The following is a 67394-nucleotide window of genomic DNA, read 5'->3' on the forward strand; positions in this document are numbered from 1 at the left end:
CAATTCAAGAGCAATTTTTAGAAGGACTCGAGATCTCTACAATCGGGTACAGAGATCATCTCTGTAACCGTGTTATCTCGCCGTTCATTCAAATTTGAGATGTGTGTGTGTGCCTCGATATCTGTGTGTGTACTCCGAGATATGTGTGTGTGCGTCGAGATACGAAATGGGTGTGTGTGTGGTACAGAGATTGATCTCTGTACCCGGTTATAGAGGAACCGCTCTATTTTTAGAAATAGAGGAAAGTGTGGAGATAAATATAAGGGTTATAAATTTTTACTATTTTAAAAATTCCGTGTCCAGTTACATTACAGTGATTTTGTTCCTCTTTTGAATGGTCATTTTTTTGCCAATTTTGCCCCTCACTTCTATCATAAATTTAAGTATTTTCCAGCACAAATAATTGAAATATTTATGAGATGGTTGGGGCAAAACTGTAACTACAATTTTTTTTCATTGATTTGTTGTTTAGTGAGTGGAGAGTGGCTCTACGCCTTTACCTAGAAATGACGTGGCGGAGGCCACGTGCATAAAGACTAGTGGAAATTAAAGGGTTAGAGTTAATGAGTTCTGATGAATAAATTCCGTTGAAAGAAGTTAAAAGATGGATTGGGCCTCTAGATAAACAATGCTCTATTGGGTTTGATAAGATGAACAAATGGCCTTTGGATGAACAATGCTCTACTGGGCTTAATATTGGGCTATACAAATATGAGGCCCCTCTTATGGTGAGGCCCTCACCAACTGCCTCATTGGCCTATAGGGTGAGCGGCCCTAGGCTGTAGACTTGCATGTTGTCCAAAGCCTGCAGTCCATTTGATTCACCTCTGCTAGTCCTCTAGATACCTAGTATGTGATCCATGTTACATTTCGCATTTTTGTATGGTTTTGCATAAATTGATACCTTGTCTGTATTCTTTTTAGATCCATGTAGAGCCGCTGCATCAAAAATAACGATCAAGAATCAAAAAAATAAAAAATGTATTTGACGTTTTTTTTAGTCAATTAAATTGTTACTTTTCTACAAATAAAGTGTCAAAAATAAATAGGAATGAGGTGTACCTTACTATAGTGTGGGGAGGTATTACTAAATAATGAAATAGAAAGGACGTGTTTGCAATTATGAAGGGAGGTGTTACTAAATAATGAAATAAGAAAGAAGTGCTTACAATTATGTGGGGAGATTTTACTAAATAATGAAATACGAAGGAGATGTTTCCAATTATGTGGGGAAGTATTACTAAATAGTGAAAAACTGGACATAAAATACAGTACTATTTGACTAGTTAGATTGGATTCTGGAAAGTCCAGCAATAATCTAACATCATACAGAAGAAGATGCAAACATAACATAAATTGCACTAACAGAATGACAAGTTAGTATGATGCAATTAAGGTTCGAAATACTTAGAAAAGTCTGCCATTTTTCTCTTTGTTATTATTTCACGCCTTAGTTAATTAAGACAACTACAACTAATACATTTTATTGGGTTCCATATTGGAAGTTTAGCTTTCAGACCTTGTTCGATTTGTCAAATTCAGTAAAATGTCAAGAATCAAATAGTCACTAATGCACACATGAACAATTGATTAAATTGAAGGTGCGTTTGTTTACTCACTTTGTTAAGGAGTAAACTGTGGAAAAGAAAGGAAACCCATGAATAAAGTGAACCATATTTGTTATGACCGCAAATACTAAAGAAAGGAAAAGAAAATGGAAATGAAATATGTTCATTCAAGATTTTACTTTTTCTCTTTTCTATTTTTTTTTTCTATTTTACGTTTGTTATTTTAAAAACTAAAGAAAAGAAAGAAAAACAATTCTTTTCTGTTCCTCTCAAATTTGTGGGTTGACCGTAGGAATCAATCTTTTAGAATACAAACACACCAAATTTATGAAAAAGATGGACCACCTCATATTTTTCTTTCCATTAGTTTTCACTAAAAGAAACGCAGCCTCAATATAACAACTATCTTGTACACTTTCCCTTCCCATTTTATATTATTTGTAGTAGCCAAATATCGTATATACCGATATTCGCCATTATTTCATTAATGTGTGATACAATATCGGCATAAGGCCCGATATATTCATTATAAATTTCAGGTACAAAGGAAAGAGACAAAGATAGACACATGGCAAAAAGCTATTGGATGGACATATGTAGAGCAACTATAAAAAGAGTGGAGACAAAAGAAATAAAGGAGGACCATATTCATTTCTCCCACTTGATTTTTTCTATTTCTCACATATAAACAGAGAGAGAAAGAGTGAACAGTGTAAACACCATTAATAAATAAGAAAGAGCTTTGTTAATTTTATTTTTCTCTTCTTGAATCTTATATTGGCGCCGTCTGTGCATCGAAGGCAAGAAAACTTTTCTTTTCTTCTTCTTCGATTTCGAATCTACATTCTTAATAAAGAAGAGATGGATTGGTCAATTGAGTTTTTTTTTTGCTTTCTACAATGAAAGTATCTTAAATCTATTTTTCTTTGATGGCTTGTTGAAGAAGATTATTTAGCATAATGATTGAATGGAGTTAAATACTGTGATGATAAATCTTGGTTAAAAAGCTTTTCAAATACTAGAAGTGAATATTGATGATGAATCTTAGTTAAGAAGCTTTTCAAATACTGGAAGTGAATATTAGGCCGATACTGATATTCAATATGGAGAACCGATGCTGAGGTCAAGATTGAGGATGCTTACTGACATCCACAGAACTATCAAGATAAGTTTTTTGGTTTTATTATTGATTTATTGTTATTTCTATTTATGAAAGAGAAATTGCTTATGGAATAATTAAATTTCAGATAATATAACATTTAGAAATTCAAATTTTCATCTTAATTTCTGATTCAGGATCAAAACCAATCATTAATGGACTGCTGAATATTGGAAAGTTCGATTACAATCACCAAGAAGGGACAGAGGATATGTGCAATTAGAGGAAGCAGGGGATCATGATACAATTAAAATACTTGGGGGCGAAATATTTGATGAAGACCGACACTGGTACACGCTTCATTCGTATAGAAAATTTCGATACAGATACGGCGATACCCATATCCAAATACTCAATGCCCACAACCGATACCCGATACCCGATACTGATGCTGGAGGCGACATGAGAAAAGTCGATACCGAGACCAGAAAATCTCGATACCCAACCTCAACCTCAGCCTAGCTTTGATACACAATTTCGATACCAAGACACCAACCCCCACCCAAGTTCGATACCGAGATCAATACCAAATTTTCGATATCGAGACCAACCAACCCAACAGAACGTAGTCAACAGCCCATTTTCAATATCGATACCAATCAATTCTAACAACTGAAGTTTGATATCAAGCACCCATTCCCACTTTTGAGACCAATACAGCTAAAAACCTGGGACGACATAAAAAATTCAGACGATACCGATACTGGGGGCGACTTGCCATGGTTGATGTTCAGAAAGACCAAGAAGGATGCCGATACTGATATCAACAGCAGTCCAAAGATGGGATCAATGTTGTAGCAACCTCTTTATTTCATAACCAATATCGAGATAAGTTTCTTCAACTCCTTAAATTCAGTTTCATTTAAACAACCCCAAACTATTTTCTACAAATTGCAATTCCATTCTATCAATTGATTTATGAGGTTTCTTGGTACATGATGTTTAAGGGGTGGGGTTAACACGTTTTTGAAATTTTTGTGATATCGGATGGACTGCGATGGTTGGTTTGAAGAAATAAGATACAGATAAATATTTGGTGAATTTGATGAAAGCCGATACATTTGGTTTTAGTGAATTGGGGTTTTCTGTTAATTTTAGAGTTTGACATCTAAGGTTGACTTCATATGTTTCTTGGAGAAAGAAAAGATAAGAATTTATTTGAGAATTTGAGAAATTTGATTGATTTTTAAAAGGGAAGAAGTAAGAGATGGTTTCGATACTGGATATGAAGTCAAGGCTTAAGGCCGATATAGAGATGGGCTCACATGGGTGCTATGATGACGAGGAATGTTTGGATTGGATAATAATGGGTATGTCGGAACTCGGAAGTTTGAGATTAAAGAGGATAGCCGATATAAAGGGAATCTGTTATATAATCGAAATTTCGATACTGGGTGTCGAAATTGATCACTTGGAGTCAAAATCTCATGTTCGATATAGTTTCACTTGGATTTGGACATGGGCTGAGATATTGATGGTGGAATTATTTGGGATGATATCGCTACAGTCGATATTTGATAGCTGGATATAAAATCAGCCCTTGGGTGCACTAGCTTGGATGCCGATACTGATTTAAGTCACTCGGAGACAAAAATTTATTGTCGATATAAGATTTCATTGATGATTTAAGGTTCGGAAAATACCGATATAAACATATCACTTGGGGATTTGGATCAGTTGGATTTGGATGAAGAGTTCAATAAAATTTATTTTATCCAAAGTTTCATTTATCAAATCTTATTTCAAATTCAAAAATTTTTATTGTCAAAATTCTTTTTTGGATTCATAATTTTCTTTTACCAAAATCAAATTTTATTCCAAATTCAAAAAAATAAAAAATAAAAAATAAAAAATAAAATAAAATTATATATATATATATAAAATCCTATTTTGGATTCAAAAATTCAAAAATCTTATTTCGAAAAAAGTTGTAGAGAATCCTTGTGAGTGCTCTACGCATCATCTCTTATGTTTTTCGGGAGCGGTGTATGACCAAAGGCAAAATCCTAGCTAAAGTTCAATAAATTTTGAGTTACGGAGAATCCTTGTGAGTGCTCTACGCATCGTCTCTTATGTTTTTCGAGAGCGATGTATGGCCAAAGGCAAAATCCTAACTCAAAAATCATATTTTGGAATTTTAAAAGATTAATTGCAAAAAAATGCTATCTCGAATTTCAAAAAATTTTCATCTCATATTTCAAAAAATTAATTGCAAAAATTGTCATATCGGATTTCGAAAAATTATTTACGAAAATGTCATCTCAAATTTTGAAAAATTGGTTATAAAGATTTCCATCTCGGATGAATAGTATATCGAATCTACACTATCGATGAACAGTGTTGGGATGCACACTATCGGATAAAAGAATAATATATATGAAAAATGCGGATGTATAGTATTGGATGAATAGTGTATTGGGAAAAAAAAAAAAACACACACACACACACTTTATATTGTTTCTCGAAATCTTCAAATTTTTTTGAAAATTTCAAAAGGGGCGATGTGGTAGCCAAATATCGTATATAACGATATTCGCCATTATTTCATTAATTTCTTATACAATATCAGCATAAGAGTCGATATATTCATTACAAATTTCAGGTACAAAAGAAAAAAGACAAAGATAGACACATGACAAAAAGCTATTGGATGGACATATGTGGAACAACTATAAAAGGAGTGGAGACAAAAGAAATAAAGGAGGACCATATTCATTTCTCCCACTTGACTTTTTCTATTTCTCACATGCAAACAGAGAGAGAAAGAGTGAACAGTGTAAACACCATTAATAAATAATAAAGAGCTTTGTTAATTTTATCTTTTTCTTCTTGAATCTTACATTATTGACGACCAACGTGTAACAAAATAATATGTTCCTCCATGCTGCAGCATCTTTCCAGATGAAAGTATGAAACTATTGTTGTTTGCTATTCTACGAATACTATTTTGTGCACTAGTGTCTGCCACTAATAAGCATAGTTCGGGATTTCGGAATTCTCAGAGTTCCGATAAATCCAAAAACCGAAATCCATTAAATTTCGATCCTATTACATTTGGAATTTCGAATTCTTTCAAAATTTCGGATATTTCAACTCTATATTTGGAATTCTGGTTTTTTTGGAAAACCGAAATTCCGGAGTTTGGTTCGTAATCACAAACTATGCTAATAAGACATGATATTGATTATGTGGATCTGGAACTTGGCTGCAGATAACGCATGAAAAGCAACTGGAGTTCTGAGGATGGTTACAAAATCGTTTGGGCCAAAGCTTGAGCCCAACTTTAGAATTCTGTTGCAGATCTGGCCATAATTAACCGCTTCCAGCCCTAGCTCAAACCTAGCTCTCATAATTTAGATGCTAATTCGTGATGTTTAAGGCGAAAACTTGGCTTGACCAAATAAAATTGGTTCAAAATCAGTTTATAAGCAGCAGGGTACTAAATACCAAGTAATTATTTATAGTCTATAAAAAAAAAAAAAAAAGTACTAAGGCTGAGTCCAATGGTCAGCTACCCTTTATCCCTATTCCTCAATAGCACAGTGGTATGAGGATAGAGAGTAGATTTGGTCAAAGCAATGGTTTGAACCATCCTACGCCAGTTCAACTGACGCGGTTTGAAAATTAAAAAAAAAAAAAAACCATTCCACGCCACTTCAACCAGCGCAGAATGAAAACCCACATTTTGTAAAAGATGAAACTGCCCCTGCGCCCTTTAACCGAAATTTTTGTTCTTCCTCAGCTAATAGGATACATCCGTAATAAAATAGAAGTAGTGGGGGTAGTGTAGTAATTCACTGTTCTCATAATTACAATGTTATCTGGTGGGGACACTTTGCAAACCACTCCACTTCAAATGGCGCGGTTTGAAATTGCATATTGCATTCCACGCCACTTGAAGTGCGCCGTTTGAGTTTTACAAACCACTCCACTTCAAGTGGCGTGGAATGCACTCTCTATTCCTCCATTTCACTCTCTATATATGTGGAGTAAAATAGAGATGGGGGCAATGACCACCGCCACTCCCTCCGGTTTTGAAGGAATGGGGCCATTGCACCCAGCCTAAATACTACGAGTATATGAAAAATGGATCCAAAAAGACTAAAAACAACCTTTTATGAGGCAGTGGATTCAATTTCCTCTTCCCTAGGAATCCTTATTTTGCTTGAGGAGATCCAGTTATTTGAGTATGGTTACAATGTTTTCATTCATTTGGACTCCCTAATCCCCAATACGCGGAGGGGGACTGAGGGAGGAAGTGGAAATTCGGGTGGTGTTCGAGTGTGAAATAAGGGGGCAGACATTATCACATCACCCCAAACAATAAACCTCCAAACAACGCCAGTCTCAGGCCAGATAAAAATACTCTTTGTCTTGTCTTTCTCATAAACATTCTTATCATCATCAGCCTCAGCGGAAACAGATACACCAGCTAAAAACATTCTTCTTATCTTTCTTCTCCGTTTCACAAAAGTTTTTGGCAGCGACTAGTTTGTGTATTTAAATTGGAAGCTCATAAAATAAGAAAGATTAAGTATCCACTTCGAAACATGAAGCCCGGCCCAATGGAACAGGTTCTTTTTACAGCTTCAAGGCTTCTGCCTTCGATGCACCCAAAAGGAGTATTAAAGTCGAGTTCCTATTCTTGAATGCATAGGACTTAGCCAGAACTTTGCAATTGAAAAATCAAACAAAAACGCACAATTCTACTGACATCTCAATCTCAAGCAAGACAATTTATTTGGAGTAGAATGTGCTATTGCATGTGATATTCTTCACTTAGTTTGCATTCAAACGTCTAACCATGTGGCAAGTGTTTGTTCTTGCTCTCACTGTAGGGGAGTAATATCCTTAGTAAAGAATATTGCATACGCGCGAAGCATAAGCGAACTCAGGACATCGACCTCCAAGACCGATTTGTGAGCAGCTCCTTTCATGTAGGTGGTACGCTTAAGCTCGTTCAAGGATATTTCAAGACGAATAAACGACTGGAGACAGAACGCTTCATATAAAAGCACCACCAGGTGTAATCATTACCAAAATCTTACTTGTACTTTCCACTACCGGAAAATAGGGACTACTGCGCCAACTTCCAATCAGCACTCAACTCCTACTAAAACCAACCCAACACACTTACATAATCTCCACCCTACATGTGTACACGAGGGTACACGTGCCTCAAAGATCAACACTTTCTTAGGCCTATAAATACCACCTACTTGAACTACGTGAGATCTCATTCTTCTCTCCCTTTAAAATCAAGAAAAAATACGTAGACAGCTCGCTCACTAGCGAACTCAGTCTCTCAAAAACCAAACCCATCCTCCTCTATTCCACTGCATGTAAAATAAAACCAAAACACACATTTACACTCACCTCCCATTTATGCAGTGCTATTTTCAATGATCCAATCATGTCTCTTTTTTTTTAGATAGTAGTGTTAGGATAAGGGAGTGCAACCCTCGGTGGACTATTGATTCCCAGTCAATGAAACTCAGATTATTTTTCTTGTACGTTCTCATCTGTTCCTCTCATTAGCAATCAAAAATGTCAAATTAAAGGTATCATTCCAGAGGATGTTCAGGTGTTCATAACAATTGTTTATATGAGTTAATTGCAAGACATGCCAAGGAGTCACATTCAATCAATAAGCAATGAAAGGTTAAGCAAGTTATTATAGAGTCTAAGTCAAAGAATGGGGCCAAAAATAACAGAATGCACACTGGGAAAAAGTCGCAAAAACACATGAAAACTTCAAAACATGGTAATCCACATGTACCACGTGAGATGAGGATCTTAAATCATCTCGATGTTAGGGGAAAACTTGGGTTCGAGTGCTCATCTCTACTTCTCTAGCATGTGCCGTCTCTTGATGTTTCTTCCATGTTTGGCTTAAAAAAGAAAAAATATATGTACTATACAAATTTGAAAATTCAAGACGATCCAATTATAATCGTGCTGAAGAAGGGTGTATTACTATCGTGTAAAAGTCTTAAACGAAATCTGTAAGAAGAAAGTAATTTTTTGACGCAAAGATAGCTACGAGCCTAAGACACATTCACAAACACACAAAAAATAAGCATATGAATGAACCACGTCGCCAACCCGAGCTGGAATGAAACATAACGGATTGGAACTATATACTATATTTATGGGAAATTAAAAGTCACCCCGTTCGGCAACTTTTTTTCGTTCGAATGGAAATCCAAAACCCCAAAACCAAAGGATCCTAAGTTTATAGGAGGGGAGATTTCCATATATTCAGGAAATTTAACTACTTGAAATCATAATATTTTCAATTCCAAATCCAATTGAAAACTTCCCGACACACCCATAGTGTTTTCCTCACAGGAATAGTGCTTTAGCCCATGCCCTAGGTGGAGATTTACAAAGTGCACTATTTTAAAGCATATACTATGGGTTATTTTGAGTTTATGATCTTCAAATTTGACCAAAATTATGAGTTTTGAGCTAAGCAGTTAATGTCAGGTTTGAGAGTTGATCGGTCAAGCATATGTGATTAATGAGATTATTGATAATTAATCGACTTTTTTAATCAGATATATATTAATATCGATATCAATATATTTATATCTTAATATTAAAGCTTCCACAAGGGGTATTTTTCGAGTTCTATTAAAATTCCACATCATCATTTCCTATTAAAACGGGAATTCATCCCCTATTAAAAAAATAAATTTTAGACACTTCTAATTAAAACGGGAATTATTTTCCTATTCAAAAAAATAAATTTTAGCACTTCTGATTAAAACAATAATCTTTTTCCTATTAAAACGGAATCACACTTTTAAATTAAATCAACTATTAAAACGGGATCCCTCTCCCAATTAAAAAATAGGTTTTTAAAACTTAATTAAAATAATTTGTTGAGAGATTAAAATGAATTTTTAAGACTTGATTAAAACAATTTGTTATAAAATTAAAATTCCCACAAGGAGTATTTTTTTTAGCTCTATTAAAATTTCACGTCATCAATTCCTATTAAAACTTTTTTTTTTGTTAGGTAAGTTTAAATATATTAATAAAGATACAAATGGGAATTCCTCCTCAATTAGAAAAGAGAAATTCTAGCACTTCTGATTAAAACAATAATCCTTCTCCTATTAAAACATAATCACACTTTTAAATTAAATCAACTATTAAAACGGAATCACACTATTAAATTAAATCAACTGATTAAAATAATTTGTTGAGAGATTAAAATAGATTTTTAAGACTTGTTAAAAACAATTTGTTAGGAAATTAAAGCTCACACAATGAGTATTTTTTTAGCTCTCTTAAAATTTCACGTCATCAATTTCTATTAAAATGGAAAATCCTCTCCTATTGAAAAGAGAAATTCTAACACTTCTAATTAAAACGGAAATCACACTTCTAAATTAAAATCGAATCCCTCTCCCAATTAAAAATGGGTTTTTAAAACTCAATTAAAAAAAATTATTGAGAAATTAAAACGGGTTAGCAATGAAAACAATAATCATGAATTAGTTAATTAGAAAAATTATATATGTATGTTATGATTGTTGAGCAAGTTTTTAAAAATATCGGTGCGTATGCACGGGTCTACTTTCTAGTATTAATATTAAAGCTCCTACAAAGGGTATTTTTCTAACTCTCTTAAAATTCCGCGACATCAATTCCTATTAAAATGGGAATTCATCTCCTATTGAAAAAAAAAAATCCTAACATTTCTAAAAATATATATAACGGGAATCATTCTCATATTATAATGGAAATTTATCTCCTAGTGCAAAAAGAAAAATCTAACACTTCTAATTACAACGGGAATCACACTTCTAAATTAAAACAAGATCCCTCATCTAATTAAAAAACGAGTTTTTAAAACTTAATTAAAACAATTTGTTGAGAAATTAAAATGAGTTTTTAAAATTTGATTAAAACAATTTATTAGGAAATTAAAACGGATTACCGATGAAAACATGAATCACAATTTGTTATATATATATATATATATATATATAGTTATGATTGTTGAGCAAATTTTTAAAATAGTCGGTGCGTATGCACGATTTAATATTAAAGCTCTCACAAGGGGTATTTTTATAATTATCTTAAAATTCCACATCATCAACTCCTATTAAAACGGGAATTCCATATCATCAATTCATATTGAAAAAATAAATTCAAACACTTCTAATTAAAACGGGAATCATTCTCCTATTAAAAATGGTAATCACACTTCTAAATTAAAATGGAATCTTTTCCATAATTAAAAAACGGGTTTTGAAAACTTAATTTAAATAATTTGTTGAGAAATTAAAATGGATTTTTAAGACTTGATTAAAACAATTTATTAGGAAATTAAAACGGGTTAGCGACGAAAACAGAAATCCCAATTTGTTAGAAAATTTCTATATGTAGTTATGACTATTGAGCAAATTTTTAAAATGGTCGGTGCATATACAGTACGGGTCTACTTTCTAGTCCTAATATTAAAACTCTCATAAGGGGTATTTTTATAGCTCTCTTAAAATTCAGCGTCATCAACTCTTATTAAAGCGGAAATTCCAATTCATATTGAAAAGATAAATTCTAGCACTTCTAATTAAAATGAGAAACTTTCTCCTATTATAATGAGAATTATTTCCCTATTGAAAAAAAATCTAGCACTTCTAATTAAAACGGGATCCCTCCCCTAATTTAAAAACGGATTTTTAAAACTTAATTAAAACAATTTGTTGAGAAATTAAAATAAATTTTTAAGATCTTAATTAAAACAATTTGTTAGAAAATTAAAATATGTTAGCGACGAAAACAAGAATCACGATTTGTTATATATATAGTCATTCTCTAAAAAATAGCTACTTAAGTTAACTTAAAATAAGTACGTAAGTAAAATTTCATCTATAAAATGAATTCAAAGCTAATGTTTTGTAGTTTTGAAGCACTCACCATAAAAGATCATCCCCACAAAATTTTAGGTAATTTGGAAACCTCTAACATAGATAAAAATTGTTGTTATCTTTACAAATGAAATCTAATGGTCTAGAAATGTCGAGTTTTTACAATAATTGTTTGTTAATGTTTGAGGTTTCCAAATGAGCTGAAATTTTATGGAGATGATATTTATAGTGAGTATATCATATCTACAAAACATTAGGGTTGACATCATTGTATAGGTGAAGTTTTAACTACGTATTTATTTTAAGTCAACTTAAGTAGTTACTTTTTAGAGAGAGAGAGAGAGAGAGAGAGAGAGTTATATATATAAAACGTATCAAGATATATAATAGGATAATCATACAAAAAGAAATTATAAAGGTTATTCGAGATACAACAAACAATATCAAAGTATCAATAAAAGTTTTTTTTTTTTTTAATAAAAAAAGGAGAGAGAGAGAGAGAGAATGTGTTAGAGAACCAATTCAAGAATTAATACATTTAACCTACGCTTGCCTTATTTTATTATTATTATGGTTTAAAAGTCTAATTGTTGATTTTATGTATTTGTATTTTCTTTTGGGAGAGGCCTAATATTTTCATTTTCAATGTTTTTTTTTTCTTTCGGTGAGAAATTGGGCATCTTTTTCGATTAATAGGTCAGTTTGGTGATAAATTGGACCAAAAAATAAATAAAGCAATATTCACCAATTAATCTCGATATTTATAGCTTAGGTTATAATATGACTAAACTACTAATGTACAAAGTCTATGACATGATTTTGAGTTTAAAAAACAACCATGAGAGCATTCCCAATACAAGCACCTTTGAGAGGAAATAACAACTTGCCACTCTTATGAGTAAAAAATAATGGCCCAATGCAAGAGTGACAATGTGGGTAGTGGTATCAAATGGGTTGGGCCGGGCTGGCCCAACCCTCAAATATTGAAGCCCTCATATTTTGAGGGCTAGGTCGGGTCGGGCCAATGGTTAAATCTCGAAGCCTTTACCCACCCCTCAACCCTCTCGAGAGGGCTTGAAGGGCCGGGCTTGAGAGCCAACGTGAGGGCCGGATACTATATTATACATTTGATATATAAAATAAATTTAGAAACATTAGTTAAAAATGATAAAATCAAATGCACTACTAAAAAAACTTATTAAAGTTGTATTAATCAATTAAGATTAGTTAAATTCATTTCATAAAATATTATAATAAAATTATAAGGTTGGCAAACTTAATAGATAAACGTTATTTTAAGTGATTTTTAGCATATTAATGCTAAAATGAAATATATTATAAAAAAAGTTATTAAAATATATGTAATAAATGTTGAGGGCCTAATAAGGGCCGGGCTTAAGGGAGGGCTTAAATTTCAAAGTCTAGGCCTTTACCCTCCCTTCAAAGGTTTGAGGGCTGGGTAGGCCCAGCCCACAAATGTGTGAGGGCCTCATTTTAAAGGTTTTTTCGCCCATGGGTCATGGGCTGGGCGGGCTATGGGTTTGAGGGCCATTTTGACACCCCTAAATGTGGGTAGTTTTTTGCTAAGTTACAATGAGAGTAGCATTTGCTACTGAGATAGTTGTTGACTTGTGATTTTTGTTTTTTTTTTTTTTTTTTTTTTTTTCCTTCAGATTAGATGTTTCATTTAGTCCTGTGATTTTTTTCGTTTTCGTCCAGCATGTTTTTTTTCGATATTTTTTTAATTTTTACATTCAAACATAATAAAACATTCCATCCAAATTTTAAAATCATATTTATATTGAGCAAATCCTAATAGCTTCTCACCAAGAAAATAACTACGAGGGGAAATAATCCTATCTAACCCACCGGCGTATATGTAGAGATAACAAATTGTTGCTTGCACTAAGAATGATCTGAAAATTGAATAAGATCAATGCTCATAAATCAGTTTATGAAAAACATTAACAAGTCAATATTAAAATATCAAAAGCAACCACACACACTTCAATGTAAAGATACCAACCCCATCTATCTTTCTAGCTCAGTCTCCATTCTCCCTTTCTTCATTTCTCCAACAATGGTGCTATTTCCCCTCCACTCTTTTCCCCACATTTCATTTTCATTCTCACATTTCTCCTTTCCTTCACAGATCCTTCAACTTCTTCTCAACCCAACACCCAAAAGCAAGACTTCTACTTAAAACTCCCATTACTTCACACAACTCCATTCATTTCTCCATTAAAATCTCTCCATTCCGACACATCTCGTCTCTCCATTCTCTTTACCACCTTAACCAACAACCCCAAGTCATTAAAATCACCATTAGTCTCTGGTGCACCCATGGGTTCCGGACAGTACTTTGTCGACTTCAGTATCGGGACCCCACCTCAAAAACTCCTTCTCGTAGCTGATACTGGGTCTGATCTAGTATGGGTAAAGTGTTCAGCTTGTAAAGATTGCACCAAACACTTACCCGGGTCTTCTTTCTTCGCTCGTCATTCATCTACATTTTCACCATTTCATTGCTATGATCGACAGTGTCGACTCGTTCCACACTCGGAACGAGTATGTAACTCGACAAGGTTACATAGTTCATGTAGATATGAGTATACGTATGGTGATGAGTCGAAAACGAGTGGGTTCTTTTCGAAGGAGACAACAACGTTGAATACGAGTTCGGGTCATGAAGCGAAGTTGAGGAACTTGGAATTTGGATGTGGGTTTCGGGTATCCGGTCCAAGTGTTTCGGGTTCAAGTTTTAATGGTGCTAATGGTGTTATGGGTTTGGGTCGTGGACCTATCTCCTTCTCTACCCAATTAGGTAAACGTTTTGGTAATAAGTTTTCTTATTGTTTAATGGATTATACTCTTTCTCCACCACCAACTAGTTTTTTAATGATCGGTGAAGCCCATGATTCTGAGTCTAAGTCCATTAGGTCCAAGCCCAAAATGAGCTTCACTCCATTGCAAACTAACCCTATTTCTCCAACGTTTTATTACATTGGAATTAAATCTGTTCTAATTAATGGCGTAAATTTACGGATTGACCCTTCTGTTTGGGTATTTAGCGAAGACGGTAGTGGCGGTACCGTTATCGATTCAGGTACCACTTTAAGTTTTTTGGCCGAACCGGCATACCTTCAAATATTAACGGCATTTAAACGGCGAGTTAAGTATCCAATAGTTGATGACCCCAGTTTGAGTTTCGAGTTGTGTGTTAATGTGTCCGATTCGGTTAACCCGAGTCTACCCAGATTGAGTTTTAAACTCGTGGGTAACTCGGTGTTTTCTCCGCCTTCCGCTAATTACTTCATCGATGTTGCGGATGGCATCAAGTGTTTGGCATTGCAATCCGTTAGCTCTGAATCGGGTTTTTCGGTCATAGGCAATTTGATGCAGCAAGGATTTTTGTTTGAGTTTGATAGAGATAAATCGCGACTTGGTTTCACTCGGCATGGTTGTGGTATATCTTGAGAAAGGATTCAACACTGACTGGCAGAGTTAAGAATACCGATTCATTGAGTGAGATCACCCGATTTGATAGTGAGAGAGGGGTGAGAAGGACTTTTTGCCCTTGACACCAAATAACATTCTCTTATCTATGTCAAGCAAAAAACACACTCCGTGACCTTGATCCGACCCCTTGTGGGGTAAAATGAGATTTTGTAATAATATTGTTTGTCTTTTTATGAAATGGTATATAATGTATTTTCATTTTTTGTGCTAAATTCAATTATTTTCTCTGTAGGGCATCTTAAATTGTAAAAGAGAAACAATGTTGGGTGTTTTTCCGCTAATCACGTTTCCCTTTGGAAGTGTGTTGGACTGTTGGTCATAGTCTCATAGATAGATTGCATTAACGCCATTTCTTTAGAGAGTCTAAAATTTAAATCGAATGCACACTGATTCACTAAAGTCGTTCTTACTTCTGAGTAAATGCAGATTCAGTTGTACTGAATACACGAGTTTTTGACACTATCTAAAGGTTGTTCCACCTACCAATGGCAAAGGACATTTTGGGAAATTATCAATACCAACTGCTCCATTACCATCCATAAAATGAAGAGTACCTAGTGCACCCATAGTTCGTGATTCCGAACGAAATTTTGGAATTCCGTTCGAAATCTCAATTTTTCAAAAATTGAATTCTAAATATAGAGTTGAAATATTTAAAATTTCAAAAACATTTGAAATTTCAAATGTAATAGGGGTCGAAATCTAATGAATTTTGGTTTTTAGATTTGTCGGAATTCCAAAATTTTTGAAATTCCGAACTATGAGTGCACCAATTAGAGAATCTCTAAATAGTAGTGGAGGCATTAAGTGTCATGTTTGAGGCTAGATTTGAGGCAAACAATTGTCAAACAATTACCAATTCTAGGTGGAGAGCAAAACACAATCGCAAATTCTTTGTAGGACTTACACCCGTGACATTAACATTGTTTGCGGGATGTTCCTAATGTGTCGTCCTAAAATGAGTTGACCATGTGTTTTTTTGTGTGCATTTGGGAGAAAAGACTTCGGTCCTCAGCATTTAAGACCGAGGTCTGTCCTAAGCGGCTTCGGACCACATCCGCATCTGCAAAACGAAACAACAAATTTGCCTCTACAAATGTGGCTAAACACTTGATAATACCTATATATTTGCTTTCACCTAGAGATGTTTTTTGCTGAAATTCTGAATGGTAGAGGCAAATTGACAATGAATGCCTCCGCCTAGAGATGCTCTTAGGCACTTAGTAGTTTGGTGCAACTCTTTCCCATAAAACGAATTGCAAAGATCAGTTATCTTTAATTCAATCCAATTGCAAAACTTGATTAGCTAATCAAATTTTCGCATTATTGCGGTATCGACTAGGCGACTACTGAGTATTGAGTAACAACAAAGCCGCAATCCAGTGCATAAAGATGCATGACCCATGGAGTGAACGGAGTTATGGTTTGCCTACAGTAAATGTTAAGAAAGGAACATGTTTTTCCTGAGAACGAAAGCCGTCATCGCAGATGGGAAGTATGCAGAGACAGCTATAACGATGCTACAAGTGTCAGATATCACTTAATATGGATCACATGATCACCAAGTCTTTCTCATTGTGGTGTTTCCTTTAATAATGGAAAGAGAGTCTCCATGCCCTCAGTTAGCAGTCATTAAAGGCCAAAAGACAGCTATCTGTGTTGTTTGCTCAAGTATGGGGACCAACAAAAAGGGCCAAAGAATCATCAATTCTGAAATCCAACTATCCAAGATGAAATCTATTTCTTTTGGTACTGGATTCACCAATCTTGATGCAAAATCTGTTTCCATTTCTCCACTCTAATCCAGTAATCCACTATAAATATTTTTGTCTATCAACACTAATCATGGCCATTGTACAGTTAATCCACATTCTATCCACTAATTTAGGCCACAGAGCATCAGCATAGTGTCATAGTTGTCATCAGAGTACCAATGAGGCAATGAAGGGGCAGCGTGGTGGGTCATTACCGCTTGATCTCACTGTTCCTATATGGTTTTTGGGATCTTATGACTCAGCGCACTTATCACCAAGAGTACCGTATATGCCGTGTGTTGCTTACCTCTTGTTTTTTTGTTGTTGCTGGAATGCTGCTTACCTCTTGCCGTGCCTGGTTCATTCAAACGGATTGGCTTAAGCCAACAAAGAGTACTCTGTGCCCAACTTGACCATAAATTGAACCTAAAACCGGGGGCCACATTAGTACTTCTACAAAAATGAGTTCAATTACTTCAATCCACTTGGTATGTTCAACAATCCATTTGGTGCACCATGTACTCTAAACAATGAAATAGTCTAAACGTCCAATTTTGGGCCAAAACAACTCTAGAGGACACCACTTTTTTTAGTAACTCATGCGGACAAATTTCAGCATTAAATAACCCATCCTCGAACCCATAATTTCAATTTTAGTAATTCTCAAGGACAAAATAAGTAGGCTCGATATTTTTATTTTTTTAAATGCCAATTTTACCTTTCCGTGTTATTGTAGATATAAAACATATAAATTTTTATTGTTTTTTTTAAATACTAGTTTAATCCCTCTGTGTTATATTTATAAAGCAGTGAAATTTAGTGATTGTTCATACCCAAATAGGTGAACATACCTCACACACTATATTGATGTTTGAACAATGATTGTTCATACCCCAAATATGTATGAACAATGATTGTTCATACTTTAGTAAGTGTTTTTAATAATCATACACTATGTTGAGATATGAACAATGTTGATGTATAAACAATGATTGTTCAATTCATACCCCAAATAGGTATGAACAGTGATTGTTCATATTCCAATAGATGTCTTTACTGATTATACATTATTTGAGATATGAGCACTGATTGTTAATACTCCAATAAGTGTCATTATTGATTATACAATATGTTGAGGTATGAGCACTGATTGTTCATACTATTGGGCTAGTTGTTTGATCTACCTGATTTTTGTAAGTGATTAAAAAACAAAAATGGAGTTTAGAGCGACTTTTTCGTCCGATTTATCTTTACTCTAAATACTCTAGTAGGTGTCAGTCTACTAGATCATTTGTCACTACTTTGTAAAACTGGCGCCCAAATGGAAATAAACCTTTGGAATGAACTTGGACATTTGGAGACCAATTCTCATAAATCAAGAGTGACATTGCAAAAAATGATTGGAAGCAGCAGATGAACGAATTGTAAAAGAGTATTAAAAGCAGCACAAGCTGTTTTAGCTCACACTTTACTCTTATCATTCACACTTCTCCTCCTTCTCAAACTTGATCATGATCATCACCGCTTCACTTACTCATGGTGATCAGTCATTCTTTTCATTTCTCTAGCTGTAATCTTTCTGAGTAATCATGGCTAGTTTTTTCATTGCTGTACTGTTTACTTTATTTGGGATTTTGATACAATGTATGATTATGTGTGGCCATTGTTAAATTGATTTTTGACATTTTGCAAAACGTTGATAATTTAATGGTATTGAACATCTAGCATTTCTTTCACAGCTACTGTTGGTTGGTAAGAAATAGAATTATATCAAAAGAGAAATAAAAAGAAAAATAAAGATAAAAAAAACATATAGGTGAAAATCCTTTCAAGGTGAAAGGGATTTTTTTTTTCATCCAAGGATTTGAAATGATACAAACGACCAGTTCTAGAAGAGGGATTACTTCATTCATGAAATAGGATGTATGTGCTGTAATAGTAATTCAACAATCAATAAATGGTGGAAGTTTAGTAAGTGCATGATTATATAATTTTATAAGCTAAGCTTCAAATGCCACCTTGATGTATATGAAAAGAAGGAAAGAAAAGCCACTTTTATGCTAGAGCTTTGAATGCTCTTTCTTAAGAGCACTGGAGGTCAAATGGGAGATGTATTTGAGTTATGCGTTATGCCTAGTAAGCATGATTAATCCAGCTTAAAGAAATGGTTATATTCCAAAAAAATTATGTTTCCTAGGATATATATACGAAATATTATTGTGTAAATTCTGATATTCTTTTATTTGATTTGGCCTTACCCATATGCAGGACGGTATTTATCCCACTCTGGCTATTTCATGCAACTGTTGCACGAGGCAGATTCTCTTTAATGGCTCCATCGTTACCTCATGATCGCAATGTAAAGTAGATTGCCTCTTTTGTCCGGGAGACTCTCTCTCTCTCTCCCCAATTATCTATTGATGCTTTGGTTAATTTTACACTAACTAATTTTTCTTGTGCAGTGGGCACCTTGTCATGCCATCTCCGCAATGCCGTTGCTTGTTGCATTTGAATTATTACTTTGTATATATCTCGAGAGCACCAATGGTAGGTACACAAGAATAGCCATTACGCAATATATAGTTAAATTATTGGATAATTTTGTGGATACACACTTCCATAGGGTAACAACTGTGCATCAGAATTTATGAAAGAGAGACCTTGATTATGAACAGAAACTAGTACTTGGCATTGTTTTTTCTTTTCCGTGCCTGCATGTGCAACTAATTTTGTTCTTTAAACTTCATTTCTGTGCAATAAAGTTTCCGAAGTATTTTGTCTGGTTACAAAGGTTAGCTTGTTGTTGTGAAGGATCACTGCTAGCATCTTTAGCTCAACTTGATTTATTTCTTATTTTCATGCAGCTTATGGTTTCGCCGCTGTAAATCTGAAGATCGTATTTCTTCCATTGTTGGTATTGGAGATAATAATCCTCGTCGACAACTTCAGGTGAGTATTACTGCAAGAATTAGTTTAGCATGTTGTATATTTTTAACAGTTTAGAGTTGCAGATTTTTATGCTTTAAAGACAGAGTCACAGAGTGAATATAACTGCGGTTTGAACAATTGACATCTGGTCATTTTTTTAGAAAAAACTTGCACAAGGAGCATGTCCGTAGTGTCAGCTCTTTTTATGCTTCAGTCACTTATTAAATAATGTTTCATACTTATTCAGGATGTGTAGGGCTCTATTACCTGGAGATGAAGAAATCTCGAGTGATGAAGCAATATGGGAGACCCTTCCTGTATGGGTTGTTTAGTTAGCTGACCCTTTTGTTAGTTATTGGTTTTACAATTATCAAGTATTATTTCATGTATGTTCTGTTACTGATTAGTACAATGTAGTTTTTATTCAGAATGATTTTTTCTCTATTTCATAGATAAATTCATTACAGTTAGCGCATGGCTTCATGAACTTTACATTCTTATCCTCTTTAAGAAAATTTATAACAAAAACAAAGTAGGATCAGTCTAGGATCTGAACAGAAGTCGAAGTGCAGGAATTATCACCATATATACTTTTCTTTTCTTTTTTCATATGTTTTCATCAAAAACTTTATTCAAAAGGTATTGAAGAATAAATTGCTTGGAGGAAAAACCGGCAGATGTTCTCTTTAAGAATGATCACATTTTGGTTGTTCCTCCAGCAACTTGAGATATATATCATCAGCATCTTGTCGAATTGCTTTTCTAGGGTTTCATGAACACAAGAGTGACAAACTTACACTGTATAAGGTATGTGTACTAGTAACAACCTTTGGCAGTACGTCCTCTGAGCATTTCTAATATATGTTTGTAAAATCAACATGCAGGGAATAAGCCATCTTTGCAATTGGAGCATAAATAAATAGCCGCAGAGGCATACAAAAATTTGTTATTTGCCTATTTTAGCATTTACAATCTATTTTTGTCAGGGGCGAGCCAAGGCTCAAGGCCTTTGGTTTCTTAACTAACGGTTTGGTCGCCTTCAGCTGCAAGTCTTTGCGCTGCCTTTTACAACATAGCTTAATATTTTTCTTTTCATGATTCTTCTTGTATTGATATGAATTTAATACCTACAATATTTGTTATGCTTCTATTACGTTCCATATTCTGGTGCTAATAGTTAAAAACCAGACAATTAGTTCCCAAAGTATTGCTTATAAAACTGTTCTGAAACTTATAACGTTCTTGTTTTGTTTCTCCTTTGTCTTGTTCTTACTCTAGCACTTTTGGATTGCCATCTCCATGGTTTTCTCAGTAGCTGCAAGCCTGCAACAACGTTTACACTTTTAAAGCTATGCGGTAATGTTTCCGTTTCTCAAGGATCTAATTTCCATTATTTTGTACTTTAGATAATATTGGAGATGCATTTGGATGAATCACTGTTATACTTATTTATAATTCCTGAGAAATCAAAAGTAAGATCTCTTTCTTTATCAAAAAAGAAAGAAAGTAAGATCTCTTTCAAATTGAAGATTAGAATTTTCTAATTAACTCAACAAATAAGTTTAACTATTAAGCATAGCATAATATATAATTATCAAACGCTAGCTACTCATTCTGTGAAGAGTGTGTAGCTTGATACTGGTCAACTTATCAAATCAACCTGGTTCACAGATTCAACTTCATATAGTTGTAGGGATGCTGGATGGTGGTGAGCAGAGCTCCATTAAATCTCAGCCTTTCTCAGGTTGACCTCAACAATAGTATGTGGAGATGGAGATATCAAGTTCTGCAGGTTACGTCACTTTGAGCTGAAGCTCGATCACCAGCTCACCTTGGAGTCTTAACTCTTAAGCTGGCTAAGAGATCATGTCCCCAATAATCTTCCAGTTGGCTTGGGGGGCCTCTTATGAACTTACAATAACTATCTCAACCGAAATTATTGCATTTGCTTAGTGTTTACCTGGATACACAGCCAACTAGCGGAATTTTCTGATTACTTATGGACTTAACAAATCTGTACAGATTAAGAATGCCTTCGTCGTTGTCAATCTATTATACCTAACTATCTCTGTCGTACAAATTTTTTTGGTAGTCCTAGTCTTCTAATCACATGGTATGCCTTGTTCTCTATTGCATGTATGTAGAAACTCATATTAAGTGTCTGATTAAAATGAATTGAGTTGAATGCATTCTGTGAAATTGAGCGCTGTCAAAGTGAGATATTCATTTTATACTCTATCAAAATTTCCTTCATACGCACAATTCGGTATATTTCATAAAGGCCGGGTGAGATACGTCCATTTTGCAAGTTACCTTTGGTTTATGAAATGACAAACAAAAGGATTACAGGAAGCAATGAGATTCTCATGCAATTTTTTTGTCATCAAATCCTTCATGATTATGTGAAGTTAGTTCATTGCAGATTATTGATCTTTTGAAAAGCAGGGCTACTTAATTTAATTTGTTATTGCTATATTTTGAAATGCAGGGCAACTTAATTTGTAATTGCTTTTCTTTTAGTAGTTACATATTTCAAATATACATTTACTAGACTCTACTATTAGGATTTCTTTTTAGTTCTTATTTCGTTATGAAATTTCAGCAGAATAACTCCATATTCTACACTTTTAATTATTTTCTTTTCTCTCTTACATGAAAGAGTCAATTCCAAAAATTGGATATCAATGATGCAGGTGATGTAGGTTCTCTAAGTTGGTGGGATTTGTTTCTAAATTTTTGGGTAATGATTAATTTCCCTTTCTTTCTGTTTTCTTAGTAGTGGATATCTGATTACTCTCTTAATTATTGATCTATTCCTTTTTATTTTTATTTGTTAAATCCTTAAATTTTTATGGCAGGATTGCAGAATGATTTGCATTCCTTGTCTGCACAAAGTGGTGCAATCCATTGATTCATGGACAAGACTACTGTAGTGGAGCGAGTTTATCCTCCATGAGTATTAGATCCTCTGCTGGAATGGTAGTTCACTATTCTCTTCAAAGATGGATCCCAACCAGGATGGAATGTGTGTCCTGCAGAACATTGGTGGGCATATCATGAAAATTCCACTAATTGTGTTTCAAGACCTACTTTGTATGCATTTAGAGGTATTTTTGCAAAATTTTAGAATTCAGTTATACATTGATAAATTGTAGATTCTTGGCAATCTATTTTCAGTTCATAGTACTCGTCTTCACTCGTTTCATATTTAGGGAACACCCTCCAGTGTTAGACAGATCCCAATTCCTATTGTGTTCTGTCCACTTTTCCTACTGCAAGCTGCTGGAGTCTTGTTTGCTATCTCCAGATTGGTGGAGAAGACTGCTCTTTTAGTCGACAGTGGAGCTGTAGGAAGATATTTTACAATATCTTCAAGAGCTTATGATTGCTTTGGGTTCTTATGCCATTTTTCAAGGTACTGCTCTTGATATCCATCAGTTGAAGCTTCTTTAGATTAAACGTGTTTCAAACATTGCCCTCATATCTGTTTGAATTTCTATCACTTTTATCAGGCTCCTTGGCTGGTGGTCAATTGATGAAGGAAGTCATGAGGAACAGGCCTTACTATACAGCTGTGGGGATTTTGGGTGAGTTGTGATGCATTTCTCTGTTGACGGTTCTTATTATGTCCTTGGTACACGCTTAAGATTAATTGTTCTATGATTTTGGTTGGTACTCAGCCTTTCGCATTTTGTATGCATTCATTTCGTGGGTAGAGCCAGTTAAAGTATAAACTGTGAGAAACAAGGTGTTATTAATAATCCTATATTCTATTTTGAGCTGAATAGGCTCCTTGTTAGTTTCTAAAGCTAATACTGTACACAAAATCAAAAGAAGAAACACAGCCTGTCCTTGCAACTTTGGATATGCTCTTGAGATGTTTTAATTGTGAAATTATGATATGATGAATATTGATACTGCTGTTATGCATATCCTGGTTTTTATAGTCCGACGCACATAATTAACATTTACATAGCCATCATTTTTCCGATCTTTGTAATGCCGATCCCCAACGTTTGTACAGGTATATCACTTTCTGTGGGTACGCTCCTGATATGGTAAAGAAGCTGCCCAAAAGGGATCTTCTCGAGGAGGTATCCACATATTTTTCAAAAATTCTTATGCAGTGTGTTTGATTGATTCACTTCCTCACTGTTGGATAATTTGTTCAATTGTGCTGTTGTATATGTTTGGTAATTGATCTTTTATTCCACTCTGGTCCTGTTAATTATTTGGTAGCTGATTAAACATTTTTCACCATGCTAATTATTGTTACTTTAATCTCAGGTTTGGAAACTCCAAGCAGCTCTTGGTGAGCAATCGGCAATCACAAAATATACCCAAGAGGAGTATGAAAGACTTCAGAATGGAAATTTATCAACTCTTATATTTACTATTTAGTAGATTTACTTAATCCTTTGGAGGAAATGCGCGCTACACAAAATCTCATTATCATGTCTCAGATTTTCCCTCGTCAATCACTGTAGATTTTTTTTTCTGATCTTCACAAAATTCATGGGATGACTCACTTCTAAGTACCACTCCCTCATTTTTTATTTAATTTAATTTATTTTATTTTATGAAATCCTTGTAAACGGAAAAGAAGGCTAGGGTTTGCATGTCACTGTATCCTGAACATTCAAGTATTCAATAGCATTGGCAGAATGTATACTAAATTACGTGACCTATTTCGTATAACTGTATATAGCCTATATCTGAACTGAGTTACTAATGATTAAGGTGTCGGCTTAAGGGTCTGAATCATATGTTTGACTATCTTTATTTCACAATGTTATCGTCAATGCTAAATTGTTTGCCAGTAGCCGAGTACCATAATTAAACATTTGTAATTAACCATTCTTGATGCAATTTTCAGGAAAAGTTCTTATGTAGGATATGTTTTCTAGGGGAAATCAACGTGGTCCTCCTACCATGCAGGCATCATATCCTTTGCAGGTACTTCTGTATTGCGATCACTAAATAGAGTTGCATGTCCATAGTGCACGACCTCTTCCGAAGTTTCCTGGTTTTCACTATAAATTTTCTTGTTGTGGTGTTTCACAGTTCCTGCGCCGAGAAGTGTAAGAAATGCCCAATCTGTAGAGTATTGATTGAGGAGCGCATCACTGCATATATGATGTATACGTTCAGCCTTATTTGTACAGTGACCAGACGTCTTATTTATACAGTGACCAGATGGGGACTCAAGTTATAGATACAGAATTCAACAATAAAAAAAAGCATGCGAACTCATGGTGTACGTTTTTACTAAACTTCTTCCTTCCAGACTATTCTTGTTCTTTTTTTTTTGAATGATAGCTATGGGGTTAGGCAGACCCTTACTTGTATTCCTTAATCAAAATCTTACATAGATTGTTCCTCTTGTATCCTCCTCAATGATTTTAGACAATTGTTCATCTAGAGAGGGTATAAAATACAAAAGAGTCTCGAGAGAGTCTTTAACACACTTAGCTAATAAATCTGCAGCCCTGTTGGTCTCCCTATAGCAATGGTTGACACTACTATAATTGAGTTTCTTCCTTTTGCTCCCGATAGATAGTACAATGTTCTGACACTACTACTAAAACTGAGTTTCTTGTTCGTTAGTGCATAATAGATTGCTCAAATTAGGATGGATAACGAGCGTACATACTGCACAGATAGTGAAGCTTTCAACTCCCGCCAAAGTTTGGTGATATTTTGCAATACGTATCGATTTTCACAGATCAATATTAAAATGTCGTGTATTAGAATTTTCTGTGTTGAAATTTCATGAACATCAATTGATTCAATTTTTCCCGTTGTAAGCATTATAATATGCTCACACACCAGCACTATTTTGCGAAAAGTATGCAATTAAGCAGGAGTGCAGGACTGAAAATAAGGACTCTGAGGTTTATCTCACTCTTGGGTCTCTCTCTTGACAAGAGTCCACGACTCAAACCCAAGTCCCAACAGGTAATGCGTAGCCCGACCCTTGGTAGGTTCTCTATTGACGCCTTGACGGTGTTTCAGAAACCTAACATGTAACAACTGCTATTTAAACAAACCACCTCTTCCAAAAAAAAAAAAAAAAAAAAGGTGTTCAACGTTTTCGAGAGCGCATATTTCTTTGCAATGTTATCTTTACAACGCGGAAAAGCTTCGCGTAGGCTACAACGGTTGGTCTGTAAGAAGAACGAGTTTGATGATCTCCCATATGATGTTGTAGTGAACATACTTTCACGTCTGCCCATTACAACTCTCATTCGAATCAAGTACACTTGTAAACTATGGCGCAGTATTATGACTGATGATCCTTTGTTTCCCGAGTTGCAGTTTTCGCTTGGCGTCAAGAATCCTGGTCATGTATATGGAATTCGAGGTAATCTATGTTTTGTCGAAAAGCCAAAAGATACAACCGTTGGCATAAAACTCCATGATGTGTGGCCAACAAACAAAAACCAAAAATATTACTTGCAAAACGATTGTTACCTTTCTACATGTCGTAGTTTGATGTGTTATCTTACCATGAGAGATAAGTTTATTCACATATGCAATCCAATTACTCAGGATCACATTAAAGTACCCATTCCCGTAGACGGCTGGATCTCCCGTGAGGATATTTCTGGCTTCGGTTATGCTCCACAGAGCAAGAAATATAAATACGTACGGTTTCTACGCAGAAAACTAAACAACAGTTTGACTGCAATAGTTTTCACTTTGGGTGGTGAATCTTGGAGAGAGTTGGAGCATGTTCCATATCCTCCTCGTCTTGGGCCTGTTTACTGTAATGGAGTTTTATATTGGTCAGCGGGACTCAAAGCTGGACCGTATTTTGTTCTTTCCTTCGACCTTGAGACTGAAGAATTCCAAAAAAGGAGGGTTTTTCCTACTGGCACCACCTATGATAGAATTGCGGGGGTTAAATATCTCGTTGTACTCGGAGAGAATGTATCTTTGGTGCGAGATCTCCCACCAGATTATCTGGAAGTGTGGACACTGATGGATGAAAAGAATAACATTTGGGTCCAGAAATATCATCTTCCTAGAACTCCTAAGTTGAGCCGTACTGGTTTCAAGTTATCTGGGCTTTGGATGAACGGGGATCTATATGGGATGAGAACAATCAAGAAGAAAGATGGCACCATCGTGAAGAGACTTTATTCGTACAACGCAGAGTCTGAGAAATACACTGCCATTAAGCTTCCCTTCAGGAAGAACAGGAATGCAGAAAGCATTTTACCTTCCCTAGTCCTGAATCATGTTGGAAGTCTAATATCTCCATCGAAGATTGTCACAGCAGAAAGGAAGGAACCTTCTTTGTCAACAGGAAGTTTGTCAAGAGGGTATTTTTTCACATCCTTCCCATATGGAAAAAGAAAATAATTTAATCCAGAAGCCTCTCAACCAGGTCTCAACCGAGCTCATAATATGTTAGCTCCATAGTGAAAGTGTATTTCTCAAGGTTTTTAATTTTTCTAAGGGAAAAACTATGATCTATTTCTTGCTTGGTAAGGTGTGAATATATTGCTATGTTAAACATGTACATGTATTTATTTGTTCCCTATGGTTATACTAATTGTCTAAATTGATCGAAATAACCGCCCTGCCTGCTTTCTAGGCCCGGAAAACCAACATGTTCCTCATACCATTCTGGTAACATATATTTTGTACTACAATGTTTGAGTTGCATACTTGCATGTCCAAAGTGCACGACCTCTCTTCCAGCAGTTTCCTGCAGTTCAGTACAAATTTCTTGTTGTGGTGTTTTAGTGTTTCACAGCCCCTGCGCAGACAAGTGTAAGAAATTTTCAACCTGTTGAGAAGCGAATCACTGTATATGATACATAAGCTCTGCCTTAATTCTTCAGTTACTATCCTTATCAAGGGCCTCGACCTCACACAAAGAATTTGGTGTACGTTTTTACTAAATTCTTGCATTTCAAACCAATGCTATGTGCACAAAAGCTGGAAGAGGTCCTGTATAACAACGGTACCAAAAAAAGAGCACAATCGAGTTCAGCAAATATAGACATATGGTACCAAAAAAAGTTCAGCAATCCAAGCCTTGGTGTTCAAATCCCATCTAGCCTGGCTATAGTCAGATGGTTCATGGTTGATGAACACCCAAATTTTAAGACAACACAACACCAAATAGGCTTCAACTCATTTTAAAACAACACTAGCAGTAGGCAGCAAGGGTTTTGCTTGGAAAGGGACATTCAAAAACCCCAAAAAAATTCAAGGGTTTAAGAGCAGTAGCTGTTGAACAAGAAGAAGAGGAAAATGGGAGTTTGGAAAGTGATGATGAGTTCCATAAACATACTTAAATCTCTCAACACCCACTTCACCAGAGCCAAAGCAACAACACCACCAACAACAAGACTGGTATCAGCAATGGCCACAAGAAAAGCAACAGCACCAGCAGCAATGCTTCCTTTGTCGAATACCAAACACTCACCAAGCCCTCCTTTTCATCAGTTCGCCAGTTTTACAGTGGTAGCTGCTCTAATTTCGGAAACCTAGTCGGGTATGCTTCTTCTTATCTTAGAGTTTATCATTTGTCCAATTTGATATTGTCTCTTACAATATTGCTTAGCTCCAACGGTGGGTTTCTTATTTCAGTTCATTTATTACATTTCTTCTGTACTGAAATTTGGGCTTTAGAAATGAGTTAACGACGTACACTTTCTTCATTTCCCAGGATTTCTTTAACTGTTTGTAGCCAGGATTCTCCAAACGAACTTCCATGGTATAACAAACTCTTTTACCCTTATGTTTAATTGACCACATTGGTTTTGAGGCTTCTAGTTTTCATGTTTATGCTTAGTATTGGGAATTTTTTTTTTGCTGGATAAACTCGTTCGATTGTATTAAAAGGAAAAAAAGAACAAAAAAATGGTGTGAATGGATGGATTGTGACAAGTTCACATCTCACTCAGAATCAGCACTAGGTCTTTACAAAGATTCAAAAAAGTGCAAAGCACTATCTAAATCTATAGTAGGTACTCGCAGGATGCTCCCATCTTGTAATCCATGAAGGTCTACCAAGATATGTTCTTCCCATGTTGTCTGTAAGTGTGACTCCCTTTCTGGCAGCAGCATCAGCAGAGAAGTTTGCTTCTCTCCAAATTGAAGTGATGACAAACTTTTGTAGCATATTTTGGACATGTTTCCATCTGTGCATCAAGGCCCATGGCAGCTGTGACGATCCAAAAGCCTGGACTGTTGCTTCAGAGTCTGTTTCAACCCAAATGTCAGACCATCCCTTAGTGGCTGCCAGTTCAAGGGCTTCAATGATTGCCAAACACTCAGCCCAGTAACTCGTAGTCACTCCCACTGCCCTGCAGTAAGTTAAGAGAAAATCTCCGTTATGATCTCTGAAAGTAGATCCAATCCCGGCAAGTCCTAGATTACCCCTAGATGCCCCATCAGTGTTGACTTTGATGGTTGGAGCATTTGGTGCAACTCAGTTAACACTCTCTATTCGGGGAGCAGTTCTTAGTTTCCCTTGAATGCCCCAATCGCTGAGAATTTGAGTGTCTTCTGAGTACATGTCAATCGCTCAGTATTGGGAATTGGGCGTATTAAGCACTGCATTTTATTAAAATCTACAGAATGTTCTTGAAGTGTTAACAGTTTTTACCGTCCTCTTTATTCATGTCCCAGATTTCATACTTCAATGGTCGGAGTCAAAGGGGGTGAGATGGTCACACTGAGTGAAGAAGAAGAGAAGGAGATAGAGAAGATGGAAATTGAGAGAACAGTTCTCTATCCTGATAGTTTCGACATAGAGAGGATTCGAAATGCCTTTTGCTTGGTTTTTAGTTCTTCTATGAGTGCGGGAAAACAAGTAAATGCCATATACTACGGAGTCACACTTGTGCAACATGGAAAGGGAAAGACACCACAAGAAGCAGATTTGTTGAACAAGGAGGTTGCCTTCAAAGATGCGGTTCACAAAATTGCTTTTGAGTATGCAGGTCTGGAGTCCATTCATACGCGTTCTTTGGCAGAAGAACCATCCGCCAATTGGATTTCAGAAGATAGGATCAAACCTTCAGATGAAGAGGCATTAGATTTGGTGCTCTCGGTTAACATTGATGATAATGACATATCTGAAGAGGTATTGGCAAACATATGCCAGAAGGGCACTCGAAATGTTTTGTGGATTGTTACTACCAAAGCTGTAAAGGGTAATGTGCGAATCATTAGTCTTTGTGACTATAGTTTTTATGTACTGATTTTTCCTAGGCAGTTTTTCTGTAAAATGTGAAGAAGGGCCGGATTGATTTTCATGTTGGGGGTAATGCGTTTTCTGTTATTTTAATGTTTATTTTGGGGGGAATGTAGTTGGCGGCGGTTTACATGGGGTGTTGTATTACTTGTGGCTCAAACTTGGTAAACTTCATAATCTGTATACTGCTTAACCTTGTAACTAGTATAGAGCTGAAGTCGCTGCTAATAGGTTACTTTTGAACATCTCTTTAATGGTAGTGTCTTGAACAAGTGATTGCTTTACGGTATATTGTTTTGCATTAAAAATAATTTCTACATAGGCATGAAGTTATACTATTGGTTTTATTACTACTGTAGTGTCTACGAGCTCCATGTTGTGGACAGTTATAGATGCTGCCTTAGTTACTGGGTAGAACATTTACTTTGTCACCTTTATTGAACACCCATCTTATGTTAGTTATCATTTCTGTTATTTAAGGGGTCAGGGATGAGGATTGAGGAACGACACCCACGTACTCCTTAGTTATCATTGCCGAGGTTTATTATGCTTAATTTAGACTCGTGCATAATTTCTTCCAATATGCATGCGGACCAATGGGCCGAGTTTTTTTCAAATGTTATGCCTGTGGTTGACTTCCTCTATAGTTGTTCATGTATTTAGGAATTGAAAAGCCACAGAATCACCAGTGTGTAAACAATTGTGTGTAAGTGCAAAACTTGGTGTAATCATATCATATCTCTTGATTCTGGCATAGGAAGATATTTTCAGTCTCTTCAGGAGCTTATGATTGCTTGGAGTTTTAATACCATGGTTGTCCAGGCATTGAACATGTTGCAAACATTGCAGTCATATTTTTCACAATCAATGAAGTAAGACATAAGGATCAGGCTTTACTTTGCAGCTGTGCGGCTTTTGGGTGAGTTGCGATGCATCTCTCTGTTAATTGTCCTAAGATGGTGGTTGGTACTTAACCTTGTGCATTATGCATGCATTCATTTTCAAAGTAGAGTCAGTTAAAAGTTGAAACATAAATAGCATGTTATTACTTGATGTCAATTACAAGAGTTGAACAAGTATATCTTTAGTATGCAGCTGATGTTTTATTGTAATACTCAATCATTATTGTGATGATTGTTGATATCCCCGTTGAGCAGTATTTCCTTGCTCTTTTTCAGGCGAACATAATTAACATATTCATTCATTTCTGCTCTCTGATCTTTGTATTTACCACTGTACATGTATAGTCTATAACACTTTCTTTGGATATGCTCCTTTGATGGTTAGGGAATTGCCACAAAGTCAATCACTCGTGGTTCCTTAGTCTTTTTGTCAATGCTGAACTGGTTTCCATGCCAAGGGGATGTAAACAAACCGTTGTAATTAACCATTTCTCTATGCAATTTTCAAGAAAAGTTCTTTGTGTATACTTTGTAGGGGAAATAAATGTGGTCCTATGCAGGCATCATGTTCAATGCAGGTACTATCGCACGGTGATCCAGGACTATTCTTTCTTTTTAGTGGATAATGAAATTGTGCAAATTCAAATGGATAATTTGTTTTCAGATATTGTGAAAAATTGTCGGAGGAGGTTATGTTGCAGCAGCAGAGGCGATACATTTTGTTCTAGTTGAGCTCTTTAGTAGCTATGTCTTGTGTGTTTCCATCTACTTGTAAGGCTTGAGCCTGCTGGTTATCTGAACAGAGAACATATAGCAATGGTCGAAAACACAGGTGCTCTAGTAATGTCTCATACTCTCATGTAGAGATGTTTCTCTCATTTGGTGTACTTGGATGGATTAGAGCTCATAACTTGTTAGCTCTGTATTGGAATTGTATGCTCATCAAACTTGGAAGAGGCCCATCTAGCTCGGTGTTCAAAGCCCATCTAGCTCGGCTATTTCTAAGTCAGATGGTGTTCAAATCCCCTAAATATAAAAAATCTAGGTCGTAGGTAATAGTGGCTATTTCTAAGTCAGATGGTGGTACGGTTTTACAGAGTTTGAAGACACACGCATGGATATTTATAAGGCAACTGATAATATACAATTTTTAAAAAACAAGCAACACACTATCTGTTCGGCTAGGTGGAGATGAAATTTTACACCCCCCATTGGAGATGCCCTTACAGAGTCAGACACGCAAATTTCATATGACAACACCTCATTTTCTTTTAAGACAACAAACAACACACTGTGTTCGTCCTCAGCACATTGAGATCTCTCCACAGAGCAACAAAACAACAACCAGCAATAATGTATACTTATTTGTTCCTCAAACCCCCATCTTCTGGACTGGCGTTGGTGACAGTTCGTATGTATACTTCTCTGTTCATTGGTTACATAATTCTATATATTGAGCTTCAAGGGTTTCTTAAAACACCTCGGACAAAGACCAACTTCCACGGTATATATTCTTCCTCTTCCTCTTTGTTTATGTTATTTAAATAATGTTAGATTTTCAATAGTTTTTTACACTACACTTTCTTTACTTTGCAGATTTAGTACTTCACTGTACAAGTTAATAGGAGATTCTTTCGTCAGGCTTAGTGAAGAAGAAGAGAATGAGGAAAACAACAAGGAAGCTGAGAGAAAAGTTCTCTATCCTAATAGTTTCAACATAGAGTGTATTCGAGCATGGCCTTTCTGGTTTCTTAATGGTTATCCTAGGTATACTGGAAAAAGATTTGATACCCTATACTACGGAGTCAGTGTTGTGCGTCACTGCAAGGGAAACACATCAGAAGAAGAGGCAGATTTGTTGAACAAGGAGGATTCGCGGTTCGTAAAATTGTTTCAGAGTACACCACTCTGCAATCCATTCCTATGTGTCCTTTACCAGAAGAACAAACCATCAAATGGATTTTGGAAGGTAGAATCCAACCATCAGATGACAAGTCGTGGGATTTTCTCCTCTCGGTTAACATGGATGCTAATGATATATCTGAAGAGCTTCTGGAGAAAATAAGCCAGAAGGGTATTCTAAATCTCTACTGGCTTATTCTTAGCAAATCTGAATCGGTTAACATGCGACTCATTGATCTTTGTGAGTCTAAGTTCATCGCTATGGTTTTTCCTAGGTGGATGTATTGTAAGGAGTAGAGAGGGTTCGGAATTGATTCTCATGTTGGCTGTAATGTGTTTTGGGGTTATTAAAGTTCTATGTTGGGTTTGAAGTATCTTATGGGCGATGTGATTTTTTGGGTATAACAGAATTGTCTTATTAATTGCGCTCAGATTTGGTAAACTTCAGAATCTTTATTTTTGTTGCAGTCTTGAGCAAGTAGTGTCCATGATCTTCATGTTGTGGACAGTCCGTAATGATTGTTGTGTGTCTCAGTTACTGGATGGAATATATACATTGTCACCTCATTGGTAATTTCTAACCATTGTCTTTGAATGTCTAGTGGTATTTATTGAAATGACAGGGACAATGGTGTTCTCAAGCGCTTAATGAAGAATACTCTGTATGATGGCCAAAAGTAAGCAGGAGTCCATGCTTCGGGTTTGTAAATCTTTCAACTTGCTCTGGTCTGCATGTTACAAAAATATACTGGAAATCCAGTGTCTTGCAGTTATTTAAAGAGTCTATGACAATGGTGCTTTTGTTGTCCGCCAGTCGCCAAGGTGCAATTTCTAGTCGAAATTGTTGCGGGTAGTTGTCGAAGGTGGTGCCTAGGCGCCAGTTGAGAAGCCTAGATTCCACAACCTCGCCTCGCCTCTTGCCATTGACATCATAGATGATGCCCATGTAAATCCTTAATCCTGTCATTGGGTGGCATTTTTGTGCTTCTGTTTAGCTCATATTATGCATATGTTGGATATCCTCAAATTGTATTTTGTAACTGATTATATTTGACCAGACCTGCTCTGTATTTAGGAATTGTGAAACCACCTAGTCGGCAGTCTTGTGTAGACGATAGTGTATTATTTTGCCTAACCTCTGCCCTCTGATATAGGAAGATAATTTACAATCACCTCAAGATCTTATGATTGCTTTAAAGTTCTTATATTATGGGTTTAGGTACTCCCTCATCATTTCAATGAAAGGGAGCTTATTCAGGAATTAAACGCGTTACACACGTTGCAGTCATACTTGTTTGAATGTTGGGCTGCTTTGTGGGTATGGTCAATTGATGAAGTCATGAGGAACATGCTTTACTTTACTTTTAGGAATATCTACTTCGGCATAAATTTAAGGGTTAACTAGTATTACCCCCCTACTAGATGAGCCAATTAGGATTGCCCCCAATTAGGGTCTCCCCCCTGAGTACACACAAAAAAAAAGTCAATTTGGTTGACCGTGTTTTTTTTTTGTGTGTACTCAAGAGAGAGACCCTAATTTCTCCATCTAGTTGGGGAAAATCCTAATTGGCTCATCTAGTAGGGGGGTAATACTAGTTAACCCTAAATTTAAATTGTTGGTATTATTACTACTGTTGTCCCCTTGATATTCATGTTGTGGACAGTTCTGAATGTTAGTTACTGGATCTAACATCTACGTCATCAGTTGTTACCTCATTGGTCATTTCTAACCATTGGCTTTGAATGTATCAAAGCATCTTCTGAAGAATGGGGACTATGATGCTCTCAAGCTCTTAATGATGAATATTTCCTAAAATGACCAAACCTAACTAGGAGACCTTATGTCATGTTTGTAGATCTTTCTACTTGCTCTGTCTGCATGCACAGTATTGAGTTTGAGTCGCATATGGATCCACAAGGAGCATCTTGCTGTAGTTGTTATATCTATTGTTCAAGGGGTCCATGTGGGGCATCTAGCTGGAGTGAAACCGTCGTCACTTTGATGGCATCTCAATTTCGCTTAAGAAGACAATTCTCTCGATAAAAGCTTTGTTATTTCGGTGGTCTAAAGTCTTCAAAGAGTTTAGAGGATGTTTCTTTGAGTCTTTTGTAGTTAGAGGGATCGTCTTATGTTCTTAGACATGGGGTGAGGGTGCATGTCTTAGGGTTTTTTTTCTTATGATTGTTTAATTTCTTGTAAATATTTATATTTCGGTTTTCTATTGTAATGTAGGCCTTCTCAGCGTATTTTTCCTTTATTAATGAAATTTCACTTTACCGAGCAAAAAAAAAAACAAAAAAAATGGGGTTTCATGAGTATGTGTCTGGTGACATCATAGGTATGGTTGATTTCCTCAACTTTTCTTTGTTAAGTAATGTATTTGAGATCAAACATGCTATACTTTTAGGAATTTAGAAACCGCTGATTTACCAGTCCAGTGTTAATGAGAGTGTATAACTTAGCATCGCCTCTAGAATAGGAAGATATTATACAATCACCTTAAGAGCTTATGATTGCTTTGATCTCATATACCATGGTTAATTGGTTATCCAATAAATAAACATGTTGCAAACATTACAGTCATGTTTCTTTAAAGATCAGGCTTTACTTTACAGCTGTGTGGCTTTTGGGTGAGTTGTAATGCTTCTTTCTGTTGAGACTCTTATTTTTTTCATGGATACGAGCTTAAGATTGTCTAAGAAGATGGCAGATGGTGCTTAAACATGCGCATAGTGTATGCTTTCATTTGGTAAGTAGAGTCAGTTAGAGCATAACATAGAAAATAAGCTAGCTGTTACTATTTGACGATCTTTTGTTCAATAGGATAGTTGTCATAAGCTTATTGTTAGTGTCTAAGGCTTCTAGAAGTATAAGATTAAAGTGCAAAAGTAGAAGAACAACCTGTTACTGCAATGTGCTGCTTAGATGTTCAACTATGATACTTTGATCATTATTGTGATTATTATTGATATCACCGTCATGGAAAATATTAGTCAGTTGCACATAATTGACATTTTCTGTCATTTCTGTTATCTGATTATTGTACTGCTAGGCCTTGACATGTACTATACACTATTTTTGGGTATGCTCCGTTGATGGTGAAGAAACTGCCCAGAAAGTATCTTTTTGTGTAGGTATAGGTAATCATTTTATTGAATATTTTCTTAGTTGTTTTTGATGGATTCATTTTTACGCATTTGGTCATCCTCCCTCCCACCCCCACCCCCACCCTTTTAAAGCTCATCGTTTTGTGCCTATAGGCTATAGATCCTTTTCGTCTACCTGTTGCATGCATCCTTGTTTTTTTAAGCTCACTGTCAGCGTTCTTGTACTAGGTTACTTTCATTTCATAGTAGGTTTGGATGCAGCTCTTTGGTGCGGGATTGAAGTCACAAATTATGCGTAGCAGATATGAATTGAAACACTTGAGAAATGTAACTTTCACGTTTTAACACTGGTTATTTGTGGTATTGTGGTTTTTTAAGGACTTACCTAATAGACAAAATCCCATTTTCATGGTATGCTTTAAATTTTTTCCTTGTCAATAACTATCTATATGGTTCTATAGGTAGAGTAGTGCTATACGGACCTACTATTGCGACTCACTATTTGGATAGCGTTGGTTTGCATTGAAATACACACAAATACACGCGTACACATATCTCGATATAAATCAATGGTTATCATTAGTAGGTCGGTTAAATAGGTCAAATTAGTAGGTCTGCAAACATGTAAATTGTCATCCACACAATTTATACGTTTTTGCCTCTGTTCTTTTTGTCATATATGAAACCCTCAACGTGGAAAAGAAGTCACTTTCATGTCATTCTGTGTGGCTGTATGGTACTTCTGAATATCCTCAGCAGAAAGAATAATAAATCATATGGTTTTTGCTATATGACAGAGTCTAAATCTGAATACGCTGTTGTTAATTAAGGTATTGCCGTATCGTTTTATGCACTTCATAAAAGATTCGACTGTCATAATTGCGGAATTTGTCAATGCTAAATTGGTTTCTAGCCTACAGTACTGTGAATCAACAGTTTGTAGTTAACCATTTCTTTTGCAATTTTGAGGAGAATATCGTCTGTAGGATATGCTTTCTAGAGGAAGTAAACTTGATCCTCCTACCATCCAGGCACCATATAATCATGTATTATCCTGTGGCAATTGCTTGCCAAAGAGCAGACTGCGACAACCTCTTCTTGCAGTTTCCTGATTTTCATTTTAGATGTTCTTGTTCTGCAGCCCCTCTTCTTGGTGGACTGTTCTATAAAACTCTACAAAGTGTCAAATATGTGTAATTTCTGATGTGACCAGTGACTCAGTGAGCACTAAACGTGATTACTTTAGATGGTGTTAGTATAAAAGTTGGTTAATGAGCATGTACCTAACGGCATTCAATTTATTATCTAGCTATTCAAAGTGGTCTCGCAGTAAAACCTCCTAAGTTGATTATTTAACGAGTAAGAATGTAAGATTGTAACACTTCCAGTTTTGTATCAGCTGACAGAACTTGTAATAAGCGACTGCGTTTATTACGAAGGAGACCACTTCGTTTCAACATAGATGAGCAAACAGCTGTTCTCCCTCAATAAGCATAACTGAATTTCCTATTTATGTTAATACTTTTCTTTTTCTGTTTTTTCTCATTTGAACAGAATAAGTTATAGATATTGGTTCATAAAATGTTAGATATAAATTTTATTAATGATATGCTTTTAGGTATAAACAGTTGGATCCTTCTATGAGTGGAAGAGGTGCGGAACCTGTTTTTCGTGACAAAGAAGGTGAGAAATACTCTGCTCAGTATTTAATTTTTATGATTAGACTGGTTGTAAGTTGTAGCACATGCATCTGATTAATTATTGCTCCAGGAAAACGCATGTCGAAGGAGGAGGTCTTAAAGTTACAAAAAGGGGAAGAAAAGTCCAAGGTATTTTTAGACACAATCTGTCTTGCTTTTGTATCTTATGTTCAACTGTATGAAGTGATTGCCAGTTTTTGTTCACGGGGTTTTTGGTTGTGGTTTTACTTTGCTCCTTTTGATTACTCTCTTAAAATTGTGCTTTCTATTTTATAATAAACTTGTTATCTCAGCGTCTGTAGTATATTACACCAGTACTATCTACCGCACTAGCATGCGGCTCTGATTGTCGGTTCATATGGTAAAACATGCTTGGAATGCTAGGGTCAAAATACACGTGTCGGGGACGGAGTGTATCATGTGGCTCTTGGGGTTATAAGCTTGGTGGTAGGCCGTTTTGGGTACAAATCGACAATACAAAGGGGTAACTAGAAAGAAAGCTTAAAATTTTAAGTAAAATGATAGTGAAGTCGGATGTTTAAAAGAAAATATTATTGGTCATTGTCAACGTACATGTGTCGGACGGAGTGTTACAAGGCGGCAACATGAGTGCTGGACGGAGGCAGCTCAGCTTTATTAGCTTACAAATTGGTGCAAAGGATGCTTGCATGTCCCCTATGATATTGCCATTACATATTTCAACTTACAACGAAAGGGAACAGAAAATCCCATAAAGCTTAACCTTGTAGAAAAAATAAGTAAATAAATGGAAATATACATTTGTTGGATTATTTCTACATGATTCTGGCATAGCTGTGACGCCCGGGGTGGGTTGGTGGGTGGCCTATGAATTGTAACTAGATCTGGCAGTGAAGGTTATCAAACTTTCATTGAGTTATGAAATTTTATGATTCTATATTGTATAGCTGACATATTTATGTTCCCTGTTTTTGCTCATCTGCCTAAAACAAGATACATCGGGCTTAATATCTTGTTGAAATTGGTAATTGTTTGTTAAGAAGCAGGATGTTTCTCCATATGAATGTCAAGGAAATTTGTAGTAAAGGTGGATGGATATTTCATGAAAACAGCTTAACCGATGGTTGGTAATCCTTTGTCATGTTTATTTTTTCAAGGAGAAGAAGTTGGAATGGGGCAAAGGTTTGGCTCAAAAGCGTGAAGCTGAAGCCAGGGAGCACGAATTAGAACTTGAGAGGGAGAGACCATTTGCCAGGACCAAGCCAGGACCAAGTAAGCTTACACCATCTTAATCATGGTCAATTTGCAGTCCTTCACCTTGTCTTATGTAGGTAGCTATCGCACGCATAAATCAATTGGGAGAAATTAATGATATTTTTAGTATATGCTTATGGTATTTGAGTTAACATGCACCTCATTGTCATTTTTTAGTAGGCTTTAGAGCGTTACTTAAATATACACAGTAAATTGCTGGGATGGTTCCTTAAGTCTCTACCTATTACGGGCATAAACACTATCCTAATTGTATGTAGACATTGACCACATAAATGATCTTTATTGCAGAGATGATCCGGAACTTGACAAAATGTTGAAGGAAAGGGTTAGATGGGGAGACCCAATGGCTCACTTGGTAAAGTTAATAAAATAAGTTTTTCTTTTAAGTAATAACAAGTTAGCAACACACGGTAGTTTCAAAAAAAGCTGTGTCATCCATGTATACAAGATACTAGCATATTGAAGGGTTATATACCTCAAGTTTTGGTATTTCACCATGTAGGATATTGTTAGACAGCTTTGTAAAGTTCACTTTGGTTTTTTTCTATTGATGATTTAACTTGGTTACCAATGTTCATGTTCTTTTTATCTTTTTGCAGAGGAAGCATTCTGACCTGATTTTGGAAGATTTGGGCGACAATGAAAAGATGAAAGAATCTGGATTTATTATTCCTCAAAAGGTTCCTAATCACAGCTGGATAGTAAGAAGAATAGATCTTTGCACCAAACCGTTATGGCATAAAACACGGGAGGCATTGGGATGGGGTTGATCGTGAAAGCAATGGTGTGTTCCCATCTATGTTCAGTTTAGATGATTTATTTTAGTGATGAGTATGTACACTTTCCTGTTAATCATTGTTGTGGTACATATAAAGGAGTGGGAGCTTGATTATGTTTGCATATTCTTTCTCTTACAAGTAAGAATATGATCGTCATATCTGAAGTTCTTTGTCTTTTTTGTGTGATATATTTTCTTCTTTCTAGGGAAAGATTTGTCATGGTAATGTGCACTTAAAGTTGCCATGGTTATGATCTGTGAACTGTAAATCAGAAGAATCATTAAATAATCCTGATAGATCTTTTTAAAGGGGTTCAAAAGATTCCAGTTGTCTATTATCTGCTTTAGGTTGTAGTTTGAAATCTTTGAATCATAAGTATTTTCTGGTGATAATGTCTTTGAGTTTTTGTCTATAGGTCACTACCCCTATTCATTTAAGTAATTTCAAGAAATGAATACATGTGGACATGTGTTGTTGTTGTGCGTATGTATTGTTGTGCAGCATATCTAAGTATCTCTATTGCCTTCTCTTAAAATTGTACTTTTATTTTGGTCTGTCTGACAAATGACTGGAAGAGAAAGCAATACCAAAAGCCGTAGCCCCACTAAGTTTGAGTTTCTGGGGATACTTAGGACCAAGGCCCAAAATTTTGATATCGGTTAATATATCGGTGTACCCAAAAACCGAGATATATCGGATATATCGGATATCTCGGTTTTTTTGGTGACCAGTCCAAAGTTTCTAAAATATCGGATATCTCACCGATATATCTCGGATATCTTGAATATCTCGCTGATATATCTCGGATATATCGGATATTTCGGAAATTTCAATATTAAGTTATTAACAATTGGTCAAAAAGTCAACTGATATATATCGATTATCTCGGAAATATCGATTATATCGGCGATATAAACTTTCATATCGGAAATTCGATATATCTCGAAAAAAAGGGGTTCAATATTCGGTGGATATATGTCGGAAATATCGATATCGGTGTACCAATTTACCGAGATATATCGACGAGATATCGGATATCTCGGCGATATTTTGGGCCATGCTTAGGACCTTAACCTATAGTTGTCGGGTGTGATATTATTCCAGAGAAAAATATCGACTGCCCAGAAAGGAAGACTAAAATAGTGTTTTGAAAATAAATAAAATACAAGGATATAAATTCTGTAGCCTTAATATACTGAATCATACCTTTTGCAGTTTCCTTTCGACTTTTTAGTAAAATCACATCTTAAAGCCGGTTGAATTCAGTATTACGATGAGTATGATGCAATTCTATGAAATATGGCTCTGTATGGAGTTTTTACATTTAGAGTTGCAATAATGAAGTAATATGTTCTTCTGTCTTGGTGCAGGATATGAAAAGGAATACTTCAAAAGAACAAACGAAAAACAAGCTACTGAAAGAGAAGCGTATCTTTCGTCGGTCTCCAATATGTAATTGGAGGATACCGTATCAAATTTTGCTTCCATTGTATGAAACAGTTGATTGACATATTTGTAACTGCTGGCCAGCTGCCTTGGTAAATTTCTCTGAAACTCTGTATAAGCTACAGGTGTATACAAGTTGTTTCCTATAAGTTACATTAATGTGTATTGTCTTCTTTCAAGATTGTTGCTCTTGTCGATGTTTTGTTAGTAGTGCCAAGAAGCTTCTGTTGTTACGGTGCCTGGCTACCGAGTTTTACCATTTACGGGGACTAGCTTGCAATACGGTTTGTATATATTTGACTGTCCAGATATGAATCTGTTACCAAAGGTGTGTTTGTTCTCTTAGAAGGCCAGCGTCAATAACAAAATAGACATTGAATCATATACCATTAGAGTAGGGCTCTTTCTAATATACTCTTTTAAAGAGGGTCATTGCATCAGCGCGTCCCTGTTCTCTTTTAAGACTTTCATGATGAATAGCTGCCTTGGAATATTGATTCCATCTGTGTGTGTGTGTTCTGTGTGTTTATATGTTAATTATACAGTTTTGGTTAACTTGTAAGCCTGAAACAAACATATTTTCAATGACTATGTAAAAACATTACAAGTGATTAAACGATGTTGTTCATTGACTATATGAGTCCGTCCACCAGCTTGGTTATTCCCTTAAGATTATTGGAGAAGTCAATGGCTCAATGGCTCAATGCTCCGTGCTAGGTAAAGGTTGGTGGACTGGTATAGTCTAGTTCTTTCCCTTCTAAGATTATTGAATCAGAATGCAATTTTGCGTGAAGATCAAATGAAAGGAACTAGAAAAGACGCATACAGCAAGGCATAGAAAGCAACAAGCACGGAGGAAGAAAAAAAAAATGGGTGGTCCACTATGGAATGGAATGGAAATGAAATAATTTTAAATGGTATGTGTTTGGTAAATTGGGAAAAAGAAAGTTAAAACTGAGAAAAAAAATAATCATGTTTGTTTGCAAAAGATATGGAAAGGAATAATTGAATTGTTAGGTGTGCTAGTAGTAAGTCCTTAGCTATCTATTTCTTTTCTTTTCCACAAAAATTTTAGGAGTTAGCTAAGGACACAAAACTTTTTCCATTTCCATGATTTTGTTTCCATATGAAAAAACCTATTTCCTTTTCCATGGGTAATTATACAATTTGTGTGGTTTCCATATAACATCACCACACAAATTGTATAATTAAATTGTATAATTAACATTTTCCTTTCCTTTACATAGTGTTTCCATCATAACAAACACACTCATGGGTATTCATTGCTCCCAACTTCGAGGAAGAAAATTTGCAACCCAGGGACACCACCCACCTAGAAATTTGAAATTTGAGCGAAATTGTAAAACCTCCGTAGACCAGCCTACTGGGCCCATAGAAAAACCATTCTCACCAAGATCAAGAATACTCTTTGGTGCAGTTTCTCCACTGGGGATTTCTCCAACCAAGTTGTTGTTGCTTAACTCTAGTATTGGAGAGAGAGTAAATAAGCCATTGAACTCGGATAGTTACCAGAGAGATTATGTTTTGCAATATTCATCTAAGTCAATTCCTGCAAATCCTTCCAACACTAGGGGAGTTTCACCTGACAAAAGATTGTCTGAGAGAAGAAGAGCACTCTAACTCTTCATCTGACAAATGGATGAGGGGATGGTTCCCACTTATAAAGTTTTCAGAAAGATCGAACTGCATAAACCTTGGCCTCGTCGTTCAACAGAATGTCCCGAGAACAAGTCGCTCCCAAGGTTTAAAGATCTCAATACGGATGGCGCAAGTGGAGGAGACTTCGAGCTATTTATATATTGGCATTTCCCCTAGGATTCGATTGTTAGCGGCAGTTCCAAAACCACTCAGATTAAGTTTTCATTCCAGCATTGCTAAGAGTCACGAAAAAAAATACAAATCAAAATATGTACATAAAGAAATATTGTTTCACCGCATCTCACACAAAAGAAACTTCTTTTTGGATGGCTACATCTTTGATTATCTTCCATCGCCTCATATGAATATGGTAATTTTCAGGTTCATAGCCAACATCCACCTTAGAATAAGTCAGACTAACAGTATTGGCTCTTGGATAAAGTCAGACTTGCTGCACAATACACGTACAATCATTCTCAATTCGATGGAATTGGACAATTGTTTGATCTTAATTAAAGGAAATTTTCGATCATTTTGCTTGTTATACACGTAAGGTGTTATTTCTTGGCTTCGTCCAGTCATTAGTAGCTTGTTAAAATATATTGAGAACAAATATCAGTTTTTAAATATCTTTTGGGCAACGCATCTCTGTTTTTCTTGACAAAAACACATTACACGTCTCTAGATGTTACAAGTATTATCAGGGTATGTGCAGCAGTAACGTGATCCTAAGTCCTAACCATGCTTCTAATTTTCTAAAACCACCATTTTTAAGCTATTCATTATATTTCACTGGCACTGTGATCACTCATCTAGCTTAGAACTTTAGAGTAGTGTTTTTTGCAATCCATAACGATTCATCAAGTAGGCCAACGTATGCCGTCTATTGCATAGGTCTTCGATTGCATTTTTTTTTTTATGCTTGGTTTCTGGGTGGCTCACCCTCACTTAAATTCCTGGCTCCGCCACTGCCCGTAGGTGTCCATGGTCTTTTATTTTAGTTTTACTTCAGTTTACGTATTTTTAATTAAGGGCCTTGTGATTAGTGTTTTCACTTTTCAGTTAGTTGATGCTTTACGAATTTTTTAGAAGAAATAAAGGAGTGAATTTTATTTAAGGTTCTTGATTTAATTATTTAAAGTATATATCTTGTTTAACTGTTGCGTCCGCCAATTTCATCTACATTTAATTTAGTGCCAGCAATGGCTATCAGATACTAGATTGATCTTCTAAATAAACATGTGACATGTGAGTGCTGAACTCTTATCCTTCTGTATGTACTAAATTGACTAGGCTATAGACACTGGTGAACATTTCACTCCACCACATGTCCACATGTGAAAACGCATGTTAAAGACGTCGAAGAAGAGATAAATTTTAAATTTTCTCTAAGAACATATTAGGAGCAAAAGATTCTTCGAAGAACCTTGTCACAAAGACGTAGCCATCTGCACAGACAGCTAAGTATGGGTAATTACTCTCGACTCCTAAGTCCTAACCACTCGGGAGCAAAATTTCCCCTAAAGCTCATTCTTTTCCTATGCCTTTGTTTGCAAAGATTTGGAAGAGTAAGTTCAAGAATGCTGAATACAGTGAAACCTATAAGTGGGAGCCAAGGAGAAAGAAACAAGTCCAACCAAACAGAACCATCAAAGAGTATTTTCAGTGCAGTAATATACATATTCACTTTTGTCTTTTTACTGTTTCAAGTAGTTATCACGTCCAACCAAGCAGTAAAGTATCTAAATAATATGAATTTTTTGGTTCAGTTGTAGGGATAGAATCATTTCTTATTATCATAAGATAACGTTTATACAACCATAAGAAGATGTTTATATGACCATAAATGAGATTCCCCAATGCTGAACTACGATTGAAACTCAAATCACATAAAGATACACTTAGAAACCAGAACATCAAAATTTAACCAGAGCAGATAACTAATTGTTATTGGTTAGGGAGTCCAACAGTTGAAGAGAACAAGGTTTATGTAAAATATTGTGGGAAACATATCGAAATTGTAATGCTAAACCTACAGGGTAGCTAAGTACGCTATACTTGTGACTCAGAACATTACTGTATGCATCACAAAGATGTTTATGATATCTAATCTATGAAACTCAGATATCTTATCTAAAGAAGAGTACTTGTAATTTATGAAACATTGTGGAAAGGTATCCTTACTTACAACAAACCAAGGAGGAGTTTGTTTACTGCAAATTTTAATACTATTCTTCACGCCCTGATCATGTTCTTCAGCTCAATCATCAGGGTCTTGTCATTCCGATATATAACCCCAAGTGGTGTAATCGCATAGCACAGCTGATAATTACGGTACTGTTTAACATATAACTAACCACAACGCTAACATAAGCACTAAGCTGAATACTAGACCAACATTGGATATCAGATACTAGCTAGATTGATTTTCTAAAAGAACATGTGAATGCAAAACTCTTACCCTATTGTCTGTGCTTTGTATAAAGCAAAATTTAACAGAGTATAAACATCAGGAATGAAGAGGCTCCGATGTGGTAATGTCATGGTTTGTATCATACTCCAAGTCATGGCATTGGCCACGGAGGCTCCAAATGCAACCAGAACTCACAAGTACACCAACGACCTCAAGAATTATATCATGCACAACATTACTCAAGCACTTACCAACACAACAAAAAAAGAGCAAGTTCACATAGTTGTACAAATCAATCAAGTTTCCATTATATACTCCAAACAACACATTAGATATCATAACAGTCATCCCACGTAGATAGCAACACATTAAGTTTAAGATAGTAGCAAAACAAACTCCTTTGTTCCACAAACAGAAACCTAAAACCAAATGGAGCAATGGAAATCTAAATAATACATAAACACTAACATTATAAACCCTTACCCTCTGGCCTTAAGCTCAGCCAATCGCCTCGAAAGATCATCTTCATCAACCTTCTCATTACTCTTAGACGCCGCCGCAATAGCATGACCCGCAGCTTGAGGAAGCCCAACAGAAACTTCCAACCCATAATCATATGCCACCTGTTGCATCAAACTATTAACATCCCCTTCTGGAGTACTCAACGAAGTACTCCCCACCATTGAACTCTCCATAAACTCAGCTTGTACTTCCATATTAACAAACTGCTTCTCAAACTGGTCCATAGTCTCCGACATCTTCTGAAAATTACCAGTAGTAAGTGAAGATTCCAACGAGTTCACAATTGACCCCATGGATTTGGATATACTATTCATCTGTTTGTTGCATTTGCGGATTGAGTTTTCGGCGTAGATTCTTGCTCCGTCCATGTTCCCTTTTTCTATGGCTTTTTTGACTTTGAGTTTTTCGGACTTTTCTTCTTTGGCGCATTTTTGGGATTGGCGTAGGAGTGATTTTGATGTCAATTTTAGTTCCATTATTTGGTTCATCAACTTCTCTGTGTTTGCCATGCCTTCAAAATCATTGGTTGATTCAAGAAATGGTTGTTTTACTAAGTAATGCTTCCCAACCTGCATTCCCAGGGTTCCCTTCAGATGAGCAATCGGATATCTGAAATGGATGATTTGATGAAGTAGGGATGCATGATGCATCATTTCCTGAAGGAATTTGGAGGTAGATGTTATGCTTACTGCTTAGAAATAACATTGGCATGCATGTCTACCATATTTCCATTGGCAATAACGACAAAGTGAAAAGTAGTGTAAACTGTAAATATGAAGCAAAACACTATGAAAAAGAGTAACACCTTTGAATATCACCAATCTTCATGAAGAAAAACTAAGAAAAATGCAGATCAGGTTGGGCAAGGGCTGCACTTTGGTACGTGACAAGGTTTCCGATGTACAACTTCGGACAAAAACCTGCACAGAAGTTACAATCAGTTAGCTACCTGTCATCAACACCGATAGGTAATTTTTGCTTCAAAATTACCACAATGTGATAATCAATAAAAACACGATGCCATGACGAATCATGTTCATATGGACTGTAACTTCAGTGTCTGGTTATGTACATATTTTCAGGTAAGTTTTTATTTCACTGCATTTTGAAATGTGGATGTCGATGTATGAATGTATCTCTACAAACAATGAAGACTGCAAACAAATGGATTTAGAGTGCGGGCAGGACTCCATGGTGACTAGGACCACTCGAAGGGCTGTGAACACCACGTCAGCAAAAAAAATGGATTTAAAGTGCGGATAAAAACAGTAATGACTGAAAACAATGCCGGAGTTATAGTTAGTATTTAGTACTACTAACTGATTACATAGTAATTGTAAGTACATATATTTATCAATTATCAAGCACCAATCACAGGAAGACACGTGGAATATAAGTCAGCAGCACATCAGGTCAAGTCGTCAACACAAGTATAAGAATACTCATGGAAGATATCTCACTCAGACCAACCGGGCTACAATCCAGAAGACATCTCGCTCAGACCAACCGGGCTACAATCCAGAAGACATCTCGCTCAGACCAACCGGCTACAATCCAGGTACTACACTCTATAGCTGATTACTCATGGCACAGCAGCTAGGGACCCCATGCAACAAACCATCATTTACATAGTGTCTTACATAACTTCAATTAATGGTTTACCTTATAGATGCACATATATAGTGTCTTACAAATAAGCTTGCGAGTATTTTGAGTGCACTTGTGCTTCTTGCTTGTCAAGATTCTTTAGTTACTTCTAAAGAAAAATAGTCATACTTCATCAGTTGGGCTCCACTGCTAGCTTTTCAACTTTCACATATGAATATTGTCTGATTATTTATTTCCAACTAATTATCTAAAAAGAACAAAGATTATTTCCACCTCTGAGTTTTATACGTTAAAATTGGCAAAACAAAGTTTTCACTACATAAAAAAGGCTTCCAAATGGTTTTATACTTTGGTGAATTATCTGATATGACTATAGAGCAAATCCGTGAGATGGATGGAAATATCAACATGCTCATATAGAGAATCAGTGAAACGTAAATATAATGTGTGGTGTAAAGAGAAAAAGTAAAAACACAACCAATATGAGAACCTATGTAACATCGGCACACAAACACGAAGTACATCACCCCCGTACATGTAACTAGAGTAGAACTAAGGAGCATTCAAACAAAAAACAGGGGAGAGCAAAACCATAGGACTAAAGGATCATATCACACGTATTCCTCCTCAGATATAGATTAAAATTGCAAAAAGAAAAAGAAAAAGAAAAAAAATGTAAAATCTAAGTCAGGTAGCCATTTATGTGAAGAAACAATATGAAATTATCATTATTAACCAACAAAAGAGATAAAACACATTCGAATATGTTGAAAATTAACTGTTATTGTTAGAGCATACACCCAGGATTGATTCCTAACATATAAGTAGCTTTGGTGACAAAATCAACAATAAAAGGCTAAACATTGGTGTTGATGGTTTAGAAAACATATTAAGTCAAGAGAACATTATGCGATCAATGAAAATTTAGAAAATTATGTATAGAATGAGATAAGAAACTTACCCTAAACATTGGTGTTGATGGTTTCACAATTCAACACGATTCTCGACTCGAAGGAGGGGAATCCGGTTCCAGTCCTCGCATCTTCTATGTAGCTCTGGATGACATTGGAGGACGCGAAGCGAAGTTAGTGCTGGAAGCTCTAGCAGCCACTCTGGTAAATTTCTCAAATTGCGGCAAACCCTAATATCAAGAGTTTGAAGTCTACGGGCATGCTTTATTTCCTCTGGTAAAGACGTCAACTGAGGCAACCAACCCAACTCTAACTCTTCAAGGGAAATGAGGTGCTGAAAATCAACCGACATGACTTCCAATTCTGGACAATTCAAAATTTCCAACTTCCCGAGGGCTGTTAGATGTTGCAGCGATGATTCAGATAGAGATTTTAGACTCTGACAATCATCAACCACCAATGCCTTGAGAGAAGTCAGATTTCGTAATCCCTCTGTCAGAGATTCCAAACCTCCACAATTGAAAATATACAATCTCGTAACTGTCGAAAGGTTTTCTAGGTCCGTAGGAAGCCTTTTCAGTTTGTCGCAATCGTAGATCTGCAATACTTGCAGACGCGTAAGGTTTCGTAGAGGTGCTTCTGGAAGAGTTTCCACTTCATCAAATCCCGTAATACGAAGGTCAGAAAGATTGTGTAGATTTTCCACCGACTCGAGCGAAGGATCGTTGCCTTTCCCCACAGATAATGCCGTAATAGAAGACGGCAGTGACGCGGGTAATTTCAATTTGGGGCAATTGTAAAGATACAAACCTCGGAGGCAAGAAGGGAGTAGCAGACATTCTGAAGACCATCCTTCCACGTTAGGCATGTTATAAAGTCCGAGATAAGTCAGTTTTGGGAGTGCGGTAGAAGACCCTACCCAACCAGGCAACATCACACCGGGGTACCCATAAATACGCAACTGTTTGACATTCGAGTGAGGCTGGAGTGCTTCTAACACCTCTTTGCTGTTGTTGCATTCAATTCCAACGTCAGACCCACCAACCGGCCACCGTAGGTGTAGCTTTAAAAGGCTCTCCTTACTCCTTAAGTTGGCTTTGTAAGCATCCCTTGGATCAAGCACATTCTGAATCCCATTTATGGTTAATTCTCCTTCAAGATGGTCTAGCTTTTCCAACTCCTGGATACCAGCAGAGTCACTAAGTTGACTTACCACAAACGTACTTAACTGCTTCAGGCAAGTCAATTCACCAATTCCCAACGGCATGTGAGTCAACCATGGATCCTCAATGCTAATCTCAATGTAATTGTCACTGCCAATCACTAGTTTTCTGAGCTTCCTCATTTTGCTCAAGTTCTTCGGCAACATTTTAAGATTGCGACATTTCTCTATGTTAAGGGTCTGTAAATTTGTTAGGCAGCAAATAGATTCAGGTAAAACCCTGATTCCAACTTGATAAAGATCAAGGCACCTCAACTGCTTCAAGTTTCCGATTGATGGTGGTAAAGTTGTTAATTTTAAGTTGTAGCTTAGCACTAGTATCTGCAGGTTTCTTAGGTTACAGATGGATTTGGGTAATGATGCAATGTTCATGTTACTGAGGTTGAGATACCTCAAGTGTTTTAAACGACCGAAAATAGGTGGTAGACTACTGAAGGTCCATAAATTGCTGAGATCCAGCACTCTTAAGTACTCAAGTTGTGAAAGCCTTGATACAAAGAGCTCTAAAAGGGAACTGGTTGCACAGTGCTGGAAAAGGATTGTGCGGCAGAATGATTGGGATTTAAAAATTGTGTTCAGAGTTGCTTGCGATGGTGCCGAATCATATGTCACCGATACATGTCTTGCCTTCTGAGGGACATCTCTTATCTCACCAATTTTCACAGACAAACAATCATTGGCCATAACTGAGCATGCAAGATCGTGCATGAGATCGTGCATCTTAAACTTCGTGAACGTTTTGCAAAGTTACATCTTCATCCATGTCTTGCAAGAAGAAAAGCCTTTAGTAACTCGTTAAAAACTTCACCACCGATGTCTTCCACCTCTATCCCTCCACTAGATTGGATAAAACCATTTGCCATCCATTGATGGATCAATTTTGCTTTCTCCATCGTATAATCTTTTGGATATATGGAGCAATAGGCAAAACACTGCCTCAAGATTGGAGGCAAATGGCTATAACTCAATCTCAACGCAGGTAAGATGGTATTCTCTCCACGTTCTTGAAGAGTCCAAAGTTCGCTGTCTCTTACACATCTCCAAAATTCATCATTTCTGGAGTGCAACAGGCTTCCCAGTGCTTTTACAGCAAGAGGTACGCCTCCACACTTGCTTATAATCTCCTCACCCATTTTTCTCAAGTTTGAAGTGATCTCATCGTTCTCCATACCAAATGCATATTGCTCGAATAGAAGCCAACAATCATGCTTTGGTAGAAAACTGAGTTCATGTGTTGGATTAATGATGCATGTGGTAGAGTCTATAGATGTTTGGAAACGTATAGATTCTACCACTGTCGGGAGACGAGTTGTTACAATGACTGAACTTCCTTCATCTCCACATGTGAGAAGATGAATTATTTTATTCCACTTCTCCTGATCATGGTCCCATACATCATCCAGTACCAGCAAAAACTTTTTCTTCTTTAATAATTTCTTGAGGTAGTTTTGCATAGAAGTTAAGTCTGCAAGAGCACAGGCTTCTTCAGAGAGAAATTCTATCATCATTTTTGTAACTCTTTTGAGACTGAAATCATCGGAGACACAAATCCAAATTTTTTTGTGGAAATAACCATAAACCCACTCATCATTATAGATCAATTGAGCAAGGGTAGTCTTCCCTAAACCACCAATTCCAAGTATGGGACAGATGGAAAGACAATTCTGACTGCGCGCATTGTCTTGCAGTATCTTTACGATACTTTCTCGGTCCTCAACTCTCCCATAGATTACCGGTTCAGTTAGAAAAGAACTAGTTTCTCGGTCTTGAACAAAATCTTCAACTCCAGGACTCAAAAGAAAAATGTGTCTCTCAGCAGCAATTTCATCAAAATTTTCTTTAAACTCTTTAATTCTTTCTCGTATATTGTCACAAATAGAAAAAGTTGTGATGGAGTTACTTACTAGATTCTCGCCAACCTCTGACTCCGGGCAATGAAATTCCAATGCGCAATCATCTATGATATCTTCAGCTTCATAAGCAGCAATCTCTGACTCCGGGCAATGAAATTCCAATGCGCAATCATCTATGATATCTTCAGCTGCGTAAGCAGCATCCTTGAGCATTCTTAGCCAACCCCTAATCGACTTGTCTTTGATTTGTTTCTTCTCGGCGTCATCAAGGACAAGTCGAATTATAGAAAAAGTTTTGGAGAGTTTCATCAAGTCCTTCTTCAGATCATTGGGTAGACGAGAGTCCGTGCCGATCAGAGAAGTTAATTTGGGAAGGATGAAATCAACAATGGGGGAGACAACTACTTGAGACATATCGTAGTGAAGGGGTGATGATAAATTTTTTGTGTTGTGTTTGTTATAAGAATGAGAGAAAGATATCGCACAAATATAAATAACTGGAGAAACAATGGAGAAAATTTTCCACCGCTCATTTCGCTGCTACGTCACTGTTAAACTCAGCAAAGACCCACACGGCCACACCATGAAATTATTGGAGAAATTGCTTTTACAAAATTATGTCCTTATGTCGGCTACTCGTTTTACTTTTGAACAATTTTCTCTCTCAACAACTCTCAAGGCTGTGAAGCAATCAAAGAATAACCGCGCCTTATTTGAAAACTAGTGAATGCCCGTGCCAGTTGGCACTCTAGACACATTGCTTTTGAACAACACCCCAAGAGAGACCATCTCTATGGTAGCATTGTATCGATGATATAACCATTTCCAACAGTTTTATACTTCATAATCATTTCATAATTCATACGCATACTCAAGTGAGTTTAATTATTGCAATTCTATGCATTTCATTTCTCACAAACCAATAACTCATTACACATACTCTTATACATTCATTAATTTAATACATATCAGAATGAGAATGATGAAAATAAAGGGAGAGAGTCTTCAATTAAGAAAGCATCATCATTTTTTTTAAAAAAAATAAAAAATCCAAAGAGTCTCCTTTGTATTTTCAACATTTCAAAACCTAAACTCGGCCATAACCCGAAAATCAAACAATACAATTCTCATAGATCAACCATACCAAAATATATAACTTCATATTTATACATAACACAAATTACTTCTAAAACTAAAAGACAACTCATTAAACAAGAAAGAAGACTTTGCATAATTTTTCACCGGGGCTAATTCTAGTAACGAAAGGAAAAAAATAAAATAAAATAAATACTCCACCCACTTATCGAAGTTCCTCATTTATCTCATTCTCCTCTCTATGCATATCGTTTCACACCATCATTCTCGCTACCATATGGATAAATCCGCCATGGAGCAAAGACTACAATCATGTCATTTGAAAAATTATGGCAATTTAACTTGGTACCTGCAAACAAACCACATACATGATTTTTTTAGACTTGATACATTTAGCATATTGTTTACAAAAAGAGATGGTTTTCAAAATAAAATAATCTCTATTCTTATTTTTAAGTATCCACGCTTATCATCAACAAAAAAAACTATCATAAAACTTACATAGCATATATATGGATACAATATATTCTTTATTTTCTAAATCAATAAAAGTAACATTCTTTAATTTCTCACTTGCCTTTTCTCATTGGTATCGATGTCCTTAGAGAAGAACTTACGGGTATAATGACATTTGTAGTACAATTTCTTGCATTAGGTGGAAGAAAACTCGATATTCTTTTGAAGAAGTACATCCGACATGGCCACATAGAGTTGCCCATGACTGAAAACCGGTGTCCTCAAATCAATGCCAACATATTTCATCGACCGGCCTTGCGACTTATTAATTGTCATGGCATAAGCTAGTCGAGCGAGTGGAATTGTCGCTTTGATAGTTTGAAAGGCAACTCTCAGATTCGAGGGAGCCAGAGATATTCTTGGGATGAGTACCGATTTCCGGCTTTCTCCACCAAAATTTTGGCTTGAATGACTTTACTCGCACATTGAAGCACCATAAGTCGCGGTCCCATTGCAAAGCCCATCTTTAGGTGCTATGTTCCCCGAAAGCAACATTATAGGGCATCCGTGTTTTAACTCGAGATTGAAAGGTGGTAAGCTAGAAGCGGTCGAGGGAGTTTTAAACTTCGGTGGGGATAGTGAGCCCCACTTGGATTATCAATATCATCTTCGATGATTTTTATCCGCCGCCAAATACTCAAGCCGCTTCACCAGAAACAAATTCAGTGCAACCTCATTAATTGCACTCACATCATCATTACGGGCGGCAAGAATAGTGCGATCGGTTAAGAAATTTGGAGGCGGTGTGTCCATAACATCCAATTGGGGATAGACAGAGAAGATGAGTTCTTGGATATTGGTACACTTACAGTATTCCATTCGGCAATTGTACGCATTCTTTGGGATTTGAACCAATCTAAATGAATCAAAGCAAAAATGAATTCATTAGTTTCTAAAATAGTTCGTTTATATATGGAACTAATGGAGAAAAAACATTCTAATTAGAAGGTATTAGTAGCACACCTCCAACAAAAATCTAATTCGACATTCTCGGACTCGCCATTTCAAGCCGCATGTTCTCGTACCAAGTGCAAAACTTCTAAATAACTCCAAAGGAAAGAGCCGTAGTGATGCACTAACAAATTGCTCTCTCTCGCCTAATCCAGATAACAGCAGGTGTTTGTCGAAAATCACCACCAAGAACGTAGTGATACCACCAAATATCTTCTTGTTTCCACAAATATCTTGAAGTGTTCTATCCACGCCTCAACACAAGATATCTATGTTGCATGGGCACCTCGTCCCAAACAATTAGTTTTGTTTCTTTAAATAGGTCAGCAAAGGTCTAATGTTTAGTGAAGTTTAAAAAGTGGTATCCATCACATCAATTGGAATTTTAAATGTAGAATGAGCGGTCGCCCACCGCATAATAATAGAGATGCAATTCCCGATGATACCACCATGATGACAATAAGACCCCGTCTTTGTGCCTTTGCAATTGTATTATACAAAAAGTTTTCCCCGCACTCACCGCTCCATTCAAAAGAAAAGTTTGCCCTTGTCACCATATAGGCCGCTTTTGGCGCAGAAGATTTTGTATTGCTTAACACCGATTAGGTGTTCCAATTATGAGATGTATTACATAAAGATGATTAATCTGTAAAGTCTGTTTGGTCCTCAATTATTCACCATCCACGGTTTTAACTTGTCCTGTGTTTGGTTGACATCGTAATTTGTTTATCATGAACAACATATTAGCGAAAGAATTATTCTTTCTTCATTTTACCTCAGATACTTCAAATAAATATGAAATGAAATGCACAGGATAAGAAAAGTCCAAATAAATATAAATCTAAACAAACAAAAGCACTTGGCGATATAAGTCATTCATAATAAGTATCGCTATTACATTCTTCATATATATTAAACAAATAAATTAAAAGAAAGCTCCATAAGTACTACATCATTTTGAACTTTCATAGTCACTCCACATTGCATCAAGAATTGATTTTCTAAACTCACTGCCATTTCTCATTATTCTTTCTCTACTAATATTTTCCACACCCCCATTGTTATGCACTACTTCGATTCTTGTTGGCCTTCAAAATCTTCCAAGTTAAAAATTAAATCATCACGTTTTTCTCTTCAGATGATGTGATTGTGTATAATGCAACATGCTATCACTATCTTCACTTGTGTTACAAATGGATATGGAGGAGCAAGGGTCAAAATAGGAAAACGCTTCTTTAAGATACCAATGATATATTTCCAACAAAGATTCCTCAATGATGAATGTCGAGATTGAACAATTCTTTGCTATTTGTAGGTTCTAAGACACCATATTCTTTCAAGTGATAGCGAAAGTGCCATTTAAATGGAGCAATAAAACTTGGTGTATTGGCATACCCGCATCCACAACATAATATTTACCTACATTAATTAGAAAAGCAAAAAAACTATTTGTTAGCTTTGAAAGAAAATCTAGATTCAATGATAAACAAATATAAGTGTAATATACCTTCTGGTACATGTAATTTGTCCGCTCTTGTTAATGTCAAGTCAAAATACGTGAACGCGGGCGTAACCTTCCAAACCAGCAAGTACATATTGAAACCGCAAGTCAAATGAACATGCCACCAAAACATTTTGCGTAACAATGCCTTTCCTATTTATAAAAGGACCTCTCTCCTTTGAACCAACCAATGCGGGAATATGTGTTCCATCAATGGCTCCAACACAATCCTAGTGAAATTTTTTTGATCTATTGTTAGACCTTATTCAGACTCGACCAATTTAAATAATAAAACAATCGTACATAAATAATACCTTAAAATATGGATAAAACCTATCATCTTCAAGAATTTCAGGAGGCGTACTGGACCCAGCAGGTTGGAAAAAGTCTCCAGATAATGCCACAATTGCATCCAAAACATTGTTGAAGTGGCGACTAACTGTTTCCCCAGAATGTTGAAAACGTTCTTGAATGATTCGATTCCTTTCGTTATGACCAACTGTAAGCATAAACATTGCTAGTTGTTCCTCAAGTCTTACCCCATCAGTGTCGGTAAGTAGACCTTTCATAAATAGAATATCACATAACCGCAAGAAGACATGTTTTTCCATCGCGAAGTTCTCTTCTTAACGCTTTATCGTGACCATTAAGCACTTCCTCCACATATGCCGCACCACTAAGTCTTTGAATCATGACAAGAAGTTTTACTTATATGGTATAGATAATACTTGAGATGCTAATGTGGCAAGAGCACCCCGTGACTTGCTATTATGATATCCTCTTCGCTCGAATCCGACATGACTTTCCCCTCAGATCCACACATTTGTAAGTTATGACACTCGACACTTAATAAATCTCAATTGGAATACATTGGAAATAAATAAAAAATTGCATCTAGTTACATAAAACAATAATAATCACATCCAAAATAAATTGTAACTTCGTTAAGATGCATCTTGTTCAAGATGCACGACGCGCCGATAAATGAGCGAACCGCCAATAAGTTATAGAAATTCAACCTAAGCATGAACCCTTTTATCTTTCATTGAATAACGAGCAAAATTGAAGTAAAGCATGTCTGTGCTGATATGTACACAGGATCCAGACATTCTTGAAGATGCACAACGCGCCGATAAATGAGCGAACCGCCAAAAAGTTATAATAGAATCAATAACTAAATAAACCATACATAAAGCAATAACACACACAAAAGTCAAGTGATAAGGTTCTAAACAATCTATTAAAAAATAAGAATAATACTAGCTAACTCCATGTGAGACTAAGATAATATGTGATCACCAAAAGTCCAAAACAATGTGACACAGTACCAAAATATCAATTTTCTTTGTCAATACAAAACGAGAGCAGAGTGGCAGTTTTAATTACATACTGTCCTTAGTGAGTATTCTTTAGTTTTGACTACAATATGAAAAGGTACGGTGTGATGTCCAAACCATATTTGATCCCCTACAGCCTTAGCAACTTTCACCAGTGCAAGAGCCTTTCTAGTGTCCACAAACAAAATATTTTGAAAAATATAGCACACTAAAAAACCCCAAGGGTGGTTTCCAAGTAATACTTTAATGTGAAACCTGAAGTTTCTAAGTAATACTTTGATCGATTATTTTAATCTGACTGACACATTTATATTCACTACATTGAATACCTTAGCAGTCACAACATTCTGTGTCTGACCAAAAGTTAGATTGAAGAATTAGATCTTCTTCACCATCAATTACTTGTGACTCTACTATGAAGGACCGAGTTTTTTTAATTATTTATTTTACTTTACTGTTTTATTATCTTATTACAATTGTTATAATAATAATGTTATTATTATTATTACCATTAATTGTGACATTTAGACACTTGAAACTAGCATATACATACAATTCACTCCCTACCTACAAAGGGGCAGAAGCTCAGCTGTAAGGGGCAAACGAGGAGCTAGGCTTTCAGACTGGCGTGCTGCGGCGCCTTTGACAACAAGCAGCAAAAGTTTTCACTAAACTTGGCGCCTTAAGTGCCTTGGCTGGGCTAGCGCCTTTGACAGCATAGGGATGAAGATTATTAAGAATCCTAAGTGACCTTCAAGTCTCCAACAAAGGACTGTGCTATTTACACCAGATAGTGCAATTGAATGAGCACCTAAGCAGTCATCCTTGTACAGTTGTCTACCATAGTTAGGTGGTTGATTCTTGGTGCACTCAAGCACTACCAATACTTGGATCTATCACTATGGTCAGGCAGCTGAAATCCTTGCTAACACATTGCATATCTAGTCCTTGCACCAACTCGGTTGTGACTGCTACTACACTACTCATTGATTGATTTACAGTTGATAAACCAGTTATATTTTTCTCTAAGCATTTAATGCATAATATAATGGCCATAAGTTACCAAGAGACTATTTTATTTTTTGTTAAGTAAAATTTGAATTTGACTTGATTCCTCTTCTTCTGTAGGATGAAAAGCAAATTTTTCTGTAGTTCTATAGACTCTATCTTCCGGAGTAGTTTACTAACAAGTAAATGAATGAACTAAAGAAGACTCGATCCGTCCCTCATTCCAAAAGTGGACGTCCTAGCCTATTTATCTATACTCCATTCAACCTGAAAGCATACAAAAGAAGTCTCTTTTTGCACACTCCTAGAATCACACGTAGCATGCTTGGCGTTTTATAGACAAGGAACAAAAGATGAAGAAAGTAGTAAAGAAAATAAAAATGGAGTGTAGAAACAAAGGTTTACCTGAGAGGATAGAGTTGTAAATGATGAACAGCTAGTTGGAAGTGTGGAGAAGACGACTAGAGGCAAGGGTTTCCACTTTCCAGCAAAAACCTTTCGTGTTTTTTTTTTTTTTTCATTATTTTACTTTCTCTCTCCTAGTTAAGGAAATAAGATTAGCCGTATCTCTCATATCCCCTTTGATTCCTATATACCCGTTTTTGTGTTCGCGCAATCCACCGGGTTATATATGGTATTCAAATTTGTTTCCAACCAAACACTAGACATCTAAAATCTGTATACCACGTCACCTATTCTTGGATAGGGACTCCTTGTCCACACTGCCAAACAGGGCCATACTGAATCAGTCACAGCAGTATAAGCATGAAGTTGTTCGGCATTAAGACGACTCACATCAACTGCAGCCTCTTCTCCTATGCCTTCATGCTGAAGTTGGCGTTGCTCCCAAATGAGCCTATTGCCAACAATTTTGCTCCAATCCTCCTTTTGCTTTGGCATGGGCGGGAAATCTTCCAATGTCTTCCCAGATTCTAAAAGGATTTGTTCCACCAGATATAAGCCGTAATCTGTTATTTGCTCATCAGTTGGATCTGGGATGTCGTGCTTTGTTCGAAGCCAGTGTCCAAGATCATCACATATACTCGATGCAAATTTGCTCCAAAGTAGATCTGGTCGTAACGGATGACACTCTAAAAGAATTACACAAAACAACCTCCGTAGTTGATATCCAGTTTTCATTATCGCCGCCTCTTCTAGGCATTGTATCCACTCATCATCAGCTTCCAATAGCCCACGGGCAATACATGCTTCTTTGTATGTGCTGTACACGGTATCACCGACTTTATAAAGATATGCAAAGGAGGTAGGCCCTTTTACAACAGTAAGTAGCAAACGTAGATAAAACCTCTCCCCGGCATTGGGGCTTGCAAAATACATCCTACCAATGGAAGGTCCCTGAGTCCTAGGAGTCCACTCTTGAGAGTCTTTGTGGAAAACATAGTGTCGTGGAAACTCTTGATAGGTATATGCACGTGCATCTGGATCTTCAGCACAACACTTAAAGAAAGCTGTCAGTGTTGAAGTTTGGTCTCTTGCTCGGGCAAGAATTGCATCCATGGGCTCTTTGCTATTGAAAACAACCCTATGCATACCTTCCAAATGAAGCGCCAATCGTTGGACACTTGGAAACTCTTTATGCATTGGATTTTGAAATAGATGCCATGCACTTGTTGGTCCAATGTACCTTGCATCGATATATTCTTTGAATCTCATCATTTGTTCCTGCCGCCACCACTGTTGCTTTGTCATAACCTTTGTAGATGTACTTGTTAATATATTTAACAGCTTGACACGATGCACAAACTTCAACATTGATATGGCAGTCAAACATTTTAGACAGATATGCATTGTAGGGAACAACATCTCCATTATCAACTTTAACCATTTTATTCTTCCTCTTCACAAAATATTTCTTGCCCGATTGTCGCGCGCCCGGTAAATGGAGTACCCTTTTTATCCATAATTGTTTCCTCCACAAACTCTTTTGGATAGCTTTTAGTGCATCGACCATTTTCCATACATGAAGCACTCGGATCTCGATCACCACACGGGGGCCATGAACCATGCACTTCTTCACCGTTTCAAACAATGCGGGGGGGGTGTGGTGCGGGAATTCAGCACATACAAATTTATCAACTTGCTCACTGTTTGGATCTTGTCATCATGCGCTAAGAAATAAAAGGCAATGCATGTGTGGTGGAAGACCGCTCTGAAATTCAATGGTATAGACATATGCAACCACCGACCGAAGATATCATTCTTCAAGATTTCTTTCATAATTGCTTTTCGTTTCAGCTCGAATACCCGCGGGCAACTATTTCAGGCCGGCGTCAAGTTTGGTGTTCCTTGAGCGCATCTTTAATTTCACGCCAATTAGGGTTTGCGGTCACCGTAAGAAAAATATCCGGGTGCTTATAGTGCGGGTGATAGCCATTGAATCTCGAAAAATCTCGCAGACATGTGCCTTGGACTTCCAACATGCGAGGAAGGCAAAATGAACCGTGGGCCAATTTGATCGGGACTTAATCCCTCAAGTGCAACATCTGTCAAGCACTTGTACACATCCGAACGGATGGTGTCTTGATTTAGTCTAATGTATCACGTGACGGTTCTCGTTTCATATGCAGCCCAAGCATCAACCAAAAATTCATGCAACAATTTACACCCCAAAGAAGATGGATGAGTACTCGTGGGTCGCTCAAACAAACGGTAGGCTTAATACAATAATTGGGTGAGTCTTGCATTGCTTGGAGCATTTCTCTTGACGCCCCACAACTTTAAATCAGGTGACCAACCCAAATCCCCATAAGGAAACGAAGAACATAATGCAAAAGGCAAATAAAGCGGGATGACATTCGCTTATCCGTTCCAACTCATGCCCTCCTCTCAAGCCGGAAAGTACAATATCACGCATGGCATCAACCTTACTCCCATCTCCGTGCAATATCACGCAATCTCATCGGTTTGTCCGGAAGGTTGTACCTTCGTCTATCGAACGCGGATCATAGTGTAGATGGACCGGAACATTGTTATTTCGAAGCATTTTCAGTTAAAACCTCAAATGCTTGCTTATAGATATCACAAAACTTGTGGGTCTCTGAAGAAGAGTTTCTTATACGCTTTTCAACACTTCCCTTGACAAATTCGGATTACGATTGTGGCGGTGATCCAAAGCAGCTAGGGGATCATAAATATAAAGTTGTGAAAACTTAGGTTCCATCCCTGGATCAGGCAACAATGAACCGATTTGATGCCGCAACTCTCCATGAACAGTGAATGAGGTAGGACCACGTCCATGTAACACACGATCGTTAAATTTACAACCAAGATCGGTAAAGGCATTACACACATTGTATTGCCAATCTGCGCCACGGAATAATCTTGCACGTTTATTAGATCCTTCGAATAAAGATTTAAGTCGGAGGCGTGGAGAAAGAAGCGGTAACTTAACTTTTCCTTGTAAACAGCAAGTTCCAAATAAAGGTCGGTTGCGCCTTGATTTCGATAACTGTTCATCTTTCCAATGAAGGGCCGAACAAAATGGACAAAGAACATCCATCTTTCCCAAAAAGTGACGGGCGATTTGAACCGGGAGTCGCGATGGCCTCTATGAGGATTAAGAATTTCTTCTTCACTTTCGTCAAATCCAGTCATATCATGATCACTGCAAAAATAGACCTATGATATATCACGCTTTACGGTATGTTGAAATTTAACATAAGAGTGAGAATTTAAGTACTTGACTTACATAGTGTTATCCTCACAACTTTGCATTGTTACATCTTTTTGTGAATGGAGGCCGGTTTTTCTGTGAGAGATATCATACATTGATGAAGAGGACCCAACTTCAGACGTTGACCTCGTCTTCTTAAAGGAATCATGTGTAATCGACATAACATCTTTTTTCTCTCGCTCCCGATTTTGTTGTGCTATAGTCATTTGATCGCGTGATCTAGAGGCACTTGCATTTCCCTTTCTCTTCAAGACGCCAGGCAACAGATCTCCGATTAGGAGGTGCAATAGATCTTTGACTGGGAGGCACAACAGATAACATATTGGGAACCGCAATAGAACTTCGATTAGGAGGTATAACAGATAGCCTAGTGAGAACTGCAGTGGATCTTCGATTAGGAAGCACAACAGATAGCCTATTGTGAGCTGCAGTAAATTTTCGATTAGGAGGCACAACAGATAGCCTATTAGGAGCTGCATTACATCTTCGATTAGGAGGCACAACAGATGGAGAAGGAGTAGATCTTCGATTATGAGGCACAACAGATGGAGAAGGAGTAGACCTTCGATTATGAAGCACATCAGATGGAGGAGTAGATCTTCGATTAGGAGGCACATATACCAGATTCGGGGGCGAGCATATCTTCGATGGGGAGGCACATATATCGGATTGGGGAGGTAATAGGATGTCGCTATGGAATTAACTGCGGTGAATTAACGACTCCTTTCCCCTCTCTTTCATTTCTCCGGTTTGTGGTAATGAAGTCGCGACCTAAGATACTCCCCGTTAATATGTTGATATAGTTGTACTCAGTAAATAACAAATAATCAATATAATAATAGATATGGAACTGGACAAATATATATATGTGTGTAGGTGTGTGTAAATCTATGTAAAAAAAAAAACCAATTTCGTTACTCGGGACTATGTTCAAGTGATATTTAAAAGTGGTTATGACACAAAGTGAAATCACATAATAGTATTTCATACTGTTGCAATTTGCTCTTGCACAGCCTGAATTCGCTCTTTCACCATGATTGCCTAGAAAAGAAATTATGCAGAAAGTTAAATGGTATCATAACTGAAATGATGGTTTAATAAGGAGAGTTTTAAGAACAAAAGCGGGTGAAATATTATACCTGGAATATTGGTTTAGGGGAGCTCTGACCAACTTCTGTGAAACTCAAGAGAAGCTCATGAATATCCTCCTGAACAAAAAATGGGATTTGAAATACTACAGTCCTTATTGTAAGCTATTGACTCCAATCCTCTCACTTGGAAGTAAAAAATAAATTTCAAATACTACCTAAAATAACATGAAGTAAAACAGTTTGCCAAATATCTAACGAAAGCAGCACCAATATCATACAATACATCATACAAAATAAAGCAGTCGTAAATAGGAAAATGGTATATGGAGATTGCAAAGCTGTCGTGAGAAGAAAAGTGATGGAAGGAGTACTCGGTTAAAGCTTTCCTGTTTCGCGCAAGTCTACAGGAATCACATACGTAACTTCCCACCATTTACTTAACTCAAGTCTACCAGAGTTTACATAAAGTAGCATAAATTACTAAAATTCTCGCCTAAAGACATCAAAACTGAACCTAGACAAAAAGTATAAAACCTTCTCCCAATTCAGAATTGTAAACCATGGGAGCGAGTTATCGATGTTCACCAGTAAATGGTCTACCAGAGACAAAAGTCTACCAGAGTTTACATAAAGTAGCATAAATTACTAAAATTATTCATCAAAAGGTAGCAATACTCTGAAACATAAGTTTTGACTGTTGCCAAAAGTCTACCGATGGAAAAAACTATTACTGCTAAGGCTTTGACTGTTACCAAAAGTGACCGATGAATGTGTATAAACAAATAAAATAGAGGCCAGCCCACATGATACTTGAAGTACATTAACTAAACATAGAGCGATATAACCAAAATTGCATTATACACACCATCTATGATGTATAAACTAAGGAAAGAAAAAAGGCATGCACCAAAGGATCATACTGCCTTACTGTTTATGGCTTTCAATCATCAAAGTATAAAAACCAAAATGTATAAGGAGAAAACAGTGTGAAGCAGTCTCGAGACTATGAAAGCTCAATGTTTCCAAAACTAAACTATTTAAACTCCAACCAATAAATTCAAATCCAACAACAGGAGCCATTACACCATTAAATATAACTCTACAATCAAAAACAACAGGCCAATTGATCAAAAACAACTTTGCGCCATTATCCAATCAAAAGTCAAAACTCTACAACTCTAAATCAATGTTAGATATGTAACTCTAAATCAAACCAATGGCACTTCGTATAAATCATAGGACAGAGAATTACCTGTATACTGAGATAATCAAGACAGCTCAAACATTCTTTGCTGCCTTCTTTGCTGTTAGGATTTGGGGATTTTGGAGTTCGAGTGCTCGACGTTGAGGTGAGAAGATGGGTAAACCCAGCGACAATGAGGTGAGAAGTTCCCCAGCGATGAGGTGAGAAGTTTTTTTTTGGTAAGAAAAATCGAAACTAAAAAATCGAAACTAATGTTTCTTGGGTTCAAACTCAACAGCCGTTAGATTTTCTCAAAATAGATCTGGACCGTCCTTTGTTTGTAATTTTGTCTTTTAGTGCTAAAAAAAACCTTAGCTTATTATATAGATAAATGACAGCTCGACGGATTTTAGTGGAAGAAAAATATTTTAAACCAAAGACTTTGGTCAATGACTCAATGGAACAGTTTGTAGTCATAAAACTAGGTTCAAAACCCTTATTCCGGTCTTTATTAGCCTAAAACCCGTTGACTTTTTGAATTATGTCTAAAGCCTACCCGGTTTGTAAAAATGCGAAATAAAGGTTTCGTTTTCGGTGAGTTTATGAGAAAAAACCAACCGCACCTTTATTGTTTTTTCAAAATACCTTACATACCCTTTTATATGAAAGTAGTTACTTAATTTCTTTCTTCCTCAATTGGCAATGGTGATTTCTCATATCGTGATTTTGGACTGAAATTGAGACCGCTTTTCTCTTTTCTTCTTTGTTCTCCTTTTTTCGGACTTTCTCGAACTGCCACCACTAAGGTACATTTATTTACACCTACACTTCTATTATTATGTTATCTAGGGCAAGCAAAAGATGGAAATTGACTACCGATAATTTAACTTATCGCCATCTCAGATTTGATCATTTTTTTCATTGAATAATATAACCTGCACTCTTTTGAGATAATGGAATTGTTGTAATTTTTAGTTTCATTTCAATTTTGTGTTGTAGGATGGATTTTACTGTTCTTGGAGTTATATCCTACAAAAATTTGACTATCGCGAGTCGTATTGGTCTGTCTCTTCAATTATCGATGTCAAAAATGAGATTTCGACGAATTTCCCTTGCATACATGCTATTGCCTGTATTGGTAGTAAGGGTGATTCTTTTTATGGCTACATTGATGAAGGATATACGGTGATTGCGTTCAGGCAATGCTACTGATCACATTCTATCAAGCCAGTTCTGAATGGTTTTATGCCAAGACGCATGCCTGATTCTCCTGCGGTTTATCCGTGTAGTCCGAAGATTAGTCCTGGTAGACCCAAGAAGAAAAGAATTGAAAGCACCGGTGTGATTCGTTAGTCTATGATCAGTTTTGATGTTCTCGGCAAACCATATGTTTTTAGTTGTCTTAATTGAGATTTTTAAGTTTGGTCTTTTGACATTTATTAATGAGAAATTGATATTCATTGTATACTTTTATGGAATGTTGATACTCATTTGAGATTATTCGCTAGTCGGTTTGTTTTATTTTTCATTTGTTATAATGAAATTTATAGTCTGTAAAATTATTCATGTTGCAGCGTGATTGACAAAGGCAACATTCATGTCGGTCGCCAGACTGGAGAGTGCAACATTCATGTTGCGGTTAGATTGATAGTGCAACATTCATGTTGCAGTTGTAATTGATAGTGCACCATTCATGTTGCGTATCGCTGCATTTGCGAATCGGTGAGAGTGAAACATTCATGTTGCGCTTGTAATTGAGAGTGCAACATTCATGTTGCGATCTGTTGTAGTCGATTGAGAGTGCAACATCATGTTGCAGTTTGTAATTGAGAGTGAAACATTCATATTGCATGCAACGAATGCGCGTAACTTTCATGAACCCATCTCTTTTAAAGGAGACTTCTCCATTTTACGGGGTGCCATGCTATGTATCGCAACTACATAGTTTGATGCTTCCTTTTAAACTTGGTGTTTTTTTGTCTTTGGAATCATGTACTCATAATGTAGACAAAGCTAACCCCATTTATTAGAAACTTGGAATTTAGGAAGCAACCGGTCGATGGGCATTCAACGCTTCATCGATACAAATTGCAGGGATTGTAGGTCATCCTATATAGGGTCTGAACTTTACTACACATTCACTATGATGCCCACCAACACAACAAAACATTGCAACCCCTATTAGACAAGGATACCATTCATAACAACAATCACAATTCACAAGAATGAACCTAAGCACAAAATGGGATTTATGAAGTACCAAATTCTCAAGAAATGACGAAACAGAAGCCTCAGTACCACAACCTTTCATCAATTTAGGCATAAAAAAGTAACCAAACTTTACAATTATGCTAACATTTTCTTAACTGCCATCATTCCAATTCAAGATCCATAACCATCATCAATTATAACTGGTTACAGAAATTTACGCCAATAACACCAGATTGGCATTGTAATCAAACCATCTCAGATCTGAACTAGGTAAAACGAATGAAGAAATCAACCAAAATAGAGAACACCAGAAACCCTAATTTCATTCACAAAAGATCTAACTCTGATTCATAGGTTCCAAATCAACTATATATTACATCGACACCACTAACATTGAAACATTCTAATACTAAATACTAAAGACAGAAACATTGAAACATTGAAACAAACCCTAAACAAACATCTTCAAGAACTAGTAAATTTGGTAACCGCCTTGGTGCCTTCAGAAACGGCATGCTTAGCCAATTCAATAAGAAGAACAAGACGAACAGTAGTCTGAATTTCCCGAGAAGTGATGGTGGGCTTCTTGTTGTACCTTGCAAGCCTTGAAGATTCTTGAGCCAGCTTCTCAAAGATATCATTAATGAAACTGATGAGGTATCAAACTGATAGCACTAATAAGGAATTTTGTATGCCTTCAAAATTGACCAAACATCAATATTTGCTTTTATTGTGGTCTTAACATTTACCCTATTTTCAATAAAGACACTAAAAAGATTTGCAAACGGTGTATCCATCATTTTTTCCTTATGCACTTCCGTTATATCACTCTAATCAAATCCATAATATCAATCATCGACTTTTAAATTTGGACCTATAATTCAACAACTCGCTTTTCACCAAATTTTCTTTACCTTTCTCCTCTATCTTTTCTTTGCCTTTCGTTTTTGGGTTTTGCTCGTTGAGGTAGTTGCATCTTTAGTTTGTTTTATGCTCGGTTTAGATTTAAGCCCTTCCCGTCTTTGATAACCCGAAGAAAACTAATGAATTAGTAGTTTGTTGCAACCAATTACGACTGCAATATGAATGTTTCAGTGTGTTTTTTTACTACAACATGGATGTTTCAGTGGAAAACATGCCTCAAAACTCAAACAAACATCACCAATTTAAACCTCAAACAACATTCATGTTGCATTCGACCCAAAATATTCATGTTAAAGTGGGATTTGACACTGCAACATCCATGTTGCATTGGGATTTGATAGTGCAACATCCATATTGCAGTGGTAAGTGATAGTGCAAATGAAAATCTAAGTATATTCGATGCAACACTCATGTTGCAGTGAATAAATTCAATACACTTTAACCAATTTTTCATAAAATGAAAATCCTAATATATCAAAATTGTGAAACTATCAATGAAATTTGGTATCTAACATTTTTGCCATCTTGTTCTCTTTTTTTTGTAGTAGATCTTGTGTTTGCTTGCACATTAT

General features: G+C 36.4%; 5 protein-coding genes and 2 pseudogenes across 9 annotated transcripts; 5 read left to right on the forward strand and 2 right to left on the reverse strand.

Moving 5' to 3' along the window:
• Positions 1-13517: 13517 nt before the first annotated feature.
• Positions 13518-15343, forward strand: LOC147479755 (Eukaryotic aspartyl protease family protein). Its single transcript, XM_086580906.1, has one exon. The coding sequence runs from the start codon at positions 13956-13958 to the stop codon at positions 15087-15089; it is 1134 nt and encodes a 377-aa protein (XP_086437032.1). The 5' UTR covers positions 13518-13955; the 3' UTR covers positions 15090-15343.
• Positions 15344-18305: 2962 nt separating this feature from the next.
• On the forward strand, positions 18306-30316 carry LOC147479756 (uncharacterized; annotated as a pseudogene). The gene is made up of 18 exons (XR_015205411.1): positions 18306-18426; positions 19153-19244; positions 19348-19432; positions 19750-19834; positions 20061-20130; positions 21092-21169; positions 22507-22579; positions 22672-22920; positions 23026-23228; positions 23326-23400; positions 23838-23907; positions 24101-24181; positions 24690-24769; positions 24878-25070; positions 26132-26177; positions 26366-28325; positions 28500-28547; positions 29465-30316. The product of XR_015205411.1 is annotated as an uncharacterized LOC147479756 (transcript).
• Positions 26099-27181, forward strand: LOC147479757 (F-box protein At1g53790-like). Its single transcript, XM_086578488.1, has one exon. It carries the CDS (start codon positions 26099-26101, stop codon positions 27179-27181), a length of 1083 nt encoding a protein of 360 aa, XP_086434614.1.
• Positions 29478-31944, forward strand: LOC147479758 (uncharacterized). Its single transcript, XM_086576361.1, has 2 exons — positions 29478-29991; positions 30855-31944. Exons 1-2 carry the CDS (start codon positions 29478-29480, stop codon positions 30953-30955), a joined length of 615 nt encoding a protein of 204 aa, XP_086432487.1. The 3' UTR covers positions 30956-31944.
• Positions 31945-33788: 1844 nt separating this feature from the next.
• On the forward strand, positions 33789-39538 carry LOC147479759 (pre-mRNA-splicing factor cwf26-like). 3 transcript variants are annotated; one of them, XM_086576362.1, is made up of 6 exons: positions 33789-35586; positions 37563-37627; positions 37715-37773; positions 38781-38884; positions 39187-39258; positions 39498-39538. In XM_086576362.1, exons 1-6 carry the CDS (start codon positions 35561-35563, stop codon positions 39514-39516), a joined length of 345 nt encoding a protein of 114 aa, XP_086432488.1. In that variant the 5' UTR covers positions 33789-35560; the 3' UTR covers positions 39517-39538. The 3 variants fall into 3 exon arrangements, with proteins under 3 accessions (XP_086432488.1, XP_086432490.1, XP_086432489.1); XM_086576363.1 differs by having other exon boundaries at positions 34341-35586; positions 38781-38895; XM_086576364.1 differs by lacking the exon at positions 39187-39258 and having other exon boundaries at positions 38781-38895.
• Positions 39539-45478: 5940 nt separating this feature from the next.
• LOC147479760 (ESCRT-related protein CHMP1B pseudogene) lies at positions 45479-46361 on the reverse strand (annotated as a pseudogene). The gene has a single exon (XR_015203961.1). The product of XR_015203961.1 is annotated as an ESCRT-related protein CHMP1B pseudogene (transcript).
• A 145-nt stretch (positions 46362-46506) lies between these two features.
• Positions 46507-51725, reverse strand: LOC147479761 (disease resistance protein RGA2-like). The gene is made up of 3 exons (XM_086578490.1): positions 50217-51725; positions 48287-50184; positions 46507-46637 (listed from the first exon to the last, which is right to left on the reverse strand). The coding sequence occupies exons 1-2, from the start codon at positions 51723-51725 to the stop codon at positions 48310-48312; spliced, it is 3384 nt and encodes a 1127-aa protein (XP_086434616.1). The 3' UTR covers positions 46507-46637; positions 48287-48309.
• Positions 51726-67394: the final 15669 nt, after the last annotated feature.

This window comes from Coptis chinensis, chromosome 8, assembly GCF_015680905.1.
Source record: "Coptis chinensis isolate HL-2020 chromosome 8, ASM1568090v1, whole genome shotgun sequence".
In the NCBI taxonomy this organism is placed as follows: Eukaryota; Viridiplantae; Streptophyta; class Magnoliopsida; order Ranunculales; family Ranunculaceae; genus Coptis; species Coptis chinensis.

What these genes read in the sequence shown, in the direction of transcription:
- LOC147479758 (XM_086576361.1), top strand. Translation starts at nt 29,478, where the DNA reads ATGGTCGGAGTCAAAGGGGGTGAGATGGTCACACTGAGTGAAGAAGAA. An exon ending in TACTACCAAAGCTGTAAAGG is followed by an intron (nt 29,992 to 30,854) that starts GTAATGTGCGAA and finishes ATGGTTGTCCAG; the next exon opens with GCATTGAACATGTTGCAAAC.
- LOC147479757 (XM_086578488.1), top strand. Translation starts at nt 26,099, where the DNA reads ATGACTGATGATCCTTTGTTTCCCGAGTTGCAGTTTTCGCTTGGCGTC.
- LOC147479759 (XM_086576362.1), top strand. Translation starts at nt 35,561, where the DNA reads ATGCGCATAGTGTATGCTTTCATTTG. An exon ending in TGTTTTTCGTGACAAAGAAG is followed by an intron (nt 37,628 to 37,714) that starts GTGAGAAATACT and finishes TTATTGCTCCAG; the next exon opens with GAAAACGCATGTCGAAGGAG. An exon ending in AAGGGGAAGAAAAGTCCAAG is followed by an intron (nt 37,774 to 38,780) that starts GTATTTTTAGAC and finishes TATTTTTTCAAG; the next exon opens with GAGAAGAAGTTGGAATGGGG.
- LOC147479761 (XM_086578490.1), bottom strand. Translation starts at nt 51,725, where the DNA reads ATGTCTCAAGTAGTTGTCTCCCCCATTGTTGATTTCATCCTTCCCAAA. An exon ending in TTCTTCTTGCAAGACATGGA is followed by an intron (nt 50,185 to 50,216) that starts TGAAGATGTAAC and finishes ACGTTCACGAAG; the next exon opens with TTTAAGATGCACGATCTCAT.
- LOC147479755 (XM_086580906.1), top strand. Translation starts at nt 13,956, where the DNA reads ATGGGTTCCGGACAGTACTTTGTCGACTTCAGTATCGGGACCCCACCT.